At 37.8% G+C, this 72,089-nt stretch overlaps 2 protein-coding genes across 3 annotated transcripts; one reads left to right on the top strand and one right to left on the bottom strand.

The window, feature by feature from the left end:
• The first annotated feature begins 38,569 nt into the window (after positions 1 to 38,569).
• Positions 38,570 to 56,549, top strand: stmn4 (stathmin-like 4). Of its 2 annotated transcripts, none has more exons than XM_038308524.1 (6): positions 38,570 to 38,712; positions 47,106 to 47,169; positions 47,385 to 47,480; positions 47,597 to 47,802; positions 50,323 to 50,514; positions 56,161 to 56,549. In XM_038308524.1, exons 2-6 carry the CDS (start codon positions 47,157 to 47,159, stop codon positions 56,218 to 56,220), a joined length of 567 nt encoding a protein of 188 aa, XP_038164452.1. In that variant the 5' UTR covers positions 38,570 to 38,712; positions 47,106 to 47,156; the 3' UTR covers positions 56,221 to 56,549. The 2 variants fall into 2 exon arrangements, with proteins under 2 accessions (XP_038164452.1, XP_038164453.1); XM_038308525.1 differs by having other exon boundaries at positions 38,633 to 38,719; positions 47,107 to 47,169.
• Positions 56,550 to 63,212: 6,663 nt separating this feature from the next.
• Positions 63,213 to 66,705, bottom strand: LOC119798904 (interleukin-17F-like). Its single transcript, XM_038308574.1, has 4 exons — positions 66,697 to 66,705; positions 66,216 to 66,421; positions 64,373 to 64,516; positions 63,213 to 63,494 (listed from the first exon to the last, which is right to left on the bottom strand). Exons 1-4 carry the CDS (start codon positions 66,703 to 66,705, stop codon positions 63,365 to 63,367), a joined length of 489 nt encoding a protein of 162 aa, XP_038164502.1. The 3' UTR covers positions 63,213 to 63,364.
• Positions 66,706 to 72,089: the final 5,384 nt, after the last annotated feature.

The raw sequence follows: 72,089 nt of genomic DNA, 5'->3' as shown, positions 1-72,089 counted from the left end.
AGTCATCTCCAGCAGCAGGAGAGAAACAGTGACCCTCCATCCAAAGCAAACAGAACTTTACACCAGCTTCATTTTGGACTCCAGCTACCTGGAATTTTTGTTCTCTCAAAGGGTGCCCTTTGTCCCTGTGGATCGATTAGATGAGGTCAACTCTCTCTTAAAGCTGGCCCTGGAGGCCTGTTTAGCTGAAACAGATCCAGCTGCTGCCACCTGAATATGCAGACTGGTGAGCAGGAGGAGAGCTGGTAACTGACTCTTGCAGACCTGGCAGTAATTCCCCTTTCTGCACCCCACACCTCCTCCTCTATTTTCCTTCCTGCTAAAATTCCCTGCAAGAGACAGCCCAAGAGTTACAGCAGTGAAAGTAAATTGCTACTAGTGCATGTGCCTCCAACTGTAACAACCTATTTTTTATTAAAGCTAGAACTTTCCCAGCCTCTCCCTAAGCTTTGATGTGAAGTAGCTCAATAGACTCCTGAGAAAGTAGACTGAATTTCCCCATTAAAAATCTGATCTTTTTTTATAGTAGCAGTTAGCCAGGCCTTTTTTTCTCTACATGCCACCACCTAAGCAGTACGAGTTAGATGTGTTCCCAGTCCACAAACGGCAGCTTACAAAGCCTGGTATTCATATGTTTGTCCGCAGTCCTCAACGCCCAGCTCTGAGGGTGTGTTGAAAGCAGCAGCTAGACGATGGAGGGAAAACCCAAAGAAAGAGGTAGTATTTAAGAACAACACAGCAATGATTCAAACATAAACCTTTTGGATTTTTTATGCAATTCAGTTTACTCCATTACATTTATTGTATATAGCAACAATACACAAACATATCATCTGGAGGCACTCTAGAAAGACAATTCAACCAGATCATACAGTCAGATTCGTAAAAATGTTCTGTCTAAGGAAAACCAGAAGATCTTATCGAGTCATTGATCTTGCAGGTTTCACTCCTCCTGGATGAGCATGTGAAAACGGTAGATATTTGCTTATATTGTGTATTTTACTCTTTAACAACCCCTCACACCAAACATGCATGCAATGACAGTAGAATCACCTTTAACAGGGAAAAACCTCCAGCAGAACCAGCCTCACTGTGAGCAGCCTTCTACTGAGGCCAAGTGGAGTTTCAATGAGGAAGAAGAAAACATAAAAAAGTAACATAGAAGCACTGATCCATGAATACGTTCTATGTTAGAAAAGATATTTCAAACTAGCTCCATACTGGTGCTAGTCTTTCTAGAAAAAAACATGGTTGAGCAGATGATCTCAGTCTATTGTCAATAACCAAAGGTGTTGATAGCAGCATCCCAGCTGATATTTTTCTTCAGGATGGTCTCACAGCCAAACAGGAACAGGCCAGATGAAGCTACTGTAATGAAGGAAAGCAGAGAGAACATAAGTTTGGGTTTTGGCCTATTAAATGCTGTGGAATTGGAGAATAGGGATAGAATGAAGCAGAAAGATGAAATGGGGTCTCTATGTCCTCCAGCAGTCTAAGCCTATAGCAGCATAACTATAGAGATAGCTCGGGAAAACCTGAGCCACCCTAACTATAAGCTTTATCAAAAAGGAAAGTTTTAAGCCTTGCTTTAAAAGTCAACATGGTGTCTTCCTATCAGTATAAAACTGTTAGCTGGTTCCACAGGAGAGGAGCTTTTAATATTGTGTGGGAATTAAAGGAGCAGCACTAGTCTGGTTTAAATATTATTTATCTGAAAGATTTCAGTTTGTTCATGTTAATGATAAATCTTCCTCATGCTCCAGGTTTACCTGTGGAGTACCACAGGGATCAGTGCTAGGACCAATTCTCTTTACTGTATATATGCTCCCAATCGGTAGAATAATTAGACAGCATAGGATTCAGTTCCACTTATGCAGATGATACTCAGTCTGTCTATAAATCCAGATAAAGCTAATGCATTACATAGATTAGGGATATGTCTTGAAGACATAAAAACCTGGTTTACTCTTAACTTTCTGCTTCTGAATGCAGACAAAACAGAATGTAAAGTTTTTGGACCAGAGTCTTTGAAAAAGAAGCTGATTAGGCAGTCATTTCATTTCGGATTAAACTAATCTCAGACAATAAAGTAAAAAATATTTGACAAAAAATCTTTTTTATCAGAACCTGTCATTTAAATCCCATATCAAAGATGTTTCTATAATTTCCTTCTTTCATCTGCAGAAATTAGAAATCTCCTGTCCAGGGGTGATGCTGAGAAACTAGTCCATGCATTTGTTACTTCAAGGCTGGACTAATGTAATTCTTCACTATCAGGAAATCCACAAACTGTAGTTAAAAGCCTTCAGCTGATCCAAAATGCTGCAGCCAGAGTTCTGATGAAAATTAAAAAGAGAGATCATATCTCTCCTATCCTGGCTTCTCTTCATTGGCTTCCTGTTAAATCCAGAATAGAATTTAAAATCCTCCTTCTCACATATAAAGCCTTAAATGGCCAAACTCCATCTGATATCAGAGATCTGATTGTTCCTTATGTTCCTAACAGACCACTTCGCTCTCAAACTGCAGGTTTACTAGTGGTTCTTAGAATTTCTAAAAGTAGGGAGGAAAATCTTTTAGTTATCAGTTTCCTTTCCTGTGGAACGAGCTAATAGTTTTAGTCCATGAAGCAGACACCCTGTCTGCTTTTAAAACCTTCCTTTTTGATAAAGCTTATAGTTAGAGTGGCTCAGGTTATCCCGAGCAATCTCTATAGTTATGCTGCTATATGCTTAGACTTCTGGAGGACATAGGGACCCCTTTTTGATCACTCTGCTTCATTCTATCTCTATTCTTCCGCTCTGCGGTATTTTTTAGTTCTAACATTAAGCTCTCTCTTCTCATAGTAGCTTCATCTGGTCTGTTACTGTTTGGCTGTGACATCATCCAGGAGAGAAATATCAGCTGTGCTGCTGCCAATAACACCTTTTTATAGATGTTGGGGTTTGGCGTGATGTACTCTCTTTCATTTTCTGACGTGGGGGCTGGATTGGAGCTCGTCTGTCTGGCTGTTTCCTGAACGGGGCTGCCTGTGGAGCTGATTGACAGTTGCCTTTTGTATCTCTGCTTCTTTCCGTATCTCTGCTTCTGTCTCCTTGAACCCCAGTCGGCCTCAGAGGATGGCCGCTCACACTAAGCCTGGTTCTGCTGGAGGTTTCTTCCAGTTAAAAGGGAGTTTTCCTCTCCACTGTCAATACACCCAGGCTGAGGGATTGCCTTTGAGTCAGTGAGTCGATGCAATGAACTGGTTTTCCATAGATAGAAAACTTTAAACCAATCTGACTGTATGATCTGGATGAATTGATATGTGTTGTGAATCGGCACTAAATAAATGAACTAAATTGAGCCTGATAACTAAAAGATCAGCCTCCCATTCATCTAAACCTGCAGATTTAGAGAAAAGTCTTCTGTTAGAGACACAAGAAACAATCAGATATATTATACATCTATTTATTACCCAGCTATAGCTGTAAAATAGCCAAACATGTGTGAATAACTAATGTTTATACTTTCATAATGACTGTCTGAGGGATCCGAATAGCCTTTAAGGCCCTCTCGCTAAGCTGTTTCAAGCCGTAGCCATTAATTATGCGACTACAATGTCTCAGTCCTAGATCTCCTTTGAAGCCTTGATCAAATCAGTTTCTGAACTAAATGCTTTGAATCTTGAAATCCTGCAGCTTTAAGGAGAATAAGTCAAAGACAAACAGCTTGCTTTGTTAGTACTCAACAACCGTGTTCTCTTGGACCTTTAATTTGCGCTAAATCAGCATGTGATTTTTTTGTGATAGTAGGGGAGTTAGGAGCACCCAGGTGCTTTCTTTCATGTGTTTAGGTTTGTCAGTCTGAACCAAATTGCAATTCTGCCTTTTGTTTTCTAGATTGCATAATTCCTATGTTTTGTGATGTGAAAATGAGCACAAATGAAGCACTGCAGGCCTGCAAGGGAGAGTTAACTCTGAGCTAGTAATCACAGGGGTGGAGGATGTTTAGGGGTCTAAAACTCCCGTCCTGAGGAGCTGGTATCATGCAATTATGACATTTATTCCTGAGAAAAGGGACTGAATTTCATCCTTAACCTGCAACCAAGAGTACTGGGTGTATTAAAGCAGACGCACATCTATTGTCTGAAAAGTTTTAATGCAATAAAGTAAGGCTTGCTATGTCCCTGATGGATTTCAGGATTCATTCATTGGCACCTCCCACCATTGTAGCATGACGAAAATGGACTCTATCTAAGGTTGTTCAAAACATTAGGTGTCCTTTGGTTTGGATCCTGTTTCTGATCTGAAAACACTTTATTTGATTCCCATATCATACTCATGCTTTATAAAAGATCTTAGCATGCAACAATACCATCTGTTGAGGTGGTATCCTTTGCATTCATTCATCCTAAAGGCTTAGAAGAAAGATATTAGCTTAGGAAAGGAGGAAAACATACATAATGTTCTTCAACAAACTTACAGTTACTCACTCGTCATTAGTTTTTAATGGCAGACAGGCCTTCAAAGCTTCATATAGCTATAGACAAATATTCGACAAGTTGCTCAGGAATAGAGAATCATCACAGACCTGGAAAAAAGCCTGGGTTTCCATCCGACATTTTCATGACAAATGTTGAGCTGCAGTCTGCAAAAAAAGTAAGCTGGTGTTGATTTAGCAGCTCCACGGAAAGAGGGTGTTTAGGAAAGATCAAGCTGAATGTCCAGACAGGAAATACAAGCACTCCTAAACAGCCGATAATGTTTTTCCCAATAAAAGTGGGATGCAGAGTCAGTAAGTGTAAGATCATCTACTTCAAAAGATGTGAGTGATAGATCACTTTTTTCCAAGTATAACATTAAGTCCTTTCTTAAGCCAAAGACAAAAAGTAACATTAGACTGTTGATTTAACATAAATGGCTTAAACTACTGGTTTTGAGGCAAATATGGGGGTTCATTGAATGCCAAGATCTTGTGGGATCATCACTAACATATCCATAACAGGATATTTATTTGATCTAATGGCTCCAGAAATCAACCCACGCTCTTGTGCATCAGTCAGATTCAAGAGACTGATTTATTACAGTGATTGAAACACTGCTTATCAACCTGAAAAAAGTATCAAAATAAAAATTTCTCTTGGTAATGAAGTGCTACACAAACCAATTAAACAGAAAACAGCTGGGAAAGTTCCTGAATTGTTTCAGATTATAGAAATATGCTTTTTTAATTAGCCATGCTCCATGCAGCTGCTAGAATATAGGGGTGCCAACTCCCTGGAAGAAAAAGGGACACCTCATGTGTGTGCCAGCTGACCCTGATTACCTTTACCTCTCCTGGCCTGGTGATTTTTTTTAGCCCCCCCCTTTGTGTTTTTTTTTTTATTATTTGACTCAAATCTGCATTGAATTAGATGCATATTTACAGTGCGTTACGTTCATTATCCCAGACTTTCTCCACCCAGGTATTTTTTTTTCCCATTCCTCCTTATATTTGCTGATAAAGATTCTCAGTCATCCAGGTCATAGTCATTCCGTAAAAGTTTAAAAACAATCTATATTTCTGCATCCTTTTCGCTATGCGGTGCACCACCTGCAAAAGCAGCGTCAGCATTTAAATTACTCTGTTCGTCCCCCATACTGCTCTGTTGTCTCTCGCTCTGTTCTCTATGAGCAACACTTGGCTCGATCAATGGGATGAGGGTATTCTGGAACGTTACATATATGTTGTCAGCTCATTGGTCACAACACAGGACAGGGCACGGGAATAGGTTTACCTTAAGTTTTGTATCTAACGTGCCCTTGTTCTTCATTTTCCATTAGCTTTCTTTTTTTTTTTACTCTCACAGTAATGCAGGACAAAGTGCGTTCCTTTTCCACTAAATACAGGACAGGTACTACTATTTCTAATTATGGAAAAATTCTGTTTTTCAAGGGACGGTTGGTAACCCTACTAGCATAACTCACTTGCTATATACAAATTCCTCCAAAAAAGGTTTTGGAAGCCATCGATTCCAATGTTTAGATTCATAGTTTCACTTTTTAACAGACATTTCCTACAAAAACAAAACTGTGCTAGTCTTTCATCAAAGACTCAGTTTTTCCACGTTAGCTTATTTTCTTGAGCTATCATGGAGGCCACTGAAGGTCAGCAGAGAACCATGACCGTGACGTTTCCCCCGGCTTATATTAACACTTAGCATTTTCAGACAAGAACAGGAGCTAGCTCCTAAACTTTGGCCAGATTAAAACTGAGACTTAGTAATAACAACAGTGGGAGACATTATTAATGCTCTGGCCCTGGTAAAATTACTCCAAAAACAGTCTCCGACTGTTTCATTATCCTTAAACAGCAAGCCCGGCTCAAGTAACCAAGTAAACTGGATTATTTCTGCTCCACAAACAGTCAGCCAATGACCACCTAGTGTTACTCAGAGATGTATGACCTGTTTACACCTACATACACATGGAAGCTCTAAAAGATGGAGTGCCGGACAAGCATTGGATGGTTAACGTGCTTCAGACCATAAAACGGTCTCAAAGTGAGGAGATTAAAATAAAACAAAAAAGAGGAAGGTCTTACTGTGAAACTGCTGTTGATGTTTTATTCTGACCCATCAAACCAGTTTACTTTAAATGCTACCAATGTTTAGTGATTCAGAGGTGGTGATGTCATGGCACGGCATGAGAACAGCCGTGAGCTGAGCCTCTCCGTCTGCTAGTTCTCAGAGTTAAAAAAAAGGAGCTTGTTCACAGATCCGTGAACCCTCCCTATCTTCGGTCCGTCGCTTGTGTCAAGGTGGCTGCTCTTCCCACACAGCTGGCATCCACGGCCAAAGTTCCTGGCAAGCACATTAAAGGAGGATTCTGGTGTTTTGCTAATCAGAGCTCAGGGTTTACTGGGCAGCACTTTCAAAGGCAACATTTGGAGGGAAGAACCATTTTAATAACTATTGCTATAGTAAAACATGTTTCATGCATGAGTGCAATGCTATAGTTTGTTAATAAAAATAGCTTTAGTCACATCAAAGGTAACTAATAATAACTGTAGCAGGTTGTAAAAGTGATTTTTTTTGTATGTGTGTGTGATAATAATTGAATAACTGAACTTGATCTTAGCTTCCAGAAATGCATCTGCATTTAAACCATCCCCTTGGGGAGCAGTGGGCTGCCATTGTGCGGTGCCTAGGGAGCAGTGTGGGGTTAAAGGTCTTGCTCAGGGACCCAGAGTGGAGGCTGTGGGATAAAAACCAGATACTTGCAACCTTCTAAGAGCAGAAGCGCACTGCTCTAAACCACTAGGCCTACACTTACTATAATGTGTCTTATGTTTCTCTGTGTATGAGGGTCTCATCCATGCTATAAAACTCCTAAACACCAAGATGCAGGAACTCTAAACTATCCCTTTATCCGCTTAAAGTCTGTGCAGACACAGACAGGCAACCCATCAATGGGGGTTTCTAAAGCTACACCTCCTCATGTGTGGGTAACTCTGTTATGTCTCCGTTTCCTGCTTACAAACGTCTCTGCTGTTACAGCTGTGGAAAAGCGTATTCTCAAACATCCAGTCTGATCATTTGTTGTCATATGAGTCATCTGAGTGTCTGCCATAGTCCCGACTCTGCAGGACTCATTTAGAAACTGAATGAGATATTTGGTCATGCAGCCTTTAGACCGACTGTTTTTTTTTTTTTTACAGGAGCAGAGCCATTGGGTCCAGCTAAGTTATGGAGCTTTTCTAGTGACTGACATCAGGATCACAGACAGGAAGCTTTAGAGGAGGAAAGCTGCAGATAGCAGATGGTCTCAGGTGATTGCTTAGCTGAATAGAGGGAGATAAAATCAGTGAAGAAGACAAAATAAAACACTGGTAAGAGAAAATGATGTAGTACTCCTCTTACGTTCTTTTGTGTACAAGAGTAGAAAGAAAAAAAGACAGTCTTTATGGGTTCAACAGGATGAAAGCACCAAAGGGCAGCCTGTCTTGGAGCTGTTGCACTTCCGCATTTCGATACCTTGATCCTTTTTCATTGAAGTCACACAACCTTCCATATTTGGGACAATTTTAACACAAATTGACAAGAAAAGATCTTCAAGAACTATAAGTCAAAGCTTTGCATTCACTCCTCTAAGGCATGAGTTTAATATTTTAAATTTCATGGAAACATTGAGCCATTCTTTCTGTTTTCACAGGCATAAATGAACATAAAACAAAATATTTAAAAATTTAAAATGACCAAAACTAGCTTTGCTGCTTTAAAACAACTGGGTATTTTTCTATTCCATATTATATAATCAACAAGCTTCTGGCATAATCGAAGCTGAATATTCAACCTGCTCAGACACAGCTTGGAAGCAATTTACATAGAGCAAGTTTAGAAACAAACTTTGAAGTAGTAAATTTACACTTTCTGTCATTGGGGGCATCATTGTGAGTAGTATGAATGTCATCACGGTGAAGTGATTTCCAGGCTAAATACCTGTTGTCTGTGGACCCAGAGATGCTTTCCCCTTGCTTATTTGAGCTGCTCCCACTTTAGTTCATCAAACAGGAGGATGATGCTGAATTAATAATAAGAACCTGAGAATGAAATATTTTTATTTGATTCAAGGGATCCAGCTTTTAGTTAGTTTCAGTTAATCATCCATTACTCCCACAGAGGCTTCTAGCATTTCTTTATATTCTATGAAAAGCTTTATCTTCCATTTCTACACATACACAACTGAAACGTATAGCATTCTTGGTCGTTCAGCCTTGTTTCGGAGCTGTTTTTTCTGAGCTAAAACAACAGTGCAGGTGGTGGGAGAAAGAAGGAGTTAGAAAGTAAAATCACTGTTGGAAAATGTCTCCCACTACATGCTTGAAGCTTTTCCAGAACCGGAGAGCTTCAAAGGAGCTCCTCTGCTGTCAGACTTTATAACCTTCCCCTCTCCTAACTGGACCAATACATGTTTACAACCATGCTGTTTGCTGGACAGCTTATGTTTTATCCACTCAGTAAGTGTTTTGTACTGTAAACCAGTGCATTTATACGGACCATGTTTTACTTGCTCCATAAGTATTTTCTATCATTGTGTTTTTTATTGCATTAATAAATGAGCAGCTTTTTTTTTTTCCTTAAATGTTTTTCTGATTACGCCATTTTTTTTATAACTGGAGATCATTTTCTCATGTCTGCTCTGTGCAGCATTTTTTATCTTCTACTCTTTTTCATACTTTTTTAATCTTGTCTGGGTCTGTATGCTTTCATTTCCTACTTGCTTTGTCACCTCAATTTCAGCACTGTGGGACAATAAAGGTTTATTTCTATTCAATTCAATTCTAAGTTCTTGTTTCACAATCATTTTAGGTAGTTCTTTCCTGTTAATATCTAAACCGGAAAAGGAAGACCTAAACTCATAATTTAAATCCCAAATTCATCACAGCAATAATCCCATTGATCTTGATAAGTATTATTTCAAAATAATGACTTTCCATTGACAAATTCCATTTATAACTTATTATATAACTTATCATTTTCATATAGGAAATTATTATTCCAAGAAGTTATTTAAAGGTACTTGTGACTCATATTTGTGTCAATAAATCATTGAAATAAAGTTGCTGTAAAATTAAACGCAGGTTCAGGCAAATGTAGTTTTTTATAGTGAAGAAGCACCACGAGTTAAGCTCTTTCTGCTTCATTTGCTGCATTCAGTCATGAAGATCTGCTGGTTTGGATGAGAAGCTGAAAGACTGAATGTGAAGCACAACAGTTAGAATCCATCTGTTTAGTCCTCAGAGTAAAAGCCTGCAGACAGAGTTCCCCTTACAGACACCGTAACACACATCAAACACTCCCACACAAACCTGCACATTTCACACTGGGTCCTCCCACCCCTCCCTTCAGTGCTGTATAATCATTCCACACTTCCTCTAAGCTTCAGTGTCACAGTTTGAAAAACAGCCATTTTCCTGTTTGGGAGAGCAGTGGTCATTTGAAAGTTATGGTCCCTGTCAGGTGAAAACCTTGAACCTTCAGTTTGTCCATCTTTTAGGGTGAAGGGCCTTTAGCAGCCAAACAAATGTTTCACTTAGAATTAGACCTAGACAACTTTTATTGTCATTTTGTATACAAAACAATTTTTTTTTAGTACATCCTTCCAGACAGTAAATGAATTTCCATTCAATAAAGTGCAGCAGTGATCAAATGTAAACAGTGTGGGAGAAAAATTTCAAATGCTTTTAGCATGAATTCCTTTGTGCTCTTGCCAATATCACACTCATTTTTCAGCAGTTATTACTCACCGACTGCAACATAGTTTGAGTTTATTTTCTCTTCCTGATACCTACTGAGCACACAGCCAGAGAGAATATCAAACAGGATTAGTCAATCATTGCAATGAAAGTGGTCTCAAATACTAGGATTCCAGTTTGTTTTCTGAACCTCGGGGTCAGAAGGTGCTGGTGTTGGTCCTGGATGAGTGGGGTAACCCCCTGATAGATGCCAGGTCATTAGAAAGCTATCACAGAGAGACAAACAGTACTTAGAAGTATCATGCCCTTTGAACTGTTCAACATTTTGTCTTGTTTTAACCACAAACAGCTGAGCAACATCACACTCTGCTTCTTTTTAAAGTGGCAAAATAAAAACATATGGTTTTCAGAATGTGAACAAATGAAGCTCTAAAACATGAACTCTATGCAGCTGTATTCAGCCCCTTTGACCCTGATACCCCTAAAAAACCCTTGCAAACTGGTTCAGTTTCACTCACTAAAATAAGCAAATATATTAATCTGTTAATATAGATGAAGTTCAAAGCCATGGGGATGAAGGTAATAATGTTAAGAATTATTTAAAAATAATAAAAATATAGATTTTTTTTTCTTCTTGGTTTAATTGTATAAAAATTATTTGCTGTCCTGTTGAATTAATTTGTGCTGACTATTTTCCTTTATCAATAATTTTCTTCTAATTTGTTATTTTTAGGGTCATAATATGTTTACATGCTCATAGAATATCTCCCAAGCCTTTTTAACAGTGCCTCCTTTATTCCAACAATTACTTATATTTTGGTGTTTCAGTTTGTACCTGACTTTCAGAAATACTGAAAAAGACACACAAAAAATTGCTGCAGCAGCCTTTCAGATCTAAAAATCTCTTTGCATTTGGTAAATGTTCACATTTGCATATCATCCACCCATTAATTAGTGAACCAGTTTGCTCTTTAGAATATGATCTACATATTGATGAAGTTACAAACATAAGAGAAAGGTTTGCACACTGTCTGCTGAATTCCATATTGAAATAACTTTGCACCTTCTTTAAAGATCTGCTTTTCCCGTTTGCACCTGTTTAGACATGCAAACCCTCTAGAGATCAGAGCTCTATCCTACAGGTGTTAAACTCCCGTCCTTAATTCTGTGTAACTTTTAGCTTCATCCTTGTCTTAACACTTAGCCCTCTATGGTTCACTGTTACCATTTGCTAACAAACCCATTAAATTCCTTTCACACAAACAACACCTCTACTTTTAAGATGTAGTGCCCTAAAAGAGCCAATAACACGGTTTACATTTGTCACTTGACCTTCTGATGGAATTTCAATGCACTTTTCTGCAGCCTTCTTCACATGGAGGAGCCTCACCCTTTGACCTATCAGATATCGAAAAAAATAAGTATTTTTATGGCATCTTATGATGGTGAAATAAATATTCACAAATAAATAAGGTATGGTTACTCTTCTATGGATTATTGTTTTATATATGATAATTTAATAATGTTGAACCATTAAAAAGCGGATTATGCCATATAGTAACACTGTACCATGAAGATTATCATTGCATTACTGCCCCGACCTGTTGACATGCACTGATCTGCTAGGGTCTGCTATGATCATGCATTTTGTGAGTCCTTTTCATGCATTTTAGCTCTTTTGACACTCTCTTCTTCAATTCACAGAATCAATGCAACAACGTTTTACAGATTATGGCAGAAAACCAAACTAGCACTTCCTGTAGATGGTAAAGAGGATTAATTAGTCTTCAGCTATGAATAAAATGAGCAGCTTGTAACCCAGCACACAGAGAAAGAATGATGAAGACTATGAACCAGAGAATAAAGACAGTGGCGACAACAAATACAGGAGGAACGGAGGTTGATTTGTTTTAAACCAGTCAAACTAAGATGCAGCATCTAGTAAATAAGACACACAATTCTAAAAAGAATAAACCAATATAAATAGAGTTAAAATGTTAATATTAATTACTTATTTATATTTATTTACATTTATCAGTAATTTATGTATTTGTTTATTGCAGTACAGAAAGGGACATACAGATGATTTAATGTCTCCAAAGTTGGACGGCCTCCTTGTCATCACCTTAATTGTCAGATCCCTCCTCAGACTCTCTGTTGATATTACCTCTTTTTAATATTGCCTTTTTTTACAGAAACATTTTGGTATAATTTCACTGAGGTAAGCCAAAGTTTAAACTTAACCGTACAAGTTTGATCATTTTGAAGTCAGTTGTTTTCTGTGGATTTTATTAAGGTGTTTCAGTAAAAAGAGGACTGAAACCAAACTCTGGCATCACTTTACAGGTAGAAGTTTGTCAAAGATTTCGCAAAACTTGAACCATTTAGATTGAAATGTACATTTGGGGTGGTAACATTAAAACATGTACAGGTTTAAGATGAAAACAGAAAATGCCTTGAAAATAAACCAATGAAATATTTGGGATATAAACCCATCTTTAGTGCTGATGGACGGGGTTATCGAAATGAAAACCTCTGCTGTATGTTTTCTTTTAATTTGGTTAATTTCTTGACTGTGTCATTCTGCTGTGAGACATGTGGTCTGCACTGCGCAAACACTTCACAGTGATATTATAAAAACACACGCTGGTTCTTTTATTTCCTGCCTCTGAGCTTTTATTAGCTTTTATTGAGAACTTCCAGGCAGTCTCTCAATTGTGCAAAGTAAGGTTGGTAAGTTCAAGGTTTCAACCATTAGTCAAACTTAAAACAATAACAGACAAAACTGTCTGTCATCACACGCTCTACGAAGCTGCTCTTTTGGCAGATATTCGGCTTTTGACCAGTTTCTCTTTAGTTTTACTCTCATATACTTTTTCTCAACCAGGCTGTTTACTGATCCTAAAAGTGTAGCAATCTGTTGGTTTAAAGATCCCCTTGAAACAAATATTCACTGCATTTCAGCAACTGTGTGCCTGGTTAAAGGGTGCAACAAGTGAAAAAAATGTTTTATTTGACTTTAAAAACGAACAAAGGAAGGTTTGGCAGTGCGGGGGAGAGGTTGTGGTGTTTTGTCTTTTGAGGCAGACCTGAGGCTCCTTTCACAAAGCAGGTTTACTAAAAAACCTTTTTTTCTAAACCTGAAATCAGGGATTCTGAGTTTTATGTTTCACAAATTGACTGATTAACTTTATTGATCTCATAGTGGAGAAATTTACTTGTTACATCGGCTCAATAATCAGAAAGAAGAAGTTGCCAAAAGGAGGAACAGTTAAATACTCATACTCATATATATATATATATATATATATATATATATATATATATATATATATATATATATATATATATATATATATATATATATATGTGTGTGTGTGTGTGTGCCATCAACACCTTTGTTTATAGATGTTCGAGATCTGCCTGTTTTTCCAGTCTAGTCCTGTTTCTCTGACTGTGACTGGCTGGATGTGCTCTCTTTATCCTCTGGGAGCTGGCTTGGAGATCGTCTGCCTGGCTGTGTGTTTCCTGGACGGGGCCGCCTGTGAAGCAGGTTTACAGTTGCCTTTTGTATCTCTGCTTCTTTTTCTATGTCTGCTTAAACCCCAGTCGGCCTCGGAAGATGGCCGCTCTCACTGAGCCTGGTTCTGTTGCAAGTTTCTTCCTATTAAAAGGGAGTTTTTCCTCTCCACTGTCGCTACAAGCATGCTTAATGTGAGGTGTTTCTTTACTTTCTGAAATTCAGTTTCTGCTGCTAAAATGTAATTTAGAAAATGTGTTATATCAGTTCAGGCTATAAATGTGATTTTGATCCCATCTTAGTGATATATAAATGGAACAACAGAGAGGAGAGTGGTTCTAATAAAAGTTAAAACCATTTGTGCATTATCTTAGCAGCAATCTTCTCCTACACATCTTCCTCTCCTTTGCAGCTGTAGAGCTTTTTCTCTGTCTCTTAGACAAATTTTCCGATTTTTTGCATTTCCACATTAAATCTCTACTTCCAGAGGTGTAAGATAGGCACCTGTCTCTCGCCTGTTGTTATAGTGACTCGTCAAATTGGTTCTCCCCTGATAATGACTTTTTAGAGTTGTTACACAACTCTAAGTGAACCTAATTAGAGTTGATTAAACTCATAGCAGCCAATGTGAAACCAAAAACTTTCCAACCTCAGGATAGATTAATTCAGAGTTGAGGATTTGAGTCTGTGTTTGTTAAACCTGCTTGTAAAACAGGCCCCTGGTTTTGCTTAATGCCTGTTACTCTGGGTTTCATTAGGAACCAGATGGCCTAGAAGAGAAATCTGGATCAGATCAGTTCAAATGCTTACACATTTTGAAGGTTTTTGGAAGCTTTGATAGGCGCCAGCACTGACTGCAATTAAACCAGAAATATTTAATTTCATATAAAAATGTGAATTGTTTGTTTTAGTTTATATAGAACCCTAAGAGACAATGACCTTAACTCAGATCAATGTGAAAAGTAAAGCTATTAAGTGATGGTGATAAACAGCACTGTTTGCAGAATTGTTTTATTTCAATCACATCAGATGATTTCAGATGCACTAATTGAATTTTTAAAGAGATGCAACAGCATAGAGACTAGATTTAAGTCCAGACTTAAACAAGGCCAGTCAAAAAGCTTTCGTGTTGTTTTTTTTAGTTTTTCAGAAGTGGGCTCACTGCTTTGTTGTTGATAATTTTCCTGCTGAAACTGAACTTATGGTTGAATATTGTCCTTCAGTATTTGTGTGCAGAAAGCAGAGTTTTATGCTTCTATTATTTAGGAAATGTGACCAAGTCACCAAAGAGTAGGCTGTGGCTTTGGCATTGGGAAGTGTTATGGTATCCATTGTTGCCTAGATTCTGTCCTTTTCTTAAATTATGAACACTGAAATTAATTAAGGGAATGGGGACCTGCTGTGTTTTAAATGTTTAATTGGGTTATTTTGCAAACTCCTGATGAGTTGTCTTTTCATTCTTGCAATAAATTCTGAAGGCTTAACACTCTGCAGAAGGTTCAACACCTCTCAATGGTTCTTCCATGTGTGAATAAAGACTCTCAGCATGATGAGGACCACTACTGTGACTTTGTAACAGTGGCTTTGTTTCTAACTTTTACTTACATTTCTAACTTTTACTTCATGCAGACAGACAGTTTCTGTTTTCAGGGAGTAGTCCATCCAGGTTGTGGCTAGTGATATTTCAAAAAGTTTTCAGAAGTTTTGGTTAATCACATTTGGTTCCTGATTAAACAAAAAGAGGGATTACTATTCACATAAGGGCAGACAGGTTTGGATAGCTGTCTCCCCTAAACAATATTCCCACAGGTTTCCATTATCACACATTAAAAATCACCAAAGAATTGAAAATATGCAAGAGTCACAAATCCTAAAGGAAACAAATCATTTCTCATTGTAATTTTTTTTTGCCTCCCTTCCCTGCTGTTTATTTATTGTATATTTCAACCACTCTTTAAATTATATATCCATATAAAGGGCTTAACATTTGCCCCTTTACACCAACACATACATGCTTATTGTCCCCATTCATCTCTCATCTGTATGTTTCTCTACCGCCTCTGCATCTTGTAATAGCCTGCTGCAGGACTCCTGCACCAAGCAGCAATGTCACGGTCTTTCATGCATGTCAGAGCTGCATATTTTATGATCCCCTCTGCCCCCTGCAGGTCCAGGGGCTGTGATTTACTGTACAAGGAGAAAAGAGGAAACCGCAGGAGACTCAGCTTCCTGCTTTTAAAGTCTGCCTCAGGGGAAAACCAAGCCATGCGCTTGGAAGGTAAGACCCAAAATATTTGAAAACACACATAGTGGATTTCATACTATGAGAGGAGGGGATACTGTTCAAAGAAATCCTTTCAATCCAAAAATCTCTCAAGGCAAATATGCATTTTCATTATCTGCTTCCTGCCAGTTATTTCAGCTGTGAAATATTTCCACCTCACTATATCAACCTTAGTTTATTAAAAATGTAAATCTGAAGGTTCTGGTACTTTATTTTTCACTTTATTTGAAGAATATTAAAATATGTGACCTTCTTATTACCCCATTTCATTTAACATAAGAAAATCCCTCTACATATGAACAGATACAAGGGCTGCTGGAAGTAATTTTTGAACAACTGTGAAAAATTCTGTTTTTTTGGACAAAAGCCCAATGAGCCTATAGGCCTATTCAAAATACCATAAAAATAAATAATTAAATAGACTGAGATTCACTCCTTTATTGTCATATACACTTCAGTGCACTCAACCAGGGTCTTTAACACACAGACATCATCAGCTCTCAGGGGTATAGATGCGCTATCAATTAAACTTCACAATAACATTATAACTACATAGATTTGATCAGCTGGCATGAACCTGAGTTGCTGCGTTTATGTCACACGTGACTCTATTAGCTCCAAAATCTGTTTAATCAAACCAGAATTAAATAATTATGTTATCATACAATTTAAACATTATTGAACAATTCTCCACATCCATTACACAAAGAAGACAAGATCAAAATAACATTCTAAAATGCTATGGTTATGTTACACAGGAATAGATATCTTACTTTGAGCTACAGGCAGGGTGGCCTGCCTGATTACAGGTGTCCAAATGTTGAGCAGCACTCTGAGGTCGTGGAGATTAAATCTGTTATGAGCGGACAAGTTCGAAATGTGTTTCTGTGCCATATTTCCTCCTCATTTCTGTCATTAGACAATAGTGCATTTACTAGTCTGCCAGTCTGCAAGAGGGATACCACGCTCTAGCTAGTTTGAAGTTGCCATGACAACTTAACTTCCTTGAACTTGTGTTGATCAGGCCTCAAAATAATTAAATAAAAATCCAAATACATGTAATAGTATTATAAAAACAATATGCAAAGTCTAAATCGTGCAAAGAATTTGTATTGCAATTTTGTTTTATCTCCTTCTCACAACTAGCACCCCCACTTCCCACAGCCATGACAGATACAATCAAGTGGTACCACTTCATCAATGCAGAGGTGGTTAGTTTTCATTGGTACAGACCTGAGTGTCTACATTGTCTAGCATGAGACTGAGATTCTGAACAGGTCAAAAATATTTATATTTTGCTCCTGACCTGGTGAAGGATATGATTTCCCATTAGGATGGTGAAACTCGGCCGCTCACACAGAGTTCCTGTTAAAAGGGAGTTTTCCTCTCCACTGTAGCTGTACTGTATGCTTGGTGTGAGGAATTACCTTCAAGTCAATAAGTCGACGCAATCAACTGGTTTTCCTTAGATACCTTTGAACCAATCTGACTGTATGATCTGGTTGCATTTTTTCTGTAAAGCGTCTTGAGATAACGTGTGTTGTGAATTTGTGCCATAAAAATAAACTGAACTGAAGTGAATTGGATAGACACATTGTTACCAAACAGACTGCTGAGGGGAGCAGTAATTGTGCCACACAATCTTGTTGGCCAGATTGTTCTGTCAAGTGCTGACAGTTTACAAGTTCTGTTAAAAAATGAGAAAGTAGATGGTTCATGAAGGATTAAAGTTCAATCTTATTCTGTCACTGAGGAGGAGAGGTTAGAGGCTGACTGGTTGTTTTCTGAGGAGTACTTCAGCATGTTGTATTGTAGTATGTAGTAAGCAAGGTCACAAAAAACAGGGCTTCTAAGAGACCCTAGAGGGCAGGTAAAGATGACTAACATAATACTGTTTTTTTGTTTTTGTTTTTTTGCAAACATAAAAGCAGACCCAGAAGTATGTTTTTTATTAATTTATTTTTTCTTATTTCTTCCACCATAGATATTTAGGAAGGTCATGCTGAAGTGTTTTTTAAAAGAGGCATGAAAGAGTTTTGTAATGATATTACCACCTGTGGCCAAAACACTAAACTGCAGCACTTCTCTGCTAATTCTCTTGGCTAGCACTCGTACTTAACAAAGTGTTTTTCTTTTCTTTTTTTTACTTTACCTAGAGTAGTCATTAGTGTCTGAGTTGAGATATCTGTCGCTTCTGAGTATTCACAAAATTCATCTTGAATATAACGCTTCGATTTTTTTGCTTGGTCGGATCATCATCATCATAGGTAATCATTCAACACGGATGTGCTAGACGGTCCCAAACAGCGTGGGAACTTCAGACCTGAATTAAATTCAGGGAAAATAGGCTTCAGGCTTATAGATGCATCAACACTGAACTGCTGAGGTGTCAGTTTGCTTCTTAAAATGGTGTTGTAGTCATAAAGGGTAAAATAAATTGGCTATTTGAAATGTGTCATTAAATTACACATATAAAATAAATTAATTGAGATTAGCGGCCTTTTATTACATTGATCTTTTGAGTTATTGTTTCTCCAGTAGATCCCTGAGGTCCAGCGAGCAAAGTCTACTGATATTTCCAGAGTAGGCTGAAGACAAAAGCAGAGGGAGCATTTCCGGAGTTGGCGTCAAGACGCTGATACTCGATCCCCTTGAGTCTGATAACAGTGCTGTCTCAGTGGCCCATTTAAAAGCAGATCAAAAGACAGTTTTAAACTTACCTGTTAGCTATTTCTTTCAGTCTTATCTTCCCTTTTTTTTTCTTTACTTTTTTTTGCTTTACAAAAGCACACATACATGTCGTAGCCTTTGAGTTAGTCTTTATTTCAGTATGGAAGGTTGAAACACTTTTTAGTGTTTTCATCAAAATTTTACAAGTTTCCAGTAGTTAAAATTGTTCAAAGGGTCTATTCCAGAACGTCTTTTGTTGGTTCTTGTGTTTGTGATGGAAAACACATAGGCCCCCTGAGACGAAAGGCTGCATTCTTCAAGTGAAACACTGGAAGAATGCAGCGCATCATCAGATCGCAGAGCTCCCTTAAAAACAGCTGTGATAAATAGTCACTTCAAGATGCGTAGAGGTGATCAAAGGCGTGGCAGAGGTCTGGCCTTGCTTTACAAGCATGTGGCCATCAGCCGACAGGCTTCGAGATCAGAGGCAGGTTTCACTTTTGCACAAGTGTGTGTTAGCCGCCGCAAAGTAGCGGAACTAATGTCAAAAGGTCTGTAAACACATCCTGCAGGTCCTTTGAAAGGTGGCCCGTTGTGTTTCTCTTTTGAATGTCACTTATTTCTGACACTTTTTTTTTTTATCTATAACTAAATAAATTGATTAAATGCATTCCGTAGCACATGCTTTATTTCTCCTTGATACATCTAGATTTAAAAAATTTGGTGGATTTTATTCTTATAAAACCTGTGAAAATATCTGGATTACGATCACTACAAAATAAGACCCCCAGTTTAGGAATTTCTGCGCTCCAGATTCCCAGCATTCTCAGCTGGACCACCCCAGAGAACCACAGCAAATTTAGCACACAGCGAATGGATAACTGAAGGCAGGAAACAAACATAGGAACTGCTGTCTGATGCAATGCAAGCAAAGTGGCACCGGAGCATGCTGGGGAGTGTTGGTCTTTAAATGAAAACAGGTTTCCAAGCAGGCTGGACACATTTGTTGACACAGAGGCGCTCCATCTCAGCATCTCATTCACAAAGTAAATAGAGCTAATGGTATGCAGGTGCAACAGTGGCATTCGTCTGAAAATAAAATGTCAGCAGTTTGTTCTCATTTCTTGTCAGATCAGAAGAGCCCTTAATTTGTCACGTAAAATACCAACAGAGGAATAAATTCTTCACATTTAGCAAAATCTTTCTAAATAAATAGTAACTCTGAACTTTAAATGCAGAGCTGTCCATTAAGTTCATTTAGTCTTTATAATATTTATGGCATTAAAATGTGCTGCCTTGTAAGAATTAAAAATTATGGTTCAACATTTTTGTAGGTTATTTTCTATTATTGAATTTAAAAATGTTAATATCTCCCTCATTGTTCTCAATCACCAGCATAGCCTTTATGCCCACAGTAGGTTTTCTGGCCCAGGAGAGCTCTACTGGAGAGAAAGGAGTTAATCTCTTCCAGTTACATTGATTAACCTTTGGATGTAAAGCAGTGCCTGCTAATGCAGAATAAAATCATATTTAGTGTGATTTTCAACAGAATCAGGAACACATGGACCATTGCAAAGAGTGAACATGTTAACATTATCAGCTCCTCTCAGGACAAGGTAAAATATGCGTCACAAAGGTGATTGATTTACTCATTGTTAATTATATCCTTTATTTTGATCATGGCTATAATTTTTTCAAACATATAACAAAATGTTATTTACTCAAAAGTTTGGGTGCAAAGATTTTTTTTACATGAGCGGATCTAGTAACTCGGGTATCCACCTTTCAAACTGTAATCAGACTCAGTCATGGGGCGAGTTTATCAACCTTACAAAGTAAAGAAAAGGATCAAATTATTTATCAGAAACATTGCTTTTTAAAAATCTTGGACAATATGAACTAAAGAGGAATTTAATTTGATATGATATTCATTTTATACTCCTTGCACTGCAGACCTTTCAAATGGAAAGGGTTAGAAAATAATCATTTATGAGTTAACAAGATAATAATAGAATAGAATAGAATAGAATAGAATAGAATAGAATAGAATAGAATAGAATAGAATAGAATAGAATAGAATAGAATAGTATAGAAAACAATTATAGAATAGAAAATTCCTTTATTTTCCCACAATGGGGAAATTGTGGTAATAGTGATAGTTTCAAAAGAAGTTTAGCCTTAGATCTGTGCTGGGTAATGTGATCCACATGAGGAGTTCAAAAAGTGAATCATAATTGTTTTTTTTATTTATTTATTAAAATCTGTCTCATTAAAATAAACAATTGATTTTAAGGATTGTTTATTGTTTAAATCCTCATTAGCGCAGCAAGCAATCACTATTCTTCTTGGGGTCAGAATAAAGAAAAATACATAAAAATCTGTTATAAATAAACACATAAAAGCATCTGATCAATTATTATTCAGATACTCAAACTTTCAAACCATTCAAACACATTAAAACATATTTAAAACGTTTTTTTATTGATAAAACATGTTTTTAATAAAAGATGCTTTGAAGTAAAAAATGTCATTGAAGTAGCTCCAATTGATAGTGACACAGTCCTTTAAATTTAGTCCATAAATCTCCCAGTTCAGTGTTGATGTCATGAGTTATGGTGGAACTCTGTGTAACAGCCACCAGGCGGGAGCTTAACAGTAGCCGTAAACTGAGGGGGGATTTTGTTCAACGAACTGTGACAGTAGCCCCTAAAACACATGCCCATCCTGACCCCACGCATCCCCTGGGGGCGGTGCACAACTCATTTACCAGAGAGGGTCAAAGGTCAAAGCAGTGCTGGCTGAGGCTTTGTTTTTTCACCAGGTCACCACCTGGATCTGTTTCTAATTATGGCTGCTTGCCTAAAATATGCAATGGATACAGTAGGGAGGAGAAAGAAGTCATTTATCTAACAGGTGGAGGGAAACAAGCTGTCAGGTTCTGTTTAGTAGTTTGTGTGTTTAACAACAAGACACTATAGAAATAAGTGATGCTTTCTCCTTTGTGTCCTTCATTTCATGGAGAGGATTATTTCTACTTTTTGCCATTTTGAACTTTAACTTTACAATCAGGGGCGGATTTCGGAAATTTGTGGCCCCAGGCAAAGAGAGGCAGGGGGCCCTCTGAATTGAGAAGACAACACATAAAACAGACCCAATATACAGATAGAGAAATGTTAATAGAATAGACATCCATTATCTGTTCTAGGTGTTGTCCCTCTCTTCTTGTCCCTTTTCTTGTTGTTTTTCTCTCTATGTTTTGTACTCAGCTGACTTTTTATGCTGTCCCAAAAGGAATGAAAGATTTTTTTTCCAAGCACTAAGCTCACTTAGCTGATTGCTCCTTCCTGTGTTTCCAAAAAGGCGACGGCAAAAGTTAATAACCCAGTCCTTCTTTTCACTGTAGACAAGCCATGATCTGCTTATCTCTTCTCCATTTTTCATTAGAATGAAATAATAGCTGCATGAATCAAGACAGCAGACAAGATAGAGGAGAGTAGGAGGTGGGGTTACCAATCTACTCGCTATGGAGAGCAGAGTTCGCTGCTTTTAGATGTTGTCTCCAAAGTCTCCAGTAGCAGAAAAAATACGCTAGATTTGGCGCTAGGTGCTTTTTTAAAATAAAAGTACTAGAGGGGTCTGAAAAGTTGCTAAATATAGCGACAAAAGCGCTAAGTTGCCAACACTGCTCTTTGCCCCATTTGTTTTCAAATGGTTTGCTGCTGTCTGTGTGGACCTTTCTGAACATGTGCAGCAAATGGACTGATCCAATATGGTGGACACTGAAGGGGGAGGGCTCAGAAACACTTACTATTAGAAGTGTATTTTTATTAAAAACATAATTAATGTGCACAAATAAGGAACAGTTGTATTTACCATACATGTAAACAGAGTTTTATGGGGCCCCGAAGGAACTCAAAATACCAGAGGTGTCAAGTAACAAAGTATAAATACTTAGTTTCTTTAATTAAGGAACTTCTTTCATTATCTGTACTTAACATGAGTTAAAAAAATATATATATATATTTTTTTTTTCTGTATCTTCTTTACATACCTTCTCAAAACGTACTTGCTACTAAATTTCATATTGAAAATAAATGAGGTAACACCCAAGGAGATACAATTAAGTTGGATAAAAACAGTCAAATCTAAGACTAAATCTTTAGGCTTTGATTTTAAGAGCAGTAAGATAAAAGTTTTAAGTTTTATAATAAAGCTAGAAGCAGCCAGACTGAAGCTAAACTTTTATCTTAATGTTTTAGGGTATCACAGTTAGAAACCATTTAAGTTTGAATGTCAGACGTTATTACAGCTACAAAGAGCTATAATCTCCATTGATCTGATGTTTGTTCTACCATGTTTCAACTGCATATTCAATTGATGACTTAAACCATGGAGGATCAAAAGAATAACTGAAATCTTTTGATATATTTTTCAGTCACTCCACTGGTCCTCAATATTTGAAACAATGGACTTTAAATCTTAAGAAATTGAAGTGCATGTTTATCTTTTTGTTGTAAAGAGAGAAACACATTCACCCATTTCAGCCCCTCTTTTGTGGACCACCCAACAACAATACAGTTTTGTTTTGTTTTTTAATCCACATGAAAAACTGCCTCCATTACGGCTTTAAACAATCTGAGCAGCTCTACGGCAGTGGGACTTCATGTTTTCATGCAGAAAACCAGGATATTTGGAGCTAATTTAAAAAAGGTTTGTAATTGAGAAAGTATGCATGACAGAGCCTTTCAATCAGTTTTGTAAATCAAATCAATATCTTAGAAAATGTTGACAACACACTATCACACAACTGTGGTTTTCCCAAGTTTAAATCTTTGTCAAATTCAGCCCATCTTCCACATGAGAATGTTAATTGTTAATTGGGTCTGTTAGCACATGTTTTTTGGGCATGCATTCCTTTATAAAGCTAATATTTAAGCCTGAGTCTGTTTTTTAATGAGAATTTAAAGAGTCTCACATGTTCCCCAGATTGATCGCAGATTCCCGCCACCATCTAAACAGAAACATGTGAGCCAGACAAATGTTCCAAATGCAGTGAGAGGGTTTCTATGTTTATATTTCTCGCCTGTATCATTAGTTCTGTGCTTTCGTGAGCAGGTGCCAACACTTAGCTCTTAACTGGGTTCCTTGTTAGCTGCCCTGGATCCTTGAACTACATCATACTTCTTGAACTTCAATGTATTTTGGCAGTTTATCTTACAAAAACAACACGTCTCTGTAATGCCCTTCATCTGAGAGGTCTGCCAGAATTCGTTAGGGAGATTGATCTCTTTTAAAAACTCATCATTAAACATTTTAGCGTGTGCTTTTGATACAATAAACAGATATGAAAATTTTTGCGAGACTCATTATTATTTAATGGTTATCTAATGAGTCTGATCCTGGCTCTTAATGTCTTGATGTCTCAAAAACTCAAGTTTTCTCTTTAACGTGCTTTCTTTACATTCTATCTCATTTTAAAATTATTTATCACAAGAACACTGCTTTTTCACTTAAGTATAGTATAGATTGCATGCAGTATGTGTGCATTGCATCACAGATGTATGTGGAAAGGCCGTGTGGTTTGCATGCAATGTAAGTGTGTTTTGACCTTTGCTGTGGAGCAGATGTTGCGGTAGAACCTGTGGTCATGTGCAATGGAGGGAGGCAATAATTTTGGTTCTGTGGTGCCGAACCACATCTGCTGCAACTGTGTTTGTTAGTCTTTCTGGCATAATCTGTACAACTCATAGAGGTTTTAGCAGTAATGGAAGCGATGATCGGTTGATGCTGGTGAAAGGCTTTGTTTCTTACATTAGAAATGGCTTCCAGGCAGTGGATGCTGTCATTATAGAGGGGAGAATTCAGCTCATTGGATGGATAAAAGTGATGTCATCCTCTTTACGGGCACCAGATGGTGACAGAGCTCCTTAAAAAAAATCAAACTGGACACCTCATGTAGTGATATATACTGTATACCACAGCTCTTTGACACCACACTAACAGTTTATTTTTTTATATAAAAAGATTGAATTCATCAGTAGCTGTCTAAGATTACCCAGAATTACATCAGATTAAAGCTTTTTTTGCACCTTTGATAATATTTTTAGTAGATTTAAGGCCCCGTTCTTACAGAGACACATTTTTTTTAGCTCTAGTTCAAGATTTTGCCAAAAGAACTGCATAGTATTTGTAGTATTACATACATAATAACATCATCATAAATAATTGATCCAACTAATAACCAGCTGGACTTCCTTCACATTCAAATATAAGTCCCCTTTGCTTTAATCACAAAAGTTCTTGTCTATTTTTGAGCGTTCCTATTTCCACCTTCCTCCTTGGTCTCTGCAAAACATTCCTTCTTAATTCCATAAATCGCTCTATTGCTTTGCAAATATTGAAATATTGCTTTTAAACATGAGCAATTATTAAGTGCAGACCAACCCAGGTATACATTGGTACGTCTAAACCCAGCTTTGATGTGCTTTGGATTATGGGTTCCAGAAAAAAAAAAAAGTTTTAAAAAATCCACTGGACTTTGTTTCCAAGTTTGAGGACGTTTCACTTCCAATCCAGGAAGCTTTTCAATTAAAAAATGTCAGGAATAGCGTTGAGTTCGAGGTTTTAAAGAGTGGACCAAAAAAGCCTTGTTTTTTGTTGAGATACCATTGTTTTTAACTTTTTTTTTTTTTTTTTTGGGATGACTATGACCTGGATGACTGAGAATCTTAAACAACATTTGGACTATGGTTGTACGAGTTTTTTTTCCTCTTTTTACTTTTTAATTCTCATACGTTCATTCCATGGTCTGATCAAAACAAAGGGGAACTTTTTTTTTTTTTTTTGATTTCATACAAGATGCCATTAGCTTTAATTTGAGATGGATGAATTTATTCTCAACTGGAATAAATCTACAATAAAAAAAAATTATAGAAACAGTTTTTATTACTCATATTTCTCCTTAAATATGTGTACTTATTAGGCTTATTGTCATTTATTAATTTATATTGGAATAAAATTCAAAAGTAAATGTTTAGAGACCAATGTACAATATCAGGCATACTAACTTGTCTTCCTTCCATAAAACCTTTCCACAGAAGGGTTTTCTGAAGGTATTGTTTCATTTGCCTGAGCACAATCTTACCCATCAGTGTTTATAGCATAAATGCTACCAGAAGCTTTTAGAATACTGACAGAAATTAGTATGAATAAATAAGAGATAAGCTGCCTGCAGCTCTGAGTACATTGGTCACCGTTTGAAGCAGTTAAGAAGCATGTCCTGATCATTAGTTATCCTGCAGTGGAGCAACAGATTTACCTTTGTTCCACAGCCACCAGAAAACCAGCATGACAGCAACATCTATCTCAGCTTCTGTTCTTCTTTCTCTACGAACCCTGCAGCATCAGTAAGACTGCAGTAAGAAATAAAAAGCTGTCAGGAAATGTTTTAACCTTTCATTTAAATCAGATGGCTGCAATGACACACGTCTTAAAGGTAAAAATACTGATAAAATATTACAAACATCCTGCCACAGCATTTGAGTCTCATTTTCTTACTGAACAAACAAACATGATCTGTTTGCATCTCTTCAAGATGTTTGAAGTGTGTTTTAAGTACAACATATAAACTGAGTTTTAAATTTTACTGCTTGGAGCTTTTAAGAGGGAGGCTGGGTTAAATGTCTTTGGTTAAAAGATAGAAAGATAGAGTAGATACTGCAGTTGTTTCATTTTACTTCTAATGTTATTCATACTGTATGTCAGAGCGTTCACCATGTTGTGAGCGGCAAGTTTTATTAAGCTGTGAAATAATGTGTAGAAACAGTATCTTAATGAGATATTTACAAAAACTTTTAAAACTCCATCTTACTTTAATGAACAGTATGTAAGTTGTTATATGTAGTTATGGTTATTATTCAGATAAAAATATCTACAAATCAAAATAAGACAGAACAGCCAATATGGTAGGAAATAAATTTACCTAAAATATCCTTAAAAACCTAATTTACTGTATAAAACTACTCAGTTTAATTCAGTTATAGCTAGAAAGACCTTTTTTCATGTTTTTATGAGATAAAGAATTAATCTTAATAATTTCGTCTTGTGTTAATGGCAGTGGTGTTTAATCCACATGTTTGTGGATAATCTATTCCCTTCATATTAAATTTACATACTGTATTTAACATTGGAACATTTCCATATTAGTTACATTATATATTATCATTCAGGTGGACCTATGATTGCTGCTCATCCACCTTTAGGAGATATTAACGATATACTTATTATGTTTTTGTTTTTTTTATAACCTGGTTTATGAGTTTTTACCTCACATATAATTTGCTTTTCATAATATAAATTAAATGGGATTAAAACTCAAGTAACTGCTAAAACAAATTTGGTTCAGTTTCAATTAAAAAATACTTGATCTATTCTGAAGGGGAAATGAAATGTTGCAACATACCGGTACATAGGTTGTTTTTCAAGAAGTTGTAGTGGATGTAAAGCCACTGAAGCCTCTGTTGTTGTTCAGCAATCTTTAAAAGATCTATTCTTTAAAAAAATCTATTCAATATATGTTTCACTTTATGAGATGAGTGTGTTGTGCAACTTTATTTATGTATTGTTCTCCCCTGTATGTGGTGCTAGATATGTTATTTTATCAAATAATATTCTGACTGTAATATATTATTTATAAGGAAATGCCATACTGGCTGTGTGTTAGAACAACAAATGAAAGGGTGAATCAAGCTCAAATCATGGTCAAACAGAATATTCTGCACATACATTAAATAAATTCACCACAACTTCCGGTTAAAATATAGAGCTTATAAAAATAAAAAAAATAAGAATTATTAAACACAAAATATTTGGCTCCAAATCAAACATATTTCAGTTAAAAACTTTTGACTAAAATGAATGAAAACCAATTAATATAAACTGCTATGTACAAAAAAGAAGGAAAAACACGGTTGAAAACCATAATCAATGAGATGACGCAGTAATGTCGATTTTTAGCATTTAGCATTACAATTTTGTGTTTGAGAACCAAAGTTTATCTTGGTAAATTTGGAATCACATCAAATTAGCATTTCACTTTACAGCGATTTAGAGCCTTCTTTGATTGAGCTAGTAGCAAACGTGAGGATTCCATTAAATTACCATTGGTCATAATTTGGTAATCACAATGTAATGAGCATAGAGAAAACACATCGGCGTTAACATTATATATTAGTGGGCGTTAACGTTATATTAGTGAAATAAAGCTTATTTTAGCTTTGTGAAGAAAACTGATCAAACATGTGAGCATAGCATAGCATGCAGTCCACCATATTAGCTTTGTCTTCAACCAACAGTAAACACATGCAATTATCAAAAATCATCAAAAGACATATTGTTCAACTGGAGAATCTGTCCCTATCAGTGCCAGACCCGCAAACCTCTGCAAATGCATTTGGAAGGCTTGAGTTGTCCTCCAGCGCTTAGCAGTATAGCAGCAAGCCAAATATCACCGGTTCTTTAGTTCCACATGCCACACAGGCCTGACTTTTTACGATGGCTTCCTCTTCCAATGTGAACCCCCGGGCAGCTTCACGTAAAGAGAAAGAAATCCAGCGTGCTGTGGTATACACTGTGGGGGGTCTAGGGACACCTTTTAGACTGAGTTGGGCGAGTGTGGCTTTGAGAGGAGAGCAGCAGTGTGGAGCAAATCTGCACCCTCTACTCCAGTGAACATCTTTAACATCGAACATGTACATTGGTCCTCAATGTCAGAAATTATTATCATGGTTTATGGCCCAACAAGTGAGAAAACATGTAATTTTTTTTTCACAATATGCAGTTTTTTGCTGTATTTGGGAGAGTCACAAAAAAATATACCATGAGAAATCTATAAATGAGTGTTTCGCATTTTTACACCACGTCACACCGCTGTTATATAAACATGAATTTCCAGACTTCGATATTTAAGCTTGTTTAAATTACACTTATATAATATTAGTTATACAACAGCTACGAACATGAGTTTAATCAGCAACCTCAAAACAAAATAAAAAAAGCTAAAAGCAACACTCAGATATCTAAGATGATTCTCCTTTAAAAAGAAGGAAATCCTAAGTCATAAAGAAAAGTAAAGTCGAATGAATCACCAAGATTTTTTCCAAGAGTTGAACTGCTGTATAACTGTAAACATATGTCATCCATACATAATTGTGTAGACGTAAAAACTGTCCACTGTGAAGCACTTTTAATACAATCAATGCTTTTAATCTTTAAGTGAATCAGTTAAAAGGCTGAATCATTTTCAATCTGTGGCTGTGCATTAAAACATCTTCATCGTTTTATTGATTTCAAACTGCCATCTCAGCCTCACTTCCTTCCTTCCTTCCCGATGCTTCTGATATGTTGGTGTTAATCTGTTAAGACAGAGAGCCTGCCATGAGGAAGTTTATTTTCCATCTTCACCCTCTCACTTGTATACTGTTTGTGTTGTGTGCTTGTGTCTAAACTGTAAATTGAAAATCAAGATCTGAAGTTATCATCTGCAAGGTTTTGCTTGCAGATAAAGACATGGATCTATGATTGATACCTCAGATATCTAAAAAACTACAAATCTTTTCTCCTCAGCCAGCTGCACAAAATTCAGTGTCATCCTATTTTACTCTAAATTAAGTATTTACAACAATATTGAATGTAAATTTGAGTTAGTAGTCAGTAAAAAAAACTTGACAGCCATGCAGTATAATTTTATTCTGTGTGATTTTGATTACCCTCCAGTCTCTGAGAGTCTTCTGGATTTGACAATAAAATTTGTGAAATTGATTATGAAAAGTTTGTCACTTCCTATAAAGCTACTTTGAGACTAATTTGGATAGGAACCACGTGTTATCTGAAACAGTGTTATACTCACTGCTGTAAGGGCTAAAGTAACACATTGTTTTTTGCAGTGTAATATGTAGTAACTCACAAAAGTATTTATGCTAATTTTTCACTTTGCAATCTAACTCTCACTGTATCGTATTAACATACACGAGGTGGTGCACAAAGATGAAGTTGAAAGAAAAATATACATAGTTTTAAAATTCTGTGATAGGAAAAATCTAAAAGGTGCGGCGTGCTTTTATGATCAGACCACTGAGACTTTATAGGTGTCTCTCTTTAAATCTAGGGTCTAAAATCTTTGCACAATGTTTTTAAAAAAGAGCTCAACCTCATAGACTGAATAGAGAGTAGATGGTGTCATCAGACTTAAAGTTATCGAAAGATTGTCAATAAGATTTAGATCTGGGCTTTGACTAGGCCATTCAAAATTTATCTAAACCATTGCATATAAGCTCTGTCTGCACATTTACCCTCACCCTTATCCAGCTTCTCTGTCCTTGCTGAAGTAAAGGGTCCCTGCAGCCTGATGCCTTTTACACCATATTTTATCACAGGGATGACGTGTTCAGGGTCATTTGATGTGTAAGTTATCTTCCATGCATATCAGCTGAAAATAGTTTCATTTTAGTCTCACTTTCTACAGCATGCTTGCTGTTTTTAACATGATCTGTGTTTAACTCCAAATAGAACGTCTTAAGGATTTTTTTCTGACCTATGGCAGAAGGGCACTTATAGTGCACCATCTGACTACCTCTCTAACTAATGCTCACTTTGCTTTACCTTTTAGTTCAGGTGAACGACAGTTTATTGGTAAATAAGAAGCTGGGCCGTATCCTCTCTATTTTTCGATAGTGGATTAAATATGGAGTCAAATTTGTTTAATTATTGTTGCAAAGAACTTGTTTTGTAAATGTAAATTTAAAAAATGCAATCAAAAGGTGTAGAGAATAGTTTTTCTGTTCTCAGATTTAGTCTCTTAATAATTTCTTCAAATGTATTTTTCAAATTTAATTTTTTCAAATTCTTTAATTTTTTCATTTTTCATATTGAGTTTAATGTATTGCATTCTTTTCAAATTGTGTTTTCCAGGTAACATTTTCCTCCCCTCTGTAGGTGAACTTTCCTGGGAAAAGAGAAACGGAGATGCATTTATATTGCTTGAAACCAAGTGATCAGAATGTGATACAATGCAATTTGTAAAAAAAAATGTTAAAACAAATTTGAAACAAAGAAAATATCTCAAACTTTTGTAGTAAAGTTGTAAAGTTTGAAAAAAATCTAATAAAAACAAATGTGGAAAATCTAAATCTGAGAAAACAGCTTTTTTCCATCCATCTTCTGCTTCACCTGGAGAGGTCGCTGTGAGGCTGTTGCCTGTCTCCAGCATTCTTTGGGCGAAAGACAGCGTTTACCCAGAACATGCAGTCCGTCTGGAAAAAACACTTTGGGTTTTTTTTTTTGTTGTTGTTGTTGTTGTTGCTTTTTCCATCTCTGGGTTTCATTTTTTTTTTTTTTACATTTCAATTGAAAAAATTGTTTGGTTTTCATTTCTATTTCCATTTGCAAAATGTGCTCTTTGCCTTTAACAAACGTGAAAAAAATGTTCCTCCATACGGAAAAAAGTTCTGTGAGACATTCAAATCATGTTGTTTTAGATCCAAACATTTTAACCTTAACCCAAGGAAATTTTGGAGGTTCCTGCCTCTTGGTGCGACATCGGGTAAGAGCATGAAACCTTGTGGCGGCATATGTCACCATACCGGGTGTCAATTTGCTTGTTCAAGCTTGATGGCGACTGTCGTCACAATACCTAGTGACGACTGGGATCATGATAAAGATCCCTATAATGCAATGAATAGATTGGTATATTTTTTAGGCTTTTATTTTGTAGTACAGCTGTAGCAGAGCTGTCTTTAGCATCAGGACAGACTTTGGAGATATATAGAATCTATTTACAATTGTTTGATCTTTTTTTTCTTTCTTATTAGGTTAGTAGATGTTTTGTTAGAGAGGAATATGGCAGAGATCTATTTAGAGATATGTGCTCAGTGGGTGTGTAAATAGTCCTTGGTAGTCTAATTTTAAGAAACTGGTTGCGTTTTGGTCATAATGTTTCAATATGCTGTAATTAATTAGTGTGTATAATGTAGAGGCTTTTATTTTGTAGGGTCCCTAGGGTCTTACTTTGAAAATCCAACAGGGTTGTTTGTTAAGAAAGGCTCACAGACATCTGTGATAATTTTCCCCCATTATTAGGTAAATAAATCCTGTATTAAAGTACAGTATAGACAAGAGACTCTTATTTTGAAAGTTTGAAAAGGCCCCTAGGGCATAATTTAAACCAAAATTGATTGGGTTTGGGACTGCTCAGCGGCGCAGTGTAAAGGAGGCTATGGGTCTGATTCCTAGCACGGTGCTTATTTGCATAGAGTTTGCATGTTCTCCTTGAGCATGCATAGGCTCTTTCTGGGTACTCCGGCTTGCTCCCACAGCCCAAATGCATGAGTGGTAGGTTAATTGGCTTCTCTAAATTCTCGTTAGTTGTGAGTGTGTGTGAATAGCTGGTTGTCCTGTCTGTCTCTGTGTTGCCCTGAGATGGACTGGCGACCTGTACAGAGTGTACTCCAGCTCTCACACATAGAGAGCTGGTGATAGACACTAGCACCCCTCACGATCCCAGCAGGGATAAGCATAACAAAAAATTGATGGATGGATAGATGGATGATTTGGATGATACTGTTGATGATACCGTTTATGCTGCAATGAATATGCATATATAATGTAGAGGCTTTTGTGGAGTCAGAGAACTTTGAAAGTCTAGAATGGTTGTGTGTTGAGAAAAGGGTCAGGCCCAGCAAGGATACCTAATGAATTTCCAATTGTTAAATCAGTCTTGTTTCCTCTTATTAGGTCAATAGATGCTTTATTACAGTGGTAACAAGAGGCTTTTATTTTGAAATTTGGCACGAGGTGTGTTTTGAAAAGCCCCTTGAAGTCTAATTTCTTAAATTTGGTTGAGTTTGGGTCATAATCTTGAGCCATATGTCATATGTGTGTATAATGTAGAGGCTTTTATTTTGTAGAGTCCATGGAGTCTTACTTTGAAAGTCTCGCAGGGTTGTGTGTTAAGGAAAAGGTCACACCCAGCAGTGATAATTAATGAATTTCCTGTTGTTATATCTGTCTTTTCCCCTCCTATTAAGTCAATAGATGCTTTGTTACAGAGGAAATGGGAGGCTTTTATTTTGAAATTGTAATTTTGAAATTAGAAAGCACTCCACCGAATGGCAGGGATTGGTCAGAGTGTTTACAGACATGCAGCTCTCACAGAAGTCGGATTTTTTTCTTTTTTTGAATGCATAAGGTATTTGTTGTTTCTGAAGGATTACCAACCTTAACTTCAAATTTCTCCACAGTTTCCTCCCGGGTCTGCTTCCTGTGTTCCTTGGTCTTCATGATGTCATGATTTATTTGTTCTCTAATTTTCTCCAGCACAACTCTTCCCCTTCAGGGAACAGCCAAATTTATAGTGATAGTTTCCATTACATAAAATCGAAATAAAATACCGAATAGTGTGATTGTGACAGCTCGGACACAATGGAAAAAAGTCTCAATGGTATGAATAGTTTTTAACAGCCTACGCTCTTTCTATGCAGAAAGGACATTTTTTCTGGATTAAAATTCATTTCCTTCTCAAAGTATTTGGCTGCTCCCTGTTGCTATGGTTACAGGTAGTTGAGGAAAGCCTCTTTTCCCCCTCATACAGAAGATGCCAAAAATTATAATTGGATTGAATTTAAGCCAGAACAACCCTACAGGACATGTTAAATGTCTCATTACTGATAATATTTTTCTTTCTTCTGGCTAACTTAGTGTATATCTGATCATTTCATATTGTTGCAGATATAAACTGTGCTCAAATCGTCCAACTTTACTACAATCACTATTCACTAAATGGGTGTGAGTTATGTGTTTCCTCATGACATCTACTCCTGACTGTTCAGATTCAATTCTGGTAAAAAGCTTGTCAGCTTCACTCACATCACAGCAAAGCGTTTTTTTTTACAGCTAATCTGATTGTCCCACATCGGACACCTTGGTGAGCACACGCTTTGTTAACCTGCTGGTGTGTTCAGAACAACTCCACTCACGCTGTGTTTCAGTCACAAACACTCAGCCGAGTGGGAAGAGGCTGAAGTTAGAGGAGGGTGATCTCATCCTTAGATGCAGCGAGGATGATGTCAGATTTTAGATCAGAGCTCTCCTCTCGTGCTGCTGTCGAACTCCTTTAATTGTTTATGTTTTGAAGGGCCACGAGGGCCCGGGGAGGGGAGCGGGTGTGGTGAGAGGGTGGCATACACCACAACTCTGTTAGTGCCTGATACTGGTGTATAGCCATGACTGTCTGAACTCAGGAAGTGGTGCTTCTGCCCTTATATGATCATGATTAAACAGAGTATTTGCACATTTATAACATTAAAATGTCTTATTTGTGTGCAAAATTTTTCTTCTCTTATCTTTAATCTTCCTTTTGTATTATTTTTGCATATTCGTTGTCTATATTTCCCTCCTCTGTCCTCAGGCTTCTCTCTCTCCTATCCTTGTTGTCCTTGAATCTCTCCAAAAATCTCTGTGATCTTTTATTTTCTGTCCCCTGCTCCACTTTTTTCACCTCTACCACTCCCCAGTCGCTCTTTACATCTGTCTTTGTTTCTCCATTCCTCTTCCCAATCTGCATCCAGTGATCTCATTTCCAGGACTTGTGCGAAATGTAATGTCAAACATTCATTTCCCATCAGAGAAGGACGGTAAGGAGAACAGAGTAGCAACCACCCTGATGCGACCTCATGCATGTTTGTGTCTCTCCTCCGCCTCTTTCATCTCACACACTGGTGAACAGCATGGTGACATCATGTAGGCTGTGTGAGCCGAATGCAGGATCAGAGAGCAGCTATTGCACAGATGTTTTAAATCTGTTCTGTTACTAACAGCTTACCTACAGCTTCATTGTCTTTCATTCAGACTTTGGATGGTTTTAAAATTAATTTGGTTCCAAGAAGACATAATACAAGCAGATAAAACCAAGACTCAAATATCAGTGTTAAAGAACAAAAAAAATATGGTGTAGATTTTTGTCTAAATATTCAAACTGTAGTACTGTTAGTATTAGAAATTTCTCAAAAAAGCAAAATATAAAGTCAAGAAGGCACCTGACCCCGCCCTTACTTAATACCCCAGTTAGATTGCACCAAGCTGTGGTGCTCAGTGCTCTGGTACAGAAACCTCGGGGTCTGATGTTTGCTTTATGATAATTGAAGATCTTGACGTCTTTAGCTACTCCGAGGCTGTGTCCAAACATCTGGCCTAACTCCTATAGAGAGCACTAAATATGGGTTACGCCATTTTATATGAGTGTCAGAATGTCTAATGGATGAAAAATGCAACTTAAAAAGTAGTGTGCATCCATGGGCTGTTTCCAAACATCCACCCTAATCCTAATGGGACTATAGTGAACTTGGTTAACTGAGCAGTCATGCTTCCTGCACAGTGCCTCAGGTACCTTTGTTGTTTCTCGGTCCCAAAACAAATCCCATGATGCTTTGTGAGGAGAGCTCTCGCATAGCATTCCAGGATATATCTGCTCCTCTAGTAACCATGGATGCATTCTAATTCTATAGGTGCATTTTGGGAAATTTTGAGTTCAATATTTTTGCATCCACTAGACGTTCGGACACTCATATAAAATGGCGTAACTATTATAAATCTCTACATAGGGGTTAGGGCAGATGTTCGGACAAAGCCTTAGTCTGATGCAATGGATTTTAACCAGAAAAATCCTTCGTTGAGTCTGAGTTTTTCTGTACCTAATACATACAATGATTAAAAAAAACACCAAAAAAACATGCATGTTAAAATAAGGCGATATATGCTGGTAGTGTTCACTTTTTTATGAATTCGAATCCTGCCAGAAGGTTGATAAATAATATATATATATACATAGTGCAACTAGCTTCTATAGCTTTTCTTCCTTTGAAAACTTTAAAATGGTGAGTAAACAGGTTAAGGGATTTTGATTAGCTACTAATCAGAAACTTTTGTATACATAATCCTGGATACAAAAAAACCCAATAATACTAAACTGTACTCCTCTCACTGTGAGAAATCACTACAGGCAAAAGAGTAATAACTGTCGTAGTAGTGCCAGTATTGTAATTTCATTATTGCATCAGGTTGTAATCCAGACGAGATCTAACATTTAAATTAAAAGGTAGTGGAAACCAACTGCATTTAGATTAGTTACCATGGAGACAGTCAAAACAACAGTCTCCTACATAGTGATGGGAATCATCTGCTTTAAACATGACATCCTTCTGTCCAACAATTAGAGGAATCCTGATTGCTGTGCATGGAGTCAAGAAGCTCTGCAAGAACAGAGGTTCTGTTTAGCCATTTGCTTTTCGTTCTTAAAATGTGCTTCTGTAAGAGCCCTCTGAGAAAGTTCAGTCATGAATTCACTGCATGTTGAGCTAAAGACCTTTGAAGCATTTGGTTTGTTTCTTGTGTTTACCTTTTGATGTTAATATTTTTGTGCCATCACCCTTACATTCGTCTGTTTGTGGGGAACTTCAGTGGCACGGGAAGGGGGGTGCTGCGGGGGCTGCAGCCTCCCTCGTCATAGCATCAGCCCCCCATGGTGGGGGGCTGTGGAGTAACATAATATTGTACTTAAAAACATGAAATTATTTATGTATTTATTTTTTAAAAGACTGTGTTTGATATGGGATTAAAATGATGGGCTGTGTATAAGATATAAACTAATGATTCATTATTTTAATATTTCATAAAAAAACTAGGCTACTCCCCCGGAAGCTTCCGCCACCTCACATTCGTTTAGGCATGGCTAGCAATAGGCAGCAGAAACGTACTTCTGACTATTTCGAGGTGAGAAATGGTTTTAATTCCCCTATACGCTAGAATAAGGCTGCATATCACTAAATATTATGTCTGTATTAAGCTATTAAGTGATAAAATATGAAATTAGTTGTTTTTTTTTGTGTGTGTGTTTTTTGTTTCAGATATGAAATTATTCCCCATATCCATAGTCGAATGGACTTTCAAGACGTTCAATGCTCAGTTTAGGCTATATTTAGGCCATGTTTCATTCAAGTATTCCTGATCCTGTTGATTGCGAGCTGTTGTTTGTTTTGAATGATTAAAAGAGAAGAAATAAAGTTTAAAATGTTCATGCTTTGTTCCGATGCATTTTAAATGGCAGTTTTTGGCGACACATGTAGGCCTACAATACTATGTTAAAAACAACAGCCACAGCCCTCAACATAATCACGTCACGTGTTTTCCAACCCAGCCATCAGCCCCCCTCGCTTGAAACAGCTTCCAGCGCGCCTGGGGAACTTTGTGAACTTTACTAGTGAAATGTTCTGGATAAAGTACTACTGAAGTTTCCACACCTCTTTACTTTAATCACATCAAACACAAAATAGTCTATTTTCTTTTTATAGAAAACGTATTTTATCCACCACAACAGACTGGCAACCTGTTCAGGGTGTACTCCGCCTCTCGACCATAGACTGTAGAGAAAGAGACAGAGGAGATAGAGGCACCGGCCCCACCGCAACCCTGAGGGAATAAGCAGGAGATGGATGGATGGATGGATGGATGGATGGATGGATGGATGGATGGATGGATGGATGGATGGATGGATGGATGGATGGATGGATGGATGGATGGATGGATGGATGGATGGATGGACGGACAGATGGACGGACGGACGGACGGACGGATGGATGGATGGTTTGATGGATGGTATTTGATCATGTTAGGTGCATGATTGCAAAGTAGAAAGTGAAGAAAACATGTTTTTTTCAAATTCTTCTATAAGCTAAATGCATTTTATGCATTTTAATTCAGCCTTTACTCTGAGACCTCTTAATAAAATCCAGTGCTACAGACCAATAAACTGCATGGCTGACTAGGCAGCATTAATTGCAGAAGCTGTTCAGTGAGCAGACCTGTTGGAGCTGCATAGATATACAGCTCAGGCTGGTGAATCTGTTTACAGGATAACTATTATAGTTTTGTAAAAAGCTAAATCAGCAAGTTTTATTTTAGGTTTGCAAGGAGCTATGAAGGGAACATAAAACCTGCAAAGGACGGGGACTGAAACTGAAGATTCTCCTTCCAGCAGGACAGCGATCCACCCACAGCTGCAATGGTTTCATGCTGATTGATGTGGTAGAACGGTCAAGTCAAAGAGGATCAAATAAAAATAAGAATCTGTTTAGAGACGTGAACAATGATGCTAACAAATGCCCCCCAGAGAATTTTATCAATTCAGGGAATCTTTTCAATAATGCAACAGAAAAGAAAAAAAAAACAGATGGGCGTTGGCAGACATACAACAAAGATATAAATGCAGGAAAAGGGCGTTTGACAAAGTGGATTCTAAAGGGGCTGAATATAAATACATGCCACACTTTTCAGTAATTAATTTTGTTAGAAATATTTTTCAAAGCCTGTTTGCAGCACCTTTGAGAACGAAAATTCGGAAAGAAAACAGAGGATTGTAAAAGTACTAATCTGAGTAAAGCTTTTAAAAATCTGTATGTTTAGATTAGTTTCTTTAGAGGTGTTTGTTTCAGGATGTAAAACTGAGTCTCAGGATTTCATTTTTTCCTTCTTTTACAGTCTGCACCTAAATAATTGATATTGTCACATGCCTTCAAGCTCAGCCTCCTGCTGAGAAACACAGACACACAAGCGGCTCCTCACTAATTTCTAACATTGCCATCCTTCTGCTCAGCACACACATATCTGCACACACCCACAGTCCCACCCTCCTGCACCATACAATAAAACACTGACTCCTACACCCACCCTGCAGTACAACACAAAGAGCTGATGACCCTCCCTCAGCTAACTTCCTCCCCTCTCCCATTGGCCGAGAGGCCTGGATGCTGGCAGTGTCACCAACCAATGAGGCGTCTCCAAGGTGATGTCATGGAGGCAGCATTGATGCTGTTGCTGATGCTGTTGCCCGGCGCCTGCATCCACAGAGCCAGACGGAGGGTAACCACAGTCAGCCGTCCAACTTCAGCAGCAGAGACCGCAGGAACAGAAACAGAAACAGGGTAAGTCTAAGGAATCCAGGGTGACCCAACAGGGTCACCCTGGATTCCTGTAGTTAACTCTGATCATATAGCTGGCAGCGGGCTTTTCGTGAGGGCGATCGGAGTGAGGGGGAACAGATCCACCTTGATTTGGGAGCAGAGAGAGAAAAGAATAGAACTCTACTGTAATCTCTGTCATCTATTATTGATCCTGGAGGACTTTAAAATGGAGCATCCCTTTATGGAGAGAAGGGTGGGGGTAGAAAATGGGGGAGGGGGGGCAGAGGAAGTCTGCAAAAAATAAAAAGGTAAAGGTGGTTAAAAAAAAAAGTAAAAGTTCAGATTTTCCAGCTCTGTTTTATTCCCTGTAGTAATACTTTAATAGGCGTTATAGAATCCTCTTATACTTTTCATGCAAATATAAAGTTAGATACAGCACTTTACTAAGTGACATTTAGTTTATGAAAAATTATAATTTTGGATCTGGTTGAGATGTTCTTTATTTCATGGACTCGTAAGAACTTCCCCCCTGTAATATTATTAAGATCATTAAGAACCTGATTCTCCAGGTTTGGGAAAAGTCTGGATTAATCCTTACAGCAGCATCGGAATGTATGCAAGATGGAATTTAAATAGAAGAAGAGAAATTAGAAAGGAACATGTGAGTTCTTCAATCTGAAGCAGTATTAGAGAAACTATTTCAGCTTTTCTTCTTTTTCTTTCTTTTTAAATAAATAATCAATGTTTCTGTTGAAGTTAGATTTAAAAAAAAAATTACTTCAGTTTTCTTTCTTCTCAGTCTTGATGTCTACAAACTCTGCCTTCAGAAAAAATTCACTTACTTGCAATCATGAAGCACTATCACCTTATAGGCTGCAGAAAGTCCCCATTTTGACCTGGCGGGTGTGGCGCCTTCATTTTATACACTTTCACTCAACAGATACCCGTTGATGTTTGTTACCACAGTTTCAAAGTTTCTGTCTGGTATTAATGGATGCAAAATATGTTGTGTTTTTTGATCAGATGTTCTTGTTTGGAGAGTAAAGGGAACCTTTTTACATTAGTGATTGCAAATAGGAAACCCCACCCACTTTCAGCTAGTGTCTTCTTCATTGTTTTAAATAATTGTTTAATATTAAAATATAAAAATTTGCTTTAGTTTTGTTTTTTTATAGGCATGTTTGGATTCAAAAACTAATACTACAAGATTACTTCCACATAATATCACCACTCAGTTCACTGCTCTGAATGGCATTTCCCATCAGCATGGCCTCAAAGTTCCCCAGCATGTGTCTTTGTAAGCTGCTCTTCTCCGCTGTGAAAGAACAACACATGGAGCACATCCACCCCAGCAGGAAGCAGTGCATTGATCTGCAACCGTGGTGGTTTCACAAGATCGGATGCAGTGTTTGTGTGAATGTGTGTGTGGGTTCTGGAAAGCCAGCCGTTTAGGGTCTGATTAGTATGTAAAGGCTGTCCTTGTGTGTGTCCCTCCCTCTGGGAGCCATGGCAGGCAGGTCATTTAAGGGTGTGCCTTGCAGCATATTTGGTCTCATTCTAGCTAGTGTCTTTCTACTACAGATTTTTTTTTTTTTTCAGTGCAGCTTGTCTTTTTCCATTTCAATGTTGGAAGCAAATGGCTAGCCTGATTTAATTACCCAGCAGGGTTAGCAAACAGAGCCAAGTTAACTGGAAATATATGCTAGTATGATGACTGGAAATGTTCAAATGTCAGAGTTTGAGGGAGTTCTTCCACAATGATTTAGTTTCCCTGACCTAGGTTGTATTAGAGCATATGGTTGTATTAACTGATTAGGGACCCCACCTATAGCTCAGTCTGTCACAACACCAAAAACCTGAGCAGCAAGATCTTTTTTATCACGTCAATGATGCCTGAATGTGCAAACTGAACAGAACCAGTTTTATTGTTAAATTTTTTTATTTTTCAATATTCATTCCTATTTATTTTGTTAATCTGTCTTCTTTATTTATTTTTTTATTTTTTGCTTGAATCAGACAAATGTAACATCAATAATTAATTTCCTCAGCTCTATCAGTGACTACTGTTCTTATGATGTAAATTTGTGTTAATGTTGGCATCATAACCAGAAGTAAATATTTATATATTTGGGACCCATCAAAATGTATAAAGCAATTACTTATATGCATTTTTTCCAGTAAACTCAGTACTTTATTCATTACAACTCTCCACATTCCTAAGTAATCATTTTGAATGAAAAGTTGATCCTATGATCTTAAATTAGATATTTTGTTTCCATGTAATAAGTCCTTGTATTATTGAACTTTAATATGCTGTCCAGTTTTATTAGATTAGAGTAAAATAGCCTTTCAGTTTAGCACAGTTTTACACCATCTTCATTCTTTCTATGAGAAACTGGGCCAATCATGATGAACATAATGTGCAGCACTGAAGCCCCCCTGTTGGTTATGCAGCATCTTATCATAAGCCTCATGTTGGCTGTTTTTATCAGAAACAAAGAAAGTTAGCCTAGCATCAATGCTATGGCCACTACCATAATCTTTACCCTCACTATGATATAAAAAATAAATGTATCTTCATCAGCATAAATTTAAAACATTCAATGTTACTTTTTGACTTTTAAATAAGAAAGAAATGTGAGGTAAAACATTAATTGATCAGTATAATCAACCGGTTTCCTTAATCATTGTTCCTTTACTGAATCATTGTCCTCTAAATCTGATTTCAAATTTTCTCTTTCTTAAGACAATTATTCTCCAAATCAAGTAAGTTTCTGAAACAGCTGGGCTCTTGGCAGGCCCTCTATAGCAGATGTTAGATTAAATTAGGCTCATATCAGGAGGCACCAGAGCGTCTCCACCTTTAGTGGAAAGAGTTACATGAAATAAGTCATTTTTGGTGCTGAGAGTCTGATTCTAACCAAAAAAAAAAAAAAAAAAGCTTGGATGCAAAATGAAATTATCTCAAGGAAACCAGGGGAATTTAATCATTGTGTTCACTTACCCAAGAAGAATGAGAGGTTGCGCAGAATATGACTAGAGGTTTCATCTGCCTTAAGTCAGATTTCTGTCTGATAAGTTTTTTTTTTTTTTTCAATGAGACATCTGAAATGAAGTGAGAGAAATAAGAGAAAAGAGATTTATATTTTCCCTCAAATGCACAAGCTTGGATGGCACCAGCTGACATTTTTAACGACAAAGTAATAGCAGGCGGCTATGAAATCTGATCCAACAATTTCATGCCCTGCTGCCTCTTCGTCTTGCTACACACTTTTCTTTCCCATTTTTAAATACAGGTGCTGGTCATAAAATTAGAATATCATGAAAAAGTAGATTGATTTCAGTAATTCCATTTAAAAAGTGAAACTTGTATATTATATTCATACATTACATACAAACTCATATATTTCAGATGTTTATTTTGTTTAATTTTGATGATTACAAATGACAACAAATGAAAATCTCAAATTCATCATATCAGAAAATTAGAATATTACTGAAGACCAATAAAAACAAAGGATTTATAGAAATGTTGGCCAACTGAAAAGTATGAACATGAAAAGTATGAGCATGTACAGCACTCAGTATTTAGTTGGGCCTCCTTTGGCCTGTATTACTGCAGCAATGCGGCGTGGCATGGAGTCGATCAGTCTGTGGCACTGCTCAGGTGTTATGATAGCCCAGGTTGCTCTAATAGTGGCTTTTAGCTGTTCTGAATTGTTGGGTCTGGTGTATTGCATCTTCTTCTTCACAATACCCCATAGATTTTCTATGGGGTTAAGGTCAGGAGAGTTTGCTGGCCAATTAAGAACAGGGATACCATGGTCCTTCAACCAGGTACTGGTAGCTTTGGCACTGTGTGCAGGTGCCAAGTCCTGTTGGAAAATGAAATCTGCATCTCCAAAAAGTTGGTCAGCTGCAGGAAGCATGAAGTGCTCTAAAACTTCCTGGTATGTGGCTGCGTTGACCCTGGACCTCAGAAAACACAATGGACCAACACCAGCAGATGACATGGCACCCCAAACCATCACTGACTGTGGAAACTTTACACTGGACTTCAAGCAACGTGGATGAAGTGCCTCTCTTCTTTTCCTCCAGACTCTGGGACCTTGATTTCCAAAGGAAATGCAAAATTTACTTTCATCAGAGAACATGACTTTGGACCACTCACCAGCAGTCCAGTCCTGTTTCTCTTTAGCCCAGGCAAGACGCTTCTGACGCTGTCTGTGGTTCAAGAGTGGCTTGACACAAGGAATGCGACAGCAGAAACCCATGTCTTTCATACGTCTGTGTGTGGTGGTTCTTGAAGCACTCACTCCAGCTGCAGTCCACTCTTTGTGAATCTCCCCCACATTTTTGAATGGGTTTTGTTTCACAATCCTCTCCAGGGTGCGGTTATCTCTCTTGCTTGTACACTTTTTTCGACCACATCTTTTCCTTCCCTTCGCCTCTCTATTAATGTGCTTGGACACTGAGCTCTGTGAACAGCCAGCCTCTTTAGCGATGACCTTTTGTGTCTTGCCCTCCTTGTGCAAGGTGTCGATGGTCGTCTTTTGGACAACTGTCAAGTCAGCAGTCTTCCCCATGATTGTGTAGCCTATAGAACTAGACTGAAAGACCATTTAAAGGCTTTTGCAGGTGGTTTGAGTTAATTAGCTGATTAGAGTGTGGCACCAGGGGCCATCAATTTTGAACCTTTTCACAATATTCTAATTTTCTGATATGATGAATTTGAGATTTTCATTTGTTGTCATTTGTAATCATCAAAATTAAACAAAATAAACATCTGAAATATATGAGTTTGTATGTAATGTATGAATATAATATACAAGTTTCACTTTTTAAATGGAATTACTGAAATCAATCTACTTTTTCATGATATTCTAATTTTATGACCAGCACCTGTATATGATGAATTGAATAGGATTAAAGCTTGTTGCTATTTCCTGTGGCCTTTTCTTGCCACCACAAGTATTCATACTAGAGCCCAGCAATATTTAAAGCAATAACGGTCCACTTCCTGATTGTTCCCCTTCGCTTTTTTGCATCTTCAAATCTCCAGCATCACCTCCTGATCTTTGAAATGAGTTTTACCTGCTGGTAGTTCAAAGAGGTTTAGGGGCTTTACATCAAAGACTGAAGGGCTTTGAGGGTTCAGTTCTGGATGAAGGGAAACCAGAAAATAAGCCCAAGAAATGCAACCTCAGTATCTAAGTGAAAACTATTTTTTAAAACACAATGTTTTTTAGCCTTCAAACAAAACATTGTCACCTTCACACTTTACTGCAGCTTTCCTATTACTATGATCAAACCCTGAGAGTTGGTGCAATAGTCTGCACTAAGACTGCTCCCTCCTTTATCAGCAATCCAAACACCAGTTTGGCTCCGGTTCTAGTACCAAGGTGTAACAAGGTGAGAGAAAAGTCAGCTGGTTAAAAGAAAAATGGAACCCTTGTTTTTTCATACAAAAAACACAAATTCATTAGTTTAAAGAAACACAAAAATTTCTAAACACAAAATGTTTTAAATAAAGTTCATCCAGTAATGGCAGAGAAAAAAGCGGCCCCTCCAATTACACTGATAAAATACTGTCTCTGCTGCAGTAGGGGTTCCACTCATCTCTTTTTTCTTTTCAGGCATCAAGCCCATTGTACCAGTTTGTTGAAACTGATTTGATAAAATAAAGATTTCATTTTATACCTTTATTTATTTTAGGAGATTCAGTTGTGTTAGAGTCAGTGGGACTCATCCATCCATCCATCCATCACACAGCTGCAATGGGACTATCAGCTAAAATAACATTGATTATATAAATTGAAATTGTTAATTTCCATTTAGGTGGTTTTAAAGCATTTTTAACATATACCGATTGTCAGTAATGCTCCAATATGTAAAACTAATTGATAGCTGTTTGATAACTGATATCCACTTTATTGTGCATCTTCCAATGTTTATCCTTTACACATCTAAAATTATCATCATTATGTTAATTTGTGTTTATTTTAATATAGATGGTTGAAATTATGTAAACAGATGAAGCGTAAGACACAGAATCTACTTCTATAATGTTAAACTACACAAAATCATAGCTTATCTTAGCCTATCTAAACTTAGCCTAGCTAATCTCATCTAATTAATCAATAGGCTGCACATGGAGCAGTGGGTAGCACTGCTGCCTTGCAGCAAGAAGGTTCCCAGACCCAAGCTTATCTGCATGGAGTTTGCATGTTCTCCTTGAGCATGTGTGGGTTCTCTCCGGGTACTCCAGCTTCCTCCCACAGTCCAAAAACATGGCTGTTAGGTTAATTGGCTTCTCTAAATTCTACTTAGGTGTGAGTGTGAATAGTTGTTTGTCCTGTTTGTCTCCATGTTGCCATGCGATGGACTGGCGACCTGTCCAGGGTTTACACCGCCTCTATCCCATACACACCTGGAGATAGGCACCAGCACCCCTCACTACCCTTGCAGGGATAAAGCGTGATGGAAAATGGATGGATTGATAATTAATTTAATAAGAACTATAAAAACTTTATTAACCTGACAACCCACTGTGATACATAATTTAGCATAAATGCTACATGCTTATTTCAGATATAGGCTACCTCACTTTGTCAAGATAATGATATGTGATATTAGATTTTTTTCCCTCTATATTTAGAATATTATATTATTATATTAAGCTTGTGAGTCTATTGACATTTGACAGCCAATAAACACCTGAATCTGGATAACCTAATTCTAGCCTGAATATTAAAGGACTATTTAAATATTATTTAGAAGAAATGTATAATGCTCTTTAGAGCCCCCTATTGGTTTCATGGGAAACACTTCAGTTGATTTTTGATGCAGTATTACCACTTAGGGAAGTGTTTGGAGGATTTTTTTATTTTTTTTTTGTCACATTAAAATATTTTATATCAAGAAACAAATCACAGAAATGTTACAACAAGGAGTTTTCAAGATACATTTGTATTTTTTCTATGCTTTAATGTCATCCTTTGATTACAGTTGGGTCACTTTTGTTTCTTCAAAGGTGCACTTAAAAAAAAAAGGAATAGTTCAACATTTGTCTTTTAGAGCATCTGACGGGCCACAGACGATCACATCTGTCATACAACAGCTTTATATGTCAGATTTGCATGTAGCCTTCCTTTAATTTATGCAACCTTTATTTAAACAGGTATATCTAACTGAGATTACAAATATCTATTTACAAGAGAGACCTGGATTAAGGTCTCTACTTTGACTAGGCCACCTATGAATCTCCATTTTAAGTTTATTTTGCCTTTCAGAGTTTGACATGGTTGTATAGTTTGCATTACTGTCCTGCCCTGGGACTAAGGCAATTGTTTTAGCTTAATATCTCAAAGTGATGCTCAGAAAACCTCCTTTAAAATTTGATTTTTTTTTTAGGCAAAAATAATCTTGGTTCTAAAGAAGCCATGCAGCACCAGGCCATTACGATACCTCCACCATGTAAGTGCATAAGTAGCATGGATGACTGTTAATTATGGTCAGCAGTGGTTCTGGCCTTTGAGCCGCTCTGTGTTTGTCCACAGAGCTGGCTTCTTTTGTTATCTCTTTGATTTGTCATCCATGCACTATTGGAATAGTTTTGTTTGGCAGCCAGCTCCTGCTATAAGTTGCTCTCTCAATGTGAATTGATGGATACCTAAAATATTGTAAACTACTTTGTAATCTTCTAAATGTAAAATTATTTCTTTAATTTCTTTTGATGCTTATTTGGGATCTTTAAACAGGCTTCAAGCGGTCAGACCGGTTCTGATTAAGTGATTTCACGATCAGATAGTAACCTGGTCTGTTCACTGCTAGTGAAGATTGTGCTTAACTTTCATGCTTAACTATTTTTAATCATAGTTCATTCATATTTACAGTATTGAAATGATATATTTACACACAGCATCCAAATGGTCGGTGCACATTTTTCCATTCAAAAACTGCTTTTAATATTTCAGGTTCTCTTTAATTGATATCAAAAGTTATCTGATATCCTGAACGATTTTAGAATAAAGGACTCCGTTAGACGGTTAATACTTTTCATGGAACTGTACTGAAGAGTAGCAATGACAGTACAGCAATGTCATAATGATGAACAAGAAAAACATGTGCAGATGAATTCCCTCATCAAAACACAACCTGTCTTTGATCCATGTCGGCATTATTAGTGGTCAGTTAGGATGGTCTACAACAAGGGATGGAAACAGAACAATAGAATGAGGTAAAAATGGGGAATTAAGACAAAAACCAAAGCTGCACAAACACACTAGATCAATGCAGAATGCAGGTTTGTTTAATCCTGTCCTCAGTCACTCTGTCTCATATTCAACCTTTGAAGCTGCCTCATTAAAGCCTCCCCGTGTCTCTGTGTCTGCATGTGTCCCTGGCAGAGTGAGAAGGCGCTTTGATTTCCCTGGAGAGTTACAACCGCAGTGACAAGATGACTCTGGCAGGTAAATGCAGTCGCAGCATAAAACTCCTTTCCCCTCCCCTGCATGCTCGTTCTTTTAAGAATCAGAGATATGCTGGTTGGTGGCAGGGACTAATGGCCGTCACTGCGAAGGACCACCACATCATCATCTTTAAATGCTTGCTCAAGATCCTCTTTAATTAAGCTAAGGTCTAAATGTGTGTGTGTATATGTGTGTGTGTGTGTTTGTGTCCTCAGCCTATAAAGAGAAGGTCAAAGAGCTCCCCCTGGTGTCTCTGTTCTGCTCCTGCCTGAACCCACAGACTGCAGATAACACCACATATAAAGCAGAAGGTACAACTCATTTGTTTACCTCTAATCAACACAGAATTTACATTTACACTTGAAAATAACAACTAAACTAATGTTTATTTCATTTATTCTAACCTGATGTGATGAAATAATCAAAGATGCGGTGGACCTGGGCTGGTGCGTCATGAAAGATGTGGAGGTGATCGAGCTGAACAAGCGGACATCCGGCCAGGCCTTTGAGGTCATCCTCAAGCCTCCGTCCTTTGATGGCCTGCCAGAACTCAACACCTCCATGCCGCAGCGCCGCGACCCATCCCTGGAGGAGATCCAGAAGAAGCTGGAGGCTGCTGAGGAGAGACGAAAGGTGAGGAGCATCATATCAAACCTGTCGGGGACGGCTCTCCTCAATAACCTGCAATTAGAAAATGTCTGTTTTGCCTTTTAGCACAAATAAGGGTTACAAAGTATTTGTCCTAATTCCCAGTTTCTCTCTATGGTTCTGAAAGGTCAACCTTATTTAAAATGTTATTAATGTGCATTTAAATGTTAAATATTTTTTTTCAAGCTTGTACAAAAGCTGAACAATTTTTTTCAATTTATATTGATTTTCCTTTTCACTAACCACAACTATGTCGATGTTTCACTCCAGTATTTCATTGTTTTCATGACCTTGAAAGCCTGTTTGACCAGAGTCCATTGAACTGGCACTTTACAGTTACTGATGAGTGGAAAAACTGATTATTTCTCTTTACATGCATGGATCTGTCAATCAGCAGACAAAGACAACCTTCTCATGTTTTTTATTTATTTTTTTACCTTAACTTTAGTGCTTTCATCATTTTATTTTTATTTTTAACTTCTTTTCATAGCACTTTGAGATAGACTGATCATTTGAGGGGATCTACAAATATACTTTAGTATTTTCAATGTTACTTTTCAAGTAATTATCATTCTTACCTCCATCTCTATTTCTTTGAACCTGCTTTGTCTTTTATGGCCAATCTCTCAAACTGCCTGTAGAAACTACAGTCTGCACATTTTAATGGGAAGAACCTAATCGGTTGGCAGATCTTAACATTGGCCCAGCTGTCTATGTAGACAGCTTTTTTGACTGTCTGAAAACCAAGATTTTCCAGCACAGAAGAAGCCTCCACTAATATAAACCATTGGTGTGGCTGCACTTTGAGTACCTAACAGAATAAATACATTTAAACAGAACTTTTTTAAAAGATGTGAATGAGAAATAGGTAACACCTTTGTTCATAGTTTTTTTTTTAGAACCAATTTAGCACTTTACGTCCCACCGGTCTCACGGTGAGGATCGTGAGCTACATTGTACACTGCAAAAAATGTAAATCTAAATAAGTCATTTTTTCTTAAAATAAGTACATTTTTTTCTTGAATTGAGGAAGTAAATGAGACACTTTGCCAAAGGAACAAGACAGTTTACATTTAAAATATGAAAAATCAATCGCATTGTCTTATTTCAAGTGCATATTATCTAATTATCTTAATTTAACTGTAAAAATACTCAAACTGTAAACTGTCTTATTTACCTGCTCAAATTAAGGGTAAATACACTTGATTTAAGACATTTTCACTTAATTTCAGATTGTTTTTGCAGTGTAGTTACAGCTGCCCTGAGGGCCGCGGACAGAAATGAGGCTGCTGTATACAGGCATGACCGGGCCCTCTGACCACCATCAATAGGCAATCAATGCAGAGGGAAGCATTTTCCCCAAGGACACAATGACTGAGAGGGATGGAGCTCGAGTTTAACCCAGTGACCCTCCGGCTGCAGGACGGACTCCTGCATCCTACGCCACTGTGGCGCTAGTTAAATCTTCTGCACTTCATGGCCCAACAAAAACACCAGACGTCATTGAGACGTTGTTTTTTAGGCTAAATCTGGTCGGTCCTTCATAGTCCAAAAATCTTTTTTTGAAAATGTGTTTGGTCGGTCTGATTTTGTTCCACTTTAGTCCAAAAACAGACATTGAAAAGACAAAGTAAACCAAGTCTTTTCAACAATCAGAAAATAATGACTTTTCACTTTTCAACCACATGTAGACATTATTTGGACATAAATCCTATCATCTTTACAATGTTTTTTGAAGCAATCATTGCTCATTAGGCCCTGTCTCATATTAATTCCTTGGTCAGCACCCCCGTTAAAAACTAGACCAACGTGACAAGGGGTCTTTGTTCTGTCTCCTCATCGATTTATGGGTCCCAGACAAAATAACATTGAAGACCCATGATCTGAACTATTCTACAATGATAAATCACTCCTTAAAACATTGTGATTTTTGATTGCTTTACTTGTTAAACATTTGGGCCTTGCTGTTTTCTTTAAAACACGCATCATGAGCCAGTTAGATCATTTCCACCCCCCTTATTTCTGCGTTAGTGCTCATTTAGAACAGGAAGCTCATTGTAACAGATGGCAAAATACCTTGGATTTTGTGATAAATACTTCAGTTTATTCATATAGAGCCAATTCACATTTCATCTAAAAGTATTTAATAGAGAAAATTTAGTTAAATCCTGCAGAAAGAACCATATAATGAAAACATTGTGGCGGTTTTAAAGTTCGTCTGCGGTGAAGACATAAGTTATATATTGCTTATATTGCTTAAGCCAAAAGTTGTTTTGGCTAAGCTCTGATTTTAGTGTTGGCTCTGAGTTATTATATGTTAGAAAGTTGGGCTGCAAGATGTCTTTGTTCAAAGGGGGAAAATATTGTCCATCAACAGAATCATTTGGCTTTTAAGTCACTTCAGTAAAGTACAAAAAAAAAAAAAACCTACAATTTTAAAACCCCAAAAGCAGAATCATCACAGGTTAAATGGGCTTTTCTGTAAAGTGCTCTTCCTCCCCCTAGTGCCAGGAGGCTGAGCTGCTGAAGCACTTGGCAGAGAAGAGAGAACATGAGCGTGAGGTCATCCAGAAGGCCTTTGAGGAGAACAACAACTTCATCAAGAACGCAAAGGAGAAGCTGGAGCAGAAGATGGAGGCGAACAAGGAGAACAGGGAGGCCCTTCTGGCGGCCATGCTGGAGAGGCTGCAGGAGAAGGTATGACCCAGCTGCTCAATATAGGGTCTGTTTATGAAAAATGCTTCCAAACCAAACCTCTAACTTCCTAGCTCATGAAAGAAAGGAAAGAGGCCAGTTCTAAGATGTCAGTGGTAGGTTAATAGTTTGATTTTGATTAATCTTGGTAGATTAATCAAAATCAAAGGGAGGGAAAGAAGATTACAGCAGGGTCAGATGAATCAAGAGCTTTGAATATTTCTTTACAGCCTGGAGACAGTTGCTGTTTACGTTTCATCCACTTTACAAGTTCCTTCATCTGGATCATTTTTCCATTTTCTGTCCAGTTTATGATTAAATATTTATGCAGACATTTTACTTCACATATTTTCCTCTGATTGCTCTCCAGCGGTCGCTGCTCAGCCTTGAGTTTCTGAGAAAAAAACAGTTTCAATATTTCTTACTTTAATTTGTTCTCTCGCTTTTCATCATTTTGCTGCAATTGATGCCAGCACACTAAATCTGAGAGAAGCTTATCTTGATCTATAGCACGTGATAGAGCTTTCATATGTCATTGTTTCTGGATCTAATAAACAAATCCAACTCATCACATAAAGCATGCCGGTGTGGAAAAAGGCCTCTTCTATTCAAGCCTGTTTGCTAAATAAGATGTTTTTATGATTAAAAAGGACAACATCAGAGAAATACCCATATTTATGTCAAGAGGCATTCAGCATCTGCTAACCAAGAAAAACCTCTAACACCCACAACCGTGTCGTGTAGAGAGCAGTGGGAAAGTGCTGAGCTGGCCTAAATGAGTAAGCAGTTGTGACATATCTAGCAGCCGCAGCTCTGGTTAAACATGGACTGCATCTCAGAACCCTGGGCTGCTGGAGTTGGCCTTTTCCCTTGTTTTCTGTCTATAGTCTTGTGGTGGGACGTTTGACAAGAAGCGATCAAAATGAGCGAGACGTGAACGGCGATAACATTTCAGCAAAACTGCTGACAGTTTGCTTTCAGCCTGCAGAATTTTTATGCTTTGCAGCATGATCTAAATGTTAGGACATCCTCGGGCCTCAGGCAATGAGCTGTCATGTCTTAGAAGAAAAAAAAAATTCTCAGGTCTTTGGAATAAACTTATCAGGTCATAGGTCTCAGGAAGCGACGGAGCACTTTTAAAAAATGTTGTCAAATCTTAACCAAACAAGCAATGATTTGTTTGAGCCAGAGTGGATTGGTTGAAATCAGGCAATGACGCTGGCAAAAAAAAAAAATTTGATTAAATGTGTACATATGGGCGTGCAGGTGGTGCAGTGGTTAGCGTGCATGACCCATGAATGGAGGCCTTAGTCCTCGATGCGGCCGACCCGGGTTTGAATCCAGTCTTTTGTCCTTTGCTGCATGTCTCTCCCCCTCTCTCATTCCCCTTTCTTGTCAGCCTACTGTCAGAAAAACGGGCCACTACCTGTAGTGCTGTAAAAACTCAAACAAACATGTATATATTATTCTTTCTGTGACTCAAAATAAACTCTGACAATGTTTTTAGGTGAGAATGTAGCTTAGTCAAAATCAATTATCTGCCTGGTTGGTCAAGATTTCGCTCCATTTTAAAAAACTTAATTTCTAACACCTGATAATTTTTCCTATGACCTAATAACTTATGACCTGGAGACGTCCTTACACTTACACCTTACAGAAACTCAAAATGTCTGTAGAACTAAAGTCTGTTGCATGTATTTTTATTTATTCCCCAAACAGAGAATTTACTACTCTAACATATAAATGGGATATTGTTGCAGCTCTTAATGAGTGTTTTCAGTTGTTCTGATGAAAAGCAAACCTCTGCTGGAGTCTCTGGTCTTTCTTTTCCTCTAGAATTTCTGGTATTTAGCTTCATATTCCATCCAATCTTCCACCAGCTTCCCTCCCTCTGCTAAAGAAAACAATCCCCACAGCAGGATGCTTCAACCACCTTGTTTCAGAGTGGGGATCTGAGCTCAGGTTTATGTGTGTTAGGTTTTTGTTTTCTTCCATGTGTTTCTTCTAACCTCTGTCTGACTTTAAAGACTGAAAACCCAGTCAACAACGGCTCTGTAGATTGAGTGACTAATAGTATTGCAGACAGATTCACCCATCGGAGCTGTGGATCATAAGGCTCTTCTTGCTCAGACTGTTGGTTCACATGAACCACACTGTCTCAGTAACATTTCCAGTGTTTCCTTAGTCCTTCCGCTTTCAGACGACCTGTGAGATCTTTAAAGCTTTGGATGAAGTTTCATAAAGTTGTTTTCAAACATTGTTTTCATGACTCTCCATCCTGCATGTATTAGGTATTCCCCTGCCTCCACACATCTTACTTTAATGAATATGTGATGAACAGGCCTCTGCAGTCGTTGTTGCCTTCTGAGGAGGGTCTGCAATCATTTGAAGCAGATGTGCAGGAGAGAAAAACACCTACAAGGTGCAGAACATTGGATCCAGACGGAAGAAACTCACTAGTTTATTGACCTAAACTTACTGAAAGTGGGAAGATGCCAAAATGGCCTACATACAAAAAAAAACTAAAATAAAAGCTCACGTAATAGGGGGTTTTCAGTGACGTCACTGGCCAGCTCCCGGTCCGCCATCTTGGGTGGCATATTATCGTATATCATATATATCATGTCGCGAATAGATAAGTACGCCAGCACGCTAGAGCCACCAGATCATGGAACATATCTGAGGAAATGTTCCGTGATCGATCATATGGACCCCTATGCCCTCCACGGTGCCTTGTTTAGCACTAATCCAGATGATTGGCCAAATGTAGAGCACGGTAACATAGTTCATTACCCGGTGTTCAGTGAAAACCCTCTGCACACTCTGGAGGAAATGAGAGCGTACAAGGGTCTAGAGGCTCACAACCAGTTCACATCTGGTTGGGTACGAGATGTCGAAGTGATGTACATGAAGGAAATCGCCATCATACGTGGACGGGTGAGTTTTAATAAGATGGTAAAAATGTAAACAATCCGACGCAGGGCTCGCTATGCTAGGTGGCTAACGGCCGGCGGTGCGCGAACAGTTCCAAAGCTACAAGTCCTTGGAGTCTCATGTGCAGTTTACGAATGGATGGGTTCAGGAGCTGCAGCTCATAAAGCCAGCAAACAGTGCTAACCGTTAGTGCTAACAACCACTCAGGCATGTAATGTACTTTTAACTAGCTGCTATGTGTTTCAAAGGTTTGGTTAGTAACGTTAACTGCCAAACCTCCCTAAACCCTCCGGGTTTCTCACATATTTGAGCCTTTTCCCGCTGGTTGAAATCAAGTTAAGGTGAAATTAATCAAATTAAAACACAGCTGAGAGAGGGAGTCCAGTACGCGGTGGTCATAGGCAGTAGTCTGAGTAGCGCCGGCGGAGACAGTCAACATTGCGGCCACGGAAAGTAATACGTCATGACGCCCAAGCCCTATTATTAATATATTCTTACATGTTTTAAATGCTTGACAGTTAATTACCTGTGACAAAGTGAGCACTGCAGACTCTGGCGTGTTCCAGCTTAACACCGTCCAAATCGGACCTGGATATCCGTGTCAGCCATAGGTGACGGCGTTGTTCAGATAGCCGTTTTGTTTTTTCACATTGATTCACGATTACGGCTGGTATGCGATAGAAAGAGCGTTGATCTCCACCTCCACGGGCCGTGCAACCAACAATTACACACGATTTCACCATTTTTCACTGTCAATACTGCCTAAGGCTGCCACCCAATATGGCGGACGCGCTGAGTAGTCACGTGAGCGCGACGTCACATGAAAACCCCCTATTCTGAGCCAGTGGTGTCAAAAGTTCACACATTTGTTACTTAAGTAGAATTATAGATACTGCAGTTTAAAAACACTCTGGTAAAAGTTGAAGTATCAACTTGACCTCTTTACTCAAAAGTGAAAAAGTATGTGCTCCAAAAACTACTTATTTTTCTTCCTACTTCCTACTTCCACTCATTACATTTTCACAACACTCAAAAGTGAAAAAGTATGTGCTCCAAAAACTACTTCAAGTATAAAAGTATATAGTAACCTTAAACAAAAAAAACAGCCAGATCCCACTATATGAACTGGAAGCTTAATTTTTCAACTATTTCTAAAAACTCTTTGAGATAGGGACAAGGATGAGGGAGGTCTTGTTGGTCTCCATCTCCCGATACGCTCTCCCCTGTGTCCGACCTTTGAGACATTTCAACATCTTTTTCTGAATCCATCATTGTAGCATGGCATAGACAATTCATGTTTGCAGTTTGAAGAACCCCTGCTTGTTTCTGATGATTTCCTTTAGCTAACCAATGAGTGTTTGCGTTATATGACTCATCCAAGTACACTAGTTTTCACTAGATGTGGATGGCGCCAATGATCTGCATTGGATGGTGCACATGACCTGAAAGAAATATTTATAAACATTAAACCAAAGCCAAGAGTAACAAGTAACGTTTGTTTTAAAAATGCAAGGAATAGAAAGTACAGATACTTGTGTGAAAATGTAATGAGTAGAAGTAGGAAGTAGGAAGAAAAATAAGTAATGAAATATAAATACCTAAAAAGTGTACTTAAGTACAGTAACGAAGCATGTATACTTTGTTATTTGACACCTCTGACACCCCACTCTGAAACAAGGTGGTTGAAGTATCATGCTGTGGGGATGATTTTCTTTAGCAGAGGGAGGGAAGCTGGTGGAAGACTGGATGGAATATGAAGCTAAATACAAGAAATTTTAGAGGAAAAGCTGCAAAAAAAAAAAAACAGAGACTACAGCAGAGGTTTGCCTTTCATCAACTTAAAAAAAACACTCATTAAGAGCTGCAGAAAAATCATATTCACATGTTTGAGTAGTAAATTCTCTGTCCGGAGAATAAATAAAAATACATGCAACACACTGCAGATATTTATTTTTAAACCTGTGTATAAATATTTTAGATATCTCATCAAAAACAATGAAATCCACTGTAGTTCTACAGACATTTCAGATTCTGCAATAAGGTGTACGTTTAATGACATCTCCAGGTCTCCAGGCATTACCATGTTCTCCCTGACCTGCCTGCTGTTCTCCTCCGCCTTCATGTTTGTTATTGTTCTCTACCAAACCTCTGATTTGTATTTGGAATAAATCACCTACAGGTGGAGCCTGTTTACTAAGCAGATGATTGGTTGTACAGGATTTAATGTTTTTTGGAATCAGAATAAAGCGACGATAATAAAAATGAACACATGAGGTTTTACTATGGAGCTCACTTTAGAGAGCAGCAGGTTGCTTTAGATTTTATTTAGGGTATCACCATAAAGGGGATTGACATGCATGTAAGAATCACGTTTTGAGATGTTCTTTTTGTCAAACCTTTAGAAAATCTTGTTATATGTTTCTTCTGTTTCTCAGAAAAGCCCAGTAACGTGCTTAAAGCTTGTGGTTGTGGTGTGATCAAATGTGACAAACCTGGCATAAATGCTGATGAATCATTTCCCCAGAGTAAATACAGGCAAAAACACACTTTCCATTTGTTTTTTATATCCTTCAGAGGCCTGATCCATATTCATCAAAGTTAGATGAGGTCAAAAAAAAGACTTTCATGCCCATCTGACTCATTACTGCCAAGGAATTCATGAATATTGATTACTCTGGTGTTTCCCCTCTCTCTGTGCCTGTGTATGTCTGGCAGGATAAACATGCAGAGGAAGTGAGGAAGAACAAGGAGATGAAGGAGGAGGCGTGCCGATAGATGCAACGGAGCCAGAAGAAGGGACAAAAATAAAGGGAATCCGACAAACAGACATAAAAAAGGACATAACAGCGACTTGAATGAGCTTCAGAGAAAAGCTTTTACATTGGATGTGTGCTGTCAGACCTCCTGTGCTGTACAAAGTTTAATGATGCTTGATGTATAAGGGGAACTGGTTTAGGGGAACTGGTGGGGTGGGCGGCTACATCAACACAAACAAGTATTCAACATCCATGATTTCTTCTTTATTGCAGAATGAAAGCAAAATCACTTCTTTCTTCTTTATTGTTTCTATCAGAAAGCAGAAAATTAAAATTGCCTGAGTTAAATTTTTACCAGCGAGTGAATTTTGCCTCATCACCGACTGTTAGCTTGGCAGCAACACAGAGAGAAAGACGTAGAAAGTTTTTGATAAGTCTACAACTCTGAATCAAACGCAATGATTTGAACTTGTATTTCGGTTAAAATGAGTTTTACAGGTTTTACAAACTGGAACCAAGAGCTGGGCCACAACAGGAAAAAAAAAAAAAGCTTCTTCTTGTTTAGACTCACCAATTCAAAGCTTTCAAATAAAAGTTTTCTCTTTATCCAACTTATAAGGACTAAGCAGTAAAGCTAAAACCTCTGCTGCATTCCTCCATCTTTGCTGTAGTATTAGACGTTCCTTTGAGTCTTTTTGATTGGAGCACTAATTGCACTCGTCTGTCATGAAGCACAACTCAAAAGCACATATGCATTCCAGAGTTATCATAAAGAGTAAAATAAAAAATAAACAGCAGTCATCCTCAGTTGGTGATTTAGTTACAACTTCATGGGTTTAATGGTTAATCTGCAGGCTCTGCTCAGCCTGTGTCGCTCTGCTCGCAATGTTTCTTTATCATTTTGAAGGGAACTGGAACTGAAAAATAATCTGCCCAAACGTTCCAGTCATACTGACTACATCCTGGCTTGACTTAAAACATCTTAATGTTTATACTCTAACTGGGGAGGAAACAGGGAGTTTGGACTTGCTGTAACTGTGTGTTGCTGTGTATCAAAGGGTGGACTGGTTGTATTCATTTGGCATGATTAGTAAAGACAAATAGCTTAATTCAATTCATGGTTTGGTCTATTTATTTCCCTTTCAACTATAATTTTCTAACCAATTAGTTTCGGCTTATTAAACTAAAGACAAAAATTTGATTTCTCATAGTTTTTTTTTTGCAAAAAACCTGAACATAAATCAAACATAAGCTCAGTTGACTGAATTAATCTTTAATTTCCGATTGCATGGCGGAAAAAAAAGGTACGTAGACAGAAAAGCAACAAATAGCAGGAATTAATCAGTCGCTGCATAACTCTTTTTCCAAAAAATATATTTTAATCAAATACAGCTGCAAATAAGTTTTTATCCCTTGTATAAAACAAACAATCTGTTCTGATATAGTCAATAAGAGAGGAATTTCAAAGAAATAAAACAAAACAGAAAGCAGTAACATCACTAAAATGGTAAACATATACACTGTCATATACAGGTGCTGGTCATAAAATTAGAATATCATGAAAAAGTAGATTGATTTCAGTAATTCCATTTAAAAAGTGAAACTTGTATATTATATTCATACATTACATACAAACTCATATATTTCAGATGTTTATTTTGTTTAATTTTGATGATTACAAATGACAACAAATGAAAATCTCAAATTCATCATATCAGAAAATTAGAATATTGTGAAAAGGTTCAAAATTGATGGCCCTTGGTGCCACACTCTAATCAGCTAATTAACTCAAACCACCTGCAAAAGCCTTTAAATGGTCTTTCAGTCTAGTTCTATAGGCTACACAATCATGGGGAAGACTGCTGACTTGACAGTTGTCCAAAAGACGACCATCGACACCTTGCACAAGGAGGGCAAGACACAAAAGGTCATCGCTAAAGAGGCTGGCTGTTCACAGAGCTCAGTGTCCAAGCACATTAATAGAGAGGCGAAGGGAAGGAAAAGATGTGGTCGAAAAAAGTGTACAAGCAAGAGAGATAACCGCACCCTGGAGAGGATTGTGAAACAAAACCCATTCAAAAATGTGGGGGAGATTCACAAAGAGTGGACTGCAGCTGGAGTGAGTGCTTCAAGAACCACCACACACAGACGTATGAAAGACATGGGTTTCTGCTGTCGCATTCCTTGTGTCAAGCCACTCTTGAACCACAGACAGCGTCAGAAGCGTCTTGCCTGGGCTAAAGAGAAACAGGACTGGACTGCTGGTGAGTGGTCCAAAGTCATGTTCTCTGATGAAAGTAAATTTTGCATTTCCTTTGGAAATCAAGGTCCCAGAGTCTGGAGGAAAAGAAGAGAGGCACTTCATCCACGTTGCTTGAAGTCCAGTGTAAAGTTTCCACAGTCAGTGATGGTTTGGGGTGCCATGTCATCTGCTGGTGTTGGTCCATTGTGTTTTCTGAGGTCCAGGGTCAACGCAGCCACATAACAGGAAGTTTTAGAGCACTTCATGCTTCCTGCAGCTGACCAACTTTTTGGAGATGCAGATTTCATTTTCCAACAGGACTTGGCACCTGCACACAGTGCCAAAGCTACCAGTACCTGGTTGAAGGACCATGGTATCCCTGTTCTTAATTGGCCAGCAAACTCTCCTGACCTTAACCCCATAGAAAATCTATGGGGTATTGTGAAGAAGAAGATGCAATACACCAGACCCAACAATTCAGAAGAGCTAAAAGCCACTATTAGAGCAACCTGGGCTATCGTAACACCTGAGCAGTGCCACAGACTGATCGACTCCATGCCACGCCGCATTGCTGCAGTAATACAGGCCAAAGGAGGCCCAACTAAATACTGAGTGCTGTACATGCTCATACTTTTCATGTTCATACTTTTCAGTTGGCCAACATTTCTATAAATCCTTTGTTTTTATTGGTCTTCAGTAATATTCTAATTTTCTGATATGATGAATTTGAGATTTTCATTTGTTGTCATTTGTAATCATCAAAATTAAACAAAATAAACATCTGAAATATATGAGTTTGTATGTAATGTATGAATATAATATACAAGTTTCACTTTTTAAATGGAATTACTGAAATCAATCTACTTTTTCATGATATTCTAATTTTATGACCAGCACCTGTATGCATATGTACTGACAAACCTGACGTGTATAGAAACAGTTTTTAACTGATAAGTTAAGTATGAAAAACAATACTGAACATAGAACAAAGAATTGCAACAATTAGGCAGATATAAAAATATATTTTGAGCTTTTAGTTCATAAAACACAATCAGGAGAAAAGCATTGGAAGGAGAATAAGTGAATAAGTGCAGTGATTTCTAATAGAGCTAAATACTGTGCTGGGCCACTCTGTTCATCCAGACATCAAACATCCCCATAATGTTAACACGGCTCTAAAATTCAACTTTGGTTACATAAAATCAGACATTTTTATCAGAAGCTGACTTTATAGATATTAGCTAAAAGTACAAAAGAAAAAAACACTTCTTAACTGAAGATCTGATCTAAATAAAGTGGTATGTGATATTTACACATAGTGAATATTCCATCCAAATGGTATCAGGTGGTTAATTACCACTAAACGTATAAGAAAGGAAGACCATGTTGGTTCACATTTACCAAAAAATGAAAACTAGAATGAACTGGGAAAATAAATACATAAACCCACCAAGGCAAAGAAACCCAAACAGAAAAAGCAAAAATAATACAGCCAAAAAAATAACATTTCTGTAAATGTTTTTTGCTGATTTTTACACAGCTTTAATTTGTTCTTCAGAATGAATGGATTTGCTGTAACTTTTTTAGGATGTACCTCCACTGAGGAGGTTATGTTTTTAGGAGAGTTTGTCTTTCTGTATACAGGATAATTGGAAAAATTATAAACGGGTTATAGTAACATTTCTACCAAAGGTTCGCCTCAGTCCAAGGAACAACCCGTTATATGTTGATGATGGAACTTTTTGAAGGATCCTGTCAATACAGGTATTAACTTAATGTGTCATTATGTGTAGAGGAAAATGAGCTACTTGGTGAAGGTCTGCTCTCTCCAGGTGTTTTTCTAGTTTATCTTAAGATCAAGAGCGACAAACAATTACAACATCAGACGCGCATCTAAAAGATGACATGGAGGAAATTATCGAATCGGCAAAGCTGTCCTGTTCTGCTAATACAGGTGCTGGTCATAAAATTAGAATATCATGAAAAAGTAGATTGATTTCAGTAATTCCATTTAAAAAGTGAAACTTGTATATTATATTAATACATTACATACAAACTCATATATTTCAGATGTTTATTTTGTTTAATTTTGATGATTACAAATGACAACAAATGAAAATCTCAAATTCATCATATCAGAAAATTAGAATATTACTGAAGACCAATAAAAACAAAGGATTTATAGAAATGTTGGCCAACTGAAAAGTATGAACATGAAAAGTATGAGCATGTACAGCACTCAGTATTTAGTTGGGCCTCCTTTGGCCTGTATTACTGCAGCAATGCGGCGTGGCATGGAGTCGATCAGTCTGTGGCACTGCTCAGGTGTTATGATAGCCCAGGTTGCTCTAATAGTGGCTTTTAGCTCTTCTGAATTGTTGGGTCTGGTGTATTGCATCTTCTTCTTCACAATACCCCATAGATTTTCTATGGGGTTAAGGTCAGGAGAGTTTGCTGGCCAATTAAGAACAGGGATACCATGGTCCTTCAACCAGGTACTGGTAGCTTTGGCACTGTGTGCAGGTGCCAAGTCCTGTTGGAAAATGAAATCTGCATCTCCAAAAAGTTGGTCAGCTGCAGGAAGCATGAAGTGCTCTAAAACTTCCTGGTATGTGGCTGCGTTGACCCTGGACCTCAGAAAACACAATGGACCAACACCAGCAGATGACATGGCACCCCAAACCATCACTGACTGTGGAAACTTTACACTGGACTTCAAGCAACGTGGATGAAGTGCCTCTCTTCTTTTCCTCCAGACTCTGGGACCTTGATTTCCAAAGGAAATGCAAAATTTACTTTCATCAGAGAACATGACTTTGGACCACTCACCAGCAGTCCAGTCCTGTTTCTCTTTAGCCCAGGCAAGACGCTTCTGACGCTGTCTGTGGTTCAAGAGTGGCTTGACACAAGGAATGCGACAGCAGAAACCCATGTCTTTCATACGTCTGTGTGTGGTGGTTCTTGAAGCACTCCCTCCAGCTGCAGTCCACTCTTTGTGAATCTCCCCCACATTTTTGAATGGGTTTTGTTTCACAATCCTCTCCAGGGTGCGGTTATCTCTCTTGCTTGTACACTTTTTTCCACCACATCTTTTCCTTCCCTTCGCCTCTCTATTAATGTGCTTGGACACTGAGCTCTGTGAACAGCCAGCCTCTTTAGCGATGACCTTTTGTGTCTTGCCCTCCTTGTGCAAGGTGTCGATGGTCGTCTTTTGGACAACTGTCAAGTCAGCAGTCTTCCCCATGATTGTGTAGCCTATAGAACTAGACTGAAAGACCATTTAAAGGCTTTTGCAGGTGGTTTGAGTTAATTAGCTGATTAGAGTGTGGCACCAGGGGCCATCAATTTTGAACCTTTTCACAATATTCTAATTTTCTGATATGATGAATTTGAGATTTTCATTTGTTGTCATTTGTAATCATCAAAATTAAACAAAATAAACATCTGAAATATATGAGTTTGTATGTAATGTATGAATATAATATACAAGTTTCACTTTTTAAATGGAATTACTGAAATCAATCTACTTTTTCATGATATTCTAATTTTATGACCAGCACCTGTATCTGCATGAGGTGTCTCATATCAATGTTAAAGGCAGTTCAGACAACCATGGAGCTCGTCTTTAAGGGTGTAGAGCTTTAATCTTGCCTGTCAGCTACATTTTTACCATATTTTGTGTTTTACAAGCATACCAGAATCGATCTTGTCCCATTTTGACCTTCTTCTTCCAATCAGCTCAAAGTTCTGCTAAATGTCCTTCTCTTCCTAAAACTGATTTGATGGGAGGAGGTCCTGACTGAGAAACCTAGAGGGCACATATTGAATCGAACCTACCAGGTTCTCTTTATATACAATAAACATACGCTTCTTACTTGATATATTTTATATCTGTCCAAAACCCCATTTCAACAGAAGATCCTTTAAAGCAAGCCTGGTTTGCTGCTTGATCTGAAAAAAGACAATCAGTTGCTAATGTTTGTATCACACTAACGTGTATCTGCTTTTTCTGCCAAATGACATACAAGTCACATATATGTGGCAGTGTAAATTATTTAGTATTTCGGATATTTATAAAAACTTTATCTCATGCAATGCTATGTAGATGCCCAGTCTGCACTAATGAAGATTCGCTCACCTTGGCAGGCTGAATCTTTTAAGCTGCTCCAGCAGCACAGCAGCATGACCTGTTTTCTAAATAATTCAGATAATAACTATTGGACCTTTTGGGAGTACTCAGACTGTGTTTTAAACTTGTCCAGTTGGTCAGGAGATTTTTAGGGGTGAAAAAAAAAGAGACAGTATGGGAAAAGAAGAGTTGAGCCCTGTTAATATAAAACCTGTCATCAAAATACAAGCAGGGGATTTATCATAGGAGACATATTACTTAATAAAACAGGGAGATCTTTCTGAATTTTTGTTTCATATCTTAACAATGAATTCCCTAAAAAATCATATCTACATCAGAATACATGGCATGAAGCGACATTTGTAAAAATCAGCAATGGACTTAAAAAACATGTTTTTGCATATATTTGGGCACTAAGAGCAATCTAACAAGTTTAAAACAAGAGAAAGTTCTGATGGAACACAATAAAATGTCATCATATATAATCATAATTCATCTCTCTTAGCTTAACCTGCTAAAATCTCACAATAAGGACAACAGACCTCTGGTTATAATTAAGCTTGTGAATCCTAATAAAGTGGCTTACATGAAGATATTAAGGACACCAAGTGTGTTGGAAAGTGAAAAACACAAGTCACAGTTGTCAAAAATAATCTTATTTTATCTACAGCAATAAATACAGTTGAAAGCAGATACAGTATCTGTTCTCTCCTGTATCTGTGTCAACCAAACCAAACAGACAGTAGATGATATGGTCGATACGTGTCACCAGAGCATCTGCTGGACGTGTTGTTACTCCTGTGGTATCACATTGGGTCTCACGCAAGTACAGCCGACCGTGATCTCTTCCGTCCCCAGCTTAAAGACATACTTCTTCTTTGCCTTCTTCCCTGGTTTCTTGTTCTTTTTTTCCTTCAGGGTTCTGCAGAGGGATGGTAAAAACATAGAAAGTTTGCTTCTTTTAATGTCTGGTAAGAAATAAAGTTGTTGAGTTTAAGGTCTCTGCCTCCAAACAACTTTGCAGCAAATAAGGTCAAACCATAAGGTCAAATGTAGAGTCTGTAAGGTCCACCTCCGTCTTAAGGCTTAGTCTAACTGATTTACATTACCGCTTTAATTTAAAAAGTTAAAAACTTCACAAACTATATAAAAATGTTGAAAAGCTCATTTAAAATTTTTAAAAAGCAAAAACCCAAGTTTCTGTGTTATGCTTCAACAAAACAAACCGAATCTTAAAAACCCATTGTTTCCTCTGTCTTTAGATTATAAATTATACAAAAAGCAATCTTAGCCTAAGAGCGCTCACAGACCGCTGGATGCTGTTTAGATTCTGCTAACGCAATGTCATTAGAAAACTGTTTTCAAAATAACTTTTAAACATAGGAGCTATTTATAGGAACCAAACCCTTAAAAATACAGCGAGTTCACAGCTAATCTCAGTACTAAGTTTAGACTGGGATGATATTTGTGAAATTAAACACAAAGACAGAGAACAACAGAAGGTTTTCCATGCCTTAAATGTTTTAAAAGGTGGCTAACAGCATTTGGGTGTTCCCTGTAATCATGTTGGTTTTCAGCTCAGCTTACTTTCACTGAGGATGTTATTTTAAAACAACCCTAACATCTGATTCGACTTACTTTTTAAACAAGTGTCTATTCTTCACAGATGTTCCCAGCTCTCATGCTCTACCCTGCTCACTGTTTTTTGTTTTGTTTTGTTTTGTTTTGTACACAAGCAGATCTAAAAACTAAACTAGAGGCTGAGCATAGAAAAAAAAGCTTTCCAGCGCAGAGGCTCACCTGTACAGAACCAGGACCTGATATTTGATGGGTTTGGCCTCCAGAGATAAATCCTCCTCTCCCCTGTAAAGGTTCAGACAGCCGGACGTGCTGCAGTTGGCTTGTAAGATCCTCTCCGGGAAACGGTGCGGGTTTACAGAGTCTCTGTATGGAGAGGGAGTCAATCAGGATATATAGAGTGAGAACTGTTCAATTTGGAAACTAGAGATGTGGAACCAATAACCCTTAATTAAAGGAAGCCTTGACTTAACAACTAGTGTTGCACCGATCCAGATACCAGTATCGGGCGTGGCTCCGATCCAGCACTAAAATGGTGCTATTGGTATCAACGAGTACCAACAAATAGGCCAACAAAAGTTTTTTTAACTATTGTCATCCATTCCAGGTAGGCAATAAAAAGTTCTACTGGATTCACTTTGTATTAGTCTTTTTCCTGCTTCACAAAGGTAGGCAGCAGCTTCACAAAGCCATGATGGCAATTATTTTACATCCAAGTAGTATGCAGTTCTTCATATGCACACACACATCAACTTCAAACAGATGGTATCAGTATGGTATCGGCTGATACTGCACAGCCAAGTATCGGGTATCGGGGCCAAAAAATGGCATCAGCGCAACACTTCTTAAAACAGCAACTGGCTGAAAATCTGCAACAAGTCTGTAGCTGCTGACAGCAGGCTAGCAACCTGAGCAGATAACGCAAATAATTAACCAGAATGGAAGTCTTAAAATGACCATGTGTCCATTTGGACCCTTTCAGTGGGAAGTTTTATACCCGATTTGACAACTGACTGTTTAAATAAATTCTCATACCAGTAAGGAAACGTCCTTAAATGACAAAGAGTGCCAAACATGTTTGGATGATATTATATAATAAATAAATACAATTATTTGCGATAAGAATTTTTGAGTCATTTATCTCCATAATCAGTTCCAACATCTAAATCCAATGAAAGACATACAATGGTGTTTTTTATGAGTGAAATGGATGGAGTAAGGGACAAATATATTCGTTAAATAAACATTCAAAGAGGTGATTTTACCAGAAACTATTGTCAGAGTAACTTCTGTCAATATATATTTGACAAAAAATGAGTGGTTGATTACAAAGCTAGGGTTTTATGGTTTAGGGTCTCTGCGTGAAAAATTTGCAATAAAGTAATCTGACTCAAAAACTAAGCAAGCAGCTCGTTTAATTTCAGATGTGGAAAAACCCCATGAGTGTTTCTTTCCTAATCCATTTAATGTGTGCAAGATGCTTCTTACTTCAAGGACATCGTTAAAATTCCTTTTGACTGCGGTGGGGGTGTTTTCGTGGTTGAGTTACAACCAGAAAAGCTCTAAAACAGATAAAAAGCACTGTTCATCTGTCAGCATGTATAAAGCATCTAAATGGGCTGAAAAATCAAACCTAAACTGCTTATTTTAGCGGTTCTGGTTTGAATGGTTGCAACCAAAAACGTCCAGGTCATTTTTTTCAGAACCTTTGAAACTCACTTATTTGTAAAGATTTTTTCTCTGTTTTTTTTTTAAGATTGGAAGGAAATAAAACTTCTAAAACCAACAGGAATTTGTTTTTTTAGAAGTTATAGATATCAACTCCTGCTTGCACCGTTTCTTCAACCCAGACGGTCTGAGGAAATACTTCATCTACGGAGGGGAAATAACCTCAACAATGCAGCATGTCCTCCAACAGATGTGGATCCTCTGCAATGGGATAGTTCATTTATAATCACAGGCCATCGATTCCAGATGTTCTGATGTTCTAGTCTAAGACTGAAAAATAAAGCCTGTCAGCCCTGGGGGCTGTGAAGCAGAGCAGCGGCGTGTGGTGTTTCCTCACATGTAGGTCCACGGTGACAGAGACAAGTTGGCAATGCTTGAGTCCGACCTGATGGAGAGGTAGGAATACGCAGAGGGATCCAGAGCCAGTTTCACATTCCTTCCCTTCGGCCTGACCTTCTGCTCCAGCTCCAGCGAGATCAGACGTTTTTTACCAGCAGCAAGAAGCGCCGAGGCGAAACCCAGCAGGAGAAAAACTCTCACGACCTAAAAAAAGTCCATCATGAGATATGTGTCTTCTTAAAGCTCTGTTCTTTTAACCTCTGGATATTATGATGTTAATAGATTGGAAAGCAATACTCGGATTATTTAATGCATTAACATAATCGGTTCTACAACAGATCTCTTATTTAATAATCTCCTTTCCCAAACTACATATAGAAATAATCAAGCATAGTGATAATACTGAGTCATCTAACCCTTAAGTCACCCTGTGATGAAATCTGATGTAAAATGGAGATAAGTAAAGTCCTCTAACTCACCAGCAGCATGACTGCGTCTTCTCTGTGTTTCAGCTTCGACTGCGGCGCTCCTGTGCAGTCCTGCTGGCTTCAGGCAGTGTTTATATGCAGGCAGGCCGTATTGGTGTGTGTGCTGCCAACATGTGCAGCGACGCGCATTTCCGCCATGCCTTTCACAGATTTGGGTCACTTTTTTCTGCTTTTCTTTCTCTGTTTTCGGTTGTTTTGTTGTTTCTTTTAATTTTATCTTCATTTGTTTGTTTCGCTCTCACCTTTTATGATGAGTTTGCATTTTTTTCTAAACATAAAATAACACAAAGTTCCCCCTGTGGGAAAGTTCAAAGGTGACACCTTCACAAGTGGGTCAGAAGAGCGAAAATGTCTTCTCACCTATAGAACAGTGCATTTCCTGTTACCTGCAAGTAAAAAAACGGGTTTGTATAAAACAAAAAAGTGCAATGTCGGGGTTACAATTTTTGGTTTATTACACTTACACTGCAAAAATGTTCTGAAATGAGTAAATATTTCTTAAAATTAGTGTATGTACCCTTAATTTGAGTAGGAAATTAATTGATCTGCCTATAGAAGGAGCATTTCTACCATTTAAATAAGATAATTAGATATGCACTTGAAATAAGAGTCGGCAGTTGTTTTTCTCTTGTTTTAAATGTTAATTGTCTTATTCTATTGGCAAAGTGTATCAATTACCAGCTCAATTCAAGAAAAGAATTACTTATTTTAAGAAAAAATGACTTAGATTTACATTTTTTTACAGTGTAAAAATTAGCAACTAATCTACAGCAAAAATTCGATTTCAACTCATTTCTTTATTTAAAGTGATGCGTTGCCATCAGTACACAAACTGATTGGACTTTTATTATTAAAATGAACCCATCAACACGTATCATTCAAGCCTTCCCTCAGTTTTAATTCTTAACTTTTTTATTTGCTTCAGTGAGTCATTTAGTGGATTAGGCTTGTAGCTACACCTACACACTGCCAACACACTCTTAACATGTAGGTCAAGGAAATGCTGACAGAGATTCTTGGAATAAATCAGCATAACTCCAAAGGTATCTAATGTGATAACATCTTCTCGCCTCGAGCATCACATATGAGTAAGGACCCGAACAAACTGGAGCACAGCTTTTCTGGACAGCAGAGAGACATGTTTCTGAGCGCCAGGCCGTCTGGCACCTCTTCTCTCAGCGACATGAAATGCTTCACAAGATGCTGTCACACAGAAAATCAGATAAATGCACCAGTATGATCAAACAGGTTAAAGGGTTTAGTGCAGCTAAATCCCACACTCAGCCTCTCTAGATGTAGTTTTCTGAAAGTAAAGATGGGTTTTTCTTAGGCTTTCATGTTCTACTTCAATTAATCTGTTCTTTACAAGGTCAATAAATTTCTTTGGAATACATGTTATGCAGGTTTTAGGTCAAAACAATGCAGTAAAATATGTGAAGCAGAAAATAATTATGAATTCACATCACATGTCATCTCAAAGCACTTTACAGTTCACCAGATCATCCAGTCAGATTGATTCAAAGTTTTCTATCTAAGGAAAACCAGTTGATTGCTTTGACTCAAATGCAATCCCTTACACTGAGCATGCTTGTAGCGACAGTGGAGAGGAAAAACTATCTTTCAGAAGGAAGAAACCTCCAGCAGAACCAGGCTCAGTGTGAGCGGCCGTCTTCTGAGGCCGACTGGGGTTCATTATATTTACTGAAGTCTTGACTGTGGCAGAGACAGTAATATGCTTTAAGCCAGAGGTCTTCAATGATTTACAGGCCAAGGACCCCCAAATTGATACTGAGATGGAGCGGGGACCCCCTTTATTTTATATTAAATTGTGTTATATCAAACTGGTCCTACAGATGGAGTCATGTAATGAAAGTAATTTCTCCCTGGGATTATTAAAGTATTTCTGATTCTGATTCCTGGTTGATGGGGCAGGTGTTGTGAATGAAACGGTGTCCAGCTTGAAAGAGCTCCTGTGTGTCGCTGAATGTGTTCATTGATGACTGAAAGACATCTTCTGCCTCCATTTATCTGTTTACTACAGTGTGTTGAATTCGGGTTAATATGTTTTTAAAGATATTTCAATTAGTGGAAAAAATTGCAGTGGGGATATAAAAAGTCTAATCAACCAAAACTTTCACGACCCCCATGCAGTACCTCTGTGGACCCCCTAGGGATCATGGACCCCCATTACATTACTTATGTCATCGGCGGGTTTAACCCAAACCTCAAAAAGGTTTAATTTTCCAAAGTCAGTAACAATGTTTTTTCAGAACTTTGAAATTTGAATATTATGAGACAGGTTGCAGCCATCATACTTTGGTCTGATTAAACGTAAATTATTGTAACTTAAACAGGGGGTTTAACAATAATTTCACATTGATCCATCCATCCTCCTTCCATTCATCTATCCATCTGTTCCATCTATCCATCCACCCTTCCATCCATCTACAGTGATGACAGTAGCATATTATAGAAGTCTGCCCTACAACCAGAGGGTTTTTCAGTTCGAGCCCCGGCTCTGGCTTTCAGCATCACTGTGTCCTTAGGAAATACATTTCACCCACATTGCCTACTGGTGGTGGTCAGAGGGACCGGTGGTGCATGCAGCAGCCTCGCTTCTGTCAGTGAGCAACAGCCCAGCTGTTGCTACAATGTAGCTTGCCACCATCAGTGTGTGAGTGAATGAATAAATGTAGTGTAAAGAGCTTTGCTCGAGTCTTCTGACTTCAAAAAGTGCTATATAAGTACAGGCAGTTTACTATTTATCATCCATCCTTCCTTCCATCCACCCATCTATCCTTTATTCATCAAGTTCTCCAACAGTCCAGAAGTCAGAAGTTAACTAAAAATTATTTGTATTACTTATTCTGAGAGATTGTTTAACATATTCTTAAACTGATTTCTGAATATGTTACTTCTCTCTTGACCTTCTTCTGTCGTACCTTAATATTTCCAGTCATTCAGTCCATATATACAAACTACTTTCATTTGACCATTCAAAACTTTCAATTGTCATGGAATAGGACAGAAGGATCCAGTATTCAGGCCAACCAGAAAGCGGGATAATTCAAAACGTTTTATTAAAAACAAATAACAGGTTCGGAGCTGTGGATCTGCAGAGGCTGCGGCTGGACACCGCCCATCACTAGACACTCTCTTAGAGAAAAACACAGGTAAGTGAGCATGATAATCTAACGAAGGATGATTATCCATGTGAATCACTTACCTGGTTTTACAGTTCAGTCCATCTTCATGGAACATGGTAGAAATCAGCCGGAGCGCTGCCAATAAGATGCGGCGCCCAGAGTTTCCCAGATACTGCATTCCTGAAGGAGAAGCAGGGGTTTGAGCCAGAACAGGGAAACAGATCGGAACAGGAAAGTTTAAAAGGTCCAGGAGTCCAACAGAGAGTTCAGGCAGAACATTCAGTTTGGAACAGACAAGCCCAGTAGTAGAGAGGCAGAACAGGTCATGATACCAGGAACTACAATACGCTGAAAACTAGCTCTCTCCACTGAGCCAAAACAGGAACAGGGTACGCTCAGTGGATAAGAGACAGAACATGATCAGGAAAACAGGAAAACTATGAAACACTGTAAAATCCTCTGTCACCTCTGGCCCCCAAGAACGGGAGCATGAGCAACCTCAGAAAGCACAAACTCAATGATCTGGTTCTGAAAGCTGGGACGGAGCTAATAAAGAAGCAGAAGCAGTTTAATTAGATGAATGTTAATTGGAACCTGGACAGAGTTAGGCAGGTGAATGAAATGGGTAATTAGGCCAGCTCTCAGAGCCATAAATAAAACATTTTGTCTGAGGTTCTCCATTAAGCATCTGAGCCACTAGTCTAGATTTTGCAATAAAACGATATATAATATAATATAATATAATATAACATAAAACTGTGGTGTTAAAAATAAATCCCAGAGCCTCCTCTTTGACATTTCTGGATTTCTTCTACTCCTTATTCTATTCTTCTTTCATTTTTAATTGTAAAGTTTTTAACTGTATAAAATGTAAAGAAAAACTGTATCCTTTTTTATTTGGTTTATTTTTTGTATAAAATTAAAAGTATTATTCAGAAAAATAACACAGTAGCACCAAAAGTAATCTTTAGAAATTTTCTTTCTTAACACTAATGCACTTTTAAAACGAGCTGTTTGTTAAGAGCCTGAACAGAAATTATCCTAAAGAGGGGGGGGCTTACTACTTAGTTTTGGACTTACTACTATGCTGAATTTGGACCAGAAGATTTCTTTTATTTTTTTACACATATGTCTTTTATTTCCCATTTAGCAACACTTTTTATGTCTGTTCACAAGCAGAATTGGACTGGCTACAGCAATGAGATGCTATGCGGTGATCTTAATGTGATTAGTTACTTTAGGATTTAATGTTTTTATATTGTTTAAACTAAAGAACCAGATGTTTTGCAGATCATGATGCAGATCCAGCTAGTGGCACGCAGCACATCTTGCTGTTTACTTCCTTACCTAGTTCATTTAACTTTAACTCTAGCTCAGGTAATAGTCGCTCATCATGACCTTAATGAGACCTTAAACCTGCTGGGTGATTAGCTGTAACATGCAATAGTCCACTCTGAGTCAGCTTTTTTTCATTCTGGGGTTTGCTGCGCTGCTTCCACCTCTTCCTCTGCGCCCTCCCCATCTCCTTTCTTGCAGCCCTGTTTAAGTCACATAGTGTTAACCTTATGGCTAATAAATGACAATAGATTTCCTCAGACCGCGCCTATTATGGATGTGTGCTGCAGTGTGATGCTACCACCACCAGGTTTCAAAATAGGGAAAAGAATAGTTTTCCTCCATGCATGTGTTAAATTTTGGTTTCATCTTCTTCCACATGTGTGCATAGCTTATAGCAAACTATAAAACTGTTTTACTGCAGAAGTCTGCGGTTTACTCTCTAAACTGCAGACTTCCCCAGGTTATCACATTTAGAAGGCAGAGCCCACCTGGTTAAGACTGGCAAACCTCCAGGGAAATGATGTTGAGACTCTCAATGGGTGTTCCCCTGAAAGCTGTGCTGCAGTAACAACCCTGATGCTCTTTACAGGAAGGGTAAGAACAGACTCTACCTGCTGAGGAGACGGAAACCTTTGGAAGGCAGGAGACTGTTGCATCCTAAATGCACTGAATAGCATTATAACTGATCCTCATTCCTAACCACTGTTAGACTTAATAACCATCACTGCTCCTCAATAGGTGTTTTTACCTCCATGACGTAACTGACCCAGTTGTGTTTCTGTGAATGGTCTAAGCACCGTCAGAGATTTGCATTTTGTGGTTTCACTCTGTTTCAGACAGGAAATCTGTCTGAGTAAAATGTACTCAAATTATAGAAACTTTCCCTTATAAACAGGTAAT

The sequence above is a fragment of the Cyprinodon tularosa genome, unplaced genomic scaffold, assembly GCF_016077235.1.
Source record: "Cyprinodon tularosa strain WSP-4 unplaced genomic scaffold, ASM1607723v1 ctg64, whole genome shotgun sequence".
NCBI classification, from domain to species: Eukaryota; Metazoa; Chordata; class Actinopteri; order Cyprinodontiformes; family Cyprinodontidae; genus Cyprinodon; species Cyprinodon tularosa.
Note: the sequence above shows the minus strand (reverse complement) of the source record. Positions and strands in the feature narration are given on the sequence as shown.

Coding starts and splice junctions, on each gene's coding strand:
- stmn4 (XM_038308524.1), top strand. Junction 47,803..50,322: donor CTGCTGAGGAGAGACGAAAG/GTGAGGAGCATC, acceptor TCCTCCCCCTAG/TGCCAGGAGGCTGAGCTGCT. Junction 50,515..56,160: donor TGGAGAGGCTGCAGGAGAAG/GTATGACCCAGC, acceptor TATGTCTGGCAG/GATAAACATGCAGAGGAAGT.
- LOC119798904 (XM_038308574.1), bottom strand. Junction 64,517..66,215: donor CTGTCACCGTGGACCTACAT/GTGAGGAAACAC, acceptor CTCTCCATACAG/AGACTCTGTAAACCCGCACC. Junction 63,495..64,372: donor CAGGTCCTGGTTCTGTACAG/GTGAGCCTCTGC, acceptor ATCCCTCTGCAG/AACCCTGAAGGAAAAAAAGA.